Source organism: Anomaloglossus baeobatrachus, chromosome 5, assembly GCF_048569485.1.
Source record: "Anomaloglossus baeobatrachus isolate aAnoBae1 chromosome 5, aAnoBae1.hap1, whole genome shotgun sequence".
Classification (NCBI taxonomy): domain Eukaryota; kingdom Metazoa; phylum Chordata; class Amphibia; order Anura; family Aromobatidae; genus Anomaloglossus; species Anomaloglossus baeobatrachus.
In genome coordinates this window covers 165,203,232-165,275,320 of record NC_134357.1, presented here as the reverse complement: position 1 = coordinate 165,275,320, position 72,089 = coordinate 165,203,232, and the positions used below count along the sequence as shown (strand labels likewise).

At 43.2% G+C, this 72,089-nt stretch overlaps 1 protein-coding gene across 1 annotated transcript; it reads left to right on the top strand.

Moving 5' to 3' along the window:
• Positions 1-46,837: 46,837 nt before the first annotated feature.
• Positions 46,838-54,785, top strand: LOC142312695 (microtubule-associated serine/threonine-protein kinase 3-like). Its single transcript, XM_075351685.1, has 13 exons — positions 46,838-46,903; positions 47,091-47,176; positions 47,521-47,729; positions 51,234-51,372; positions 51,471-51,603; positions 51,746-51,911; positions 52,015-52,116; positions 52,378-52,485; positions 52,625-52,734; positions 52,826-52,917; positions 53,601-53,686; positions 54,226-54,330; positions 54,560-54,785. The coding sequence occupies exons 1-13, from the start codon at positions 46,838-46,840 to the stop codon at positions 54,697-54,699; spliced, it is 1,542 nt and encodes a 513-aa protein (XP_075207800.1). The 3' UTR covers positions 54,700-54,785.
• The last annotated feature ends 17,304 nt before the right edge of the window (positions 54,786-72,089 follow it).

Here is a 72,089-nt window from a genome sequence, read left to right as displayed (position 1 = left end):
ACTTTTTTCCCCTTTCCAACACACCTGCTCCCCTTTCCACCAGCATCTGTCCTTTTTCCACTCATTTTGTATATGACAAAATTTGCAACTCTGCAAGGACACCCTACTCAACGCCGTCTCAGAACAGCAGCTAGCCCTCGGTCCCTCAGATGTGGACAAGTAATAGACTACTTCCTCCTAGCCGTGACAAAGCGTTGAGATTCACTCTGTGCAGCACTGGTGTTTAGTGGAAAAGCAGATCTAAGATTGCGTACCAGCTTCTGCTGATACTCCTGGATACGTGCGTCCCTTTCTATGGTAGGACTTATTTCGCCAAATTTTGTCTTGTACCGGGGATCTAACAGTGTGGCAACCCACTAGTCAGCATTACTTCGAAGTTGGACAATCCGAGGGTCATGTTGTAGGTAGTGCAGCAAGAAGGCACTCATGTGTCTTGCGCATCCAGGAGGACCAAGTCCTTGCTGTGTTGTTGGCGGACAGGTGAGAATCATGTCTCCTTCCTCTGCCCTCTCCCCCCAACCTCGCACAACCGAAATGTGATCAAGCTCTCCCTCATCTGCTCAGTCTTCCATGCCCATCGCCAGTTCATTCTCCAGTTCTTTATGGTCTCCTGCACCTTCCTCAAAAGTTTGCTGATACTATGCGTCCTTGTTAATCCCTCTCCCCCACCGTCCCATGCCTGCCGCCTTGGTGCAGCTGACCGTCTGGACCTTGTAGATGTTGCTATCCCTTCTGCATATGACTCCTCCTGTACTTCCTCCCCTTCCTCTTGTCCCACCACCTGACTCCGAATAATGTTTAGAGTGTGCTCCAGCATGTAGATAACCGGAATTGTCATGCTGATAATGGCATTGTCAGTGCTAAACATCTTCGTCGACATTTGTAAACTGTGAAGAAGGGTGCATAGGTCCTTAATCTGACACCAATCCAGCAGCGTGATCTGCACCACCTCTGGATCTAGTTAGCCCAGGCTATACGTCATAACGTATTACAGCAGGGCTCGGCGGTGCTGCCACAGATGCTGCAACATGTGCAGATTCAAATTCCTGCGTGTCGGCACATCGCATTTCAGACGGTGAAACGCCAGACCAAAAGACTTCTGGAGTGATGCAAGTTGTTGAGCTGCTGGGTGTGAACGGTGGAAGTGAGCACATAGCGAGCGTACCCGTTGCAGAAGGCCATGTAGGCCAAGATGGTGGTTTAAAAATTGCAGGAGAACAAGGTTCAACACGTGAGCCATACAAGGCACGTGTGTGACATTTCCCTGACGAAGTGCCGCAGCCAGGTTTGCATCGTTATCGCACATGGCTGTTAAGTTACCACCGGAGTCCGCTCCATCAATTTGTACTCGGGTCGCCAGGTGACAGCGTGTTCCTTTCGTGCATAGTGCTGATGATGGGAGAGGAGTCGATGCCAGCGGTGGCGGTGGCCACAGGTTCTGCTCACCCACTGGGCTGCTTTACCTTGAGATATGCAGAACCACTGGCTGACTGTATGTGGTGGGTGTCTCACAGCTGAAGTACCATCATTCAGCTACAACAATGGGAAGACACCACACCCTTTTTTAGGCCCATTCTGTCTGCTTACCACTGCCAGACATAGCTCTGAACCTCAGGTTCCTGTTCCACCCAGTTCTGTTTTGTGATTTTGTGTGCTTGTTTCCTGACTACGTCTCCTGCCTGCTGTTTATGTACCTAGTTGCCCGATCCGCATTTTACCTCTGCTTGTTTTCTGATTAAGTCCTGGCCGTCCCATTCTGTTCCTGTTCCTCAATTCATGGTTTGACCCTGCCTGACTACTCCTCTCTCAGACTGCAGCCTTCCACAGGTATAGATCACCTTGGGCCCTGTGTAATTCCAAATCCCTGTATATGGGTTAAAGGGTTTCAGGGTTCTGGGGATCCTGCTTGGTGAGTGGCTTCCCTCTAGCCTATCCTTTACAGCCCATCTGAGTGTGTGGATCCAGGCAGGCATTACACTGTGCCCTCTGCAAAAGACCATGTAGGCCGGGATAGTGGTTTAAAAATTGCTGGACACCCATGTTCAACACGTGAGCCATACAAGGCACATGTGTCACATTGCCCTGAAGAAGGGCCCTAGCCAGGTTTGCATCATTGTCGCACCCGGCCTTCCCTGGCTGCTGGTTGAGTGGAGACAACCATTGATGAAACTCGGTCTCACTCTCCAGAGCTTACCGTCCACAACTCCTCAGCGATGTGACTCACATTTCCCAGACATTTCAAAGTAAAGAGTCAACCGCCTGATGCCATTGAGCTCTGCTGCCAGCATAGTAAGGAGGTGTGTGGGATTCCTTGTGCGCAGTTACAACGCGGGTGGCCTGAACACACAGGGTTTGGGCGGAGGTGGAGGACCCAGACGAGGTTGAGGAGGCAGAAGCAGTGGAGGAACTTCTACAAACAGAGTAAGGATTGACACACAACTCGTTGGGATGGCAAGACTTGTACAGCAGACCCTTCTCCATCTCTCACCATAGTTACCCAGTGCCCAGTCAGCAACATGTAACTCCCCTGTCCATGCTTACTGGTCCAAGTATCTGTGGTGAAATGCACCCTGTCACACACAGTTTCTCAAGGGAGCAGTGATGTTGTCTGCGACCTTCTGGGATAGCGAGTGCATGCCTTTCTTGGAGAAGGAGTGGCGACTGGTCATCGGCTCTTGGGGCACTGCGATGGGCATAAGGTCTCGAAAATCCTCTCGTCCAAAGATTGGAAAGGCAGCATTTCTGTAGCAAACAGTTTGCAGATGCTGAAAGTCAACCTCTAAGCTATGTCATGCCCTTCGAAAATCATGTAAAACACAGCAAGGGGACTCGAACCACAGTCTCCCTTGTTTCCCAAAATTGGGCCACACACACAGCACTTGACTGGCATCAGTTGACCCCCATTTTCAAGCTCACAAAGATGCTTTGCATGAAGCACTCTCAAAAATACACCAGCCTTTTGCCTCCCCTGGCTGACACAGGGGAAAAAAAGTCCTCTGTGATCCATGTCTTGTTCATCTTGGTTCTTTTTTCAAAAGCAAGGGGACTCCAACCACAGTTTCCCTTGTTTCCCAAAATTGGGCCACACACACAGTACTTGACTGGCATCAGTTGACCCCCATTTTCAAGCATACAAAGATGCTTTGCATGAAGCACTCTCAAAAATACACCAGCCTTTCACCTCCCCTGGCTGACACAGGGGAAGAAAAGTCCTATGTGATCCATGACTTCCTCATCTTGGTGAGCGTTAGTATGTCCACATTGTCAATGGACAGATGCATGCGCTTTTCTGTCAGCACACCCCCAGCAGCACTGAATACATGTTCCGAGAGAGCGCTGGCTGCGGGACACGACAAGATCCACAAGGCGTAAGTGGGAAGCTCAGGCACTTTATCCAGATTGGAAGCCTAGAATGAGCAAGGCTCAAGTTGCACAGTAATGGCATCGATGTTCACTTGCATATACTCATATATCTGTGTCTCCTCCTCTTTTTCCTTGTCCAGTTGTTTAGTTTTCGCATGAGTATTTGTCCTTGTCACTTTCCCATGTGTTTGTGTTGTCTTGGGAGTTGTTTGTCACCTTTTGGACACCTTTGAGTGTGTTTTCTGGATGTTTTTATGTGTTTGTGATTGCCTCCCATTGTTTTCAATGGGGTTCGAGAGGTTCGTCGAACGGTTCGCCGAACCGAACTTGAACGCGGCCTCCGTTCGATGAACCGAACCAAACTCGAGCCTGTAGAGGTTCTCTCATCTCTAGTGGCAACACAACTGTGCATATTGATTATGGCTTAGGCTCAATATGCACAGTTGTGTTGCCACACTCTTAGTATAATAGAAGCAAGGGATACATTTCAAATGACAGTTTAATACAGATATCTATGAACTGAAATAAAACTAAAATAGCTTTTGCTTAGTATAAATTGCAACTTATACTTTACTTATGTTGACACAGTCTAAAACCACGAAAATTGGCCTTTTTTGAACATACAGTGCTGGCCAAAAGTATTGGCACCCCTGCAATTCTGTCAGATAATACTCAGTTTCTTCTTGAAAATGATTGCAATCACAAACTCTTTGGTATTATTATCTTCATTTATTTTGCTTGCAATGAAAAAACACAAAAGAGAATGAAACGAAAATCAAATCATTGATCATTTCACACAAAACTCCAAAAATGGGCCAGACAAAAGTATTGGCACCCTTAGCCTAATACTTGGTTGCACAACCTTTAGCCAAAATAACTGCGAACAACCAGTTCCGGTAACCATCAATGAGTTTCTTACAATGCTCTGCTGGAATTTTAGACCATTCTTCTTTGGCAAACTGCTCCAGGTCCCTGAGATTTGAAGGGTGCCTTCTCCAAACTGTCATTTTGAGATCTCTCCACAGGTGTTCTATGGGATTCAGGTCTGGACTCATTGCTGGCCACTTTAATAGTCTCCAGTGCTTTCTTTCAAACCATTTTCTAGTGCTTTTTGAAGTGTGTTTTGGGTCTTTGTCCTGCTGGAAGACCCATGACCTCTGAGGGACACCCAGCTTTCTCACACTGGGCCCTACATTATGCTGCAAAATTTGTTGGTAGTCTTCAGACTTCATAATGCCATGCACACGGTCAAGCAGTCCAGTGCCAGAGGCAGCAAAGCAACCCCAAAACATCAGGGAACCTCCACCATGTTTGACTGTAGGGACCGTGTTCTTTTCTTTGAATGCCTCTTTTTTTTCCCTGTAAACTCTATGTTGATGGCTTTTCCCAAAAAGCTCTACTTTTGACTCATCTGACCAGAGAACATTCTTCCAAAACATTTTAGGCTTTCTCAGGTAAGTTGTGGCAAACTCCAGCCTGGCTTTTTATGTCTTGGGGTAAGAAGTGGGGTCTTCCTGGGTATCCTACCATACAGTCCCTTTTCATTCAGACGCCGACGGATAGTACGGGTTTACACTGTTGTACCCTCGGATTGCAGGCAGCTTGAACTTATTTGGATGTTAGTCGAGGTTCTTTATCCACCATCCGCACAATCTTGCATTGAAATCTCTCATCAATTTTTCTTTTCCTTCCACATCTAGGGAGGTTAGCCACAGTGCCATGGGCTTTAAACTGCTTGATGACACTGCGCACCGTAGACACAGGAACTTTCAGGTCTTTGGAGATGGACTTGTAGCCTTGAGATTGCTCATGCTTCCTCATAATTTGGATTCTCAAGTCCTCAGACAGTTCTTTGGTCTTCTTTCTTTTCTCCATGCTCAATGTGGTACACACAAGGACACAGGACAGAGGTTGAGTCAACTTTAATCCATGTCAACTGGCTGCAAGTGTGATTTAGTTATTGCCAACACCTATTAGGTGCCACAGGTAAGTTACAGGTGCTGTTAATTACACAAATTAGAGAAGCATCACATGATTTTTCAAACAGTGCCAATACTTTTGTCCACCCCCTTTTTTATGTGTGGTGTGGAATTATATCCAATTTGGCTTTATGACAAATTTTTTTCTTTTTTTTCATTGAAGACAAATGAAATGATGATAATAATACCAAATAATTTGTGATTGCAATCATTTTCAAGAAGAAACTGAGTATTATCTGACAGAATTGCAGGGGTGCCAATACTTTTGGCCAGCACTGTATATAAATTCACTATAATAGAGAATTTGTATAAAAATGGATGAATTGGGTTTATCTGTATTTAGAAATATTGTTGGAAAAATATGGTTACTTAATCGTATGTACATATAAAATGGTATTTAAATTGAGAATATTCATTCTTAGTCTAAATTTCACAAAATATAATATAAATGGAAATTAAAAAATATAGAGAAATGAATGTATATGTATGTTTGCATATGTAAATATATATATAGGCATATGCCCCTGTGTGTGCATATGTGCACATATATATTGGTCTATTGTAACCAGTATCATAGAATATACATTTAAACCCAGTCCAAAAGTGTAAAGAAATTGATTATTTACTTGTATTATATATATATATATATATAAAAAAAAACATTTTTTCTGAAAGCAATACTTTTAACATGTATGTCTGGTGCTCAAGTAATTTAAACACTTGTGTTGTCAATCAGTAATTGTATATAAACCTTGTAGTGCCGCCTTCCCAGCATCATGATTAAGGGTGATTGTTTCACCTGAAAAGCGTAGTGCTGTGCTGGTCATGTCATCCGTTGTCTGCATGCTAAAATATAGACCGTGGCTTTCCTCGCCTGAAGAGCTGGATATTCCTTCTTTCTTCTATTCAATATAATACCTAACAAGTAAAGAGTTAATTACCTGGAAGTCAGAGGGATAAAGATTTGAGAGACCCCCCCAGTGAGGAACCTGGACTTCATCAAAATCCCACATGGGATTACTCCTATATTGGGCCTTATAGCTGTCCTCTGCCATTCATATGTATAGTTCTGGTTAGTCATTATACCCTCAGTTTGTGACACTTCAACATTGGGGGTCCTAGGATTCACCTCATTTTAATGTAATTAATCACACTGGGACCGATTTATTCACAGGATTTATGGGTAATCCTGAGTATCTTTGGTGGTTTCCCTGAGACCATCCCTGTCTGTGTAACAATTCTGTCTGTGTAACAATCTGTATATTCCCCCAGATGATTCATTTTGGTGATGTCTTATCATGTTTTTTAATTGTCTATTGTCTATAGTGTTTTTTTCATATCTAATAAAATCGTACATTTTTTGCACATATACTCCTTGTCCTCTTGTGTATTCAGTGCACATTTGTAGTATGTCCATTTTGGGGTCATGTTGTATTTATTCTTAAAAGTTTTTCATCTCTAACTATTATAAAAATTGTTTTTGTCTTTAAAATTCATTTTAATAGCAAACTAGCAGATATATTTATATATTATATGAATTTTAACTCGTTTTGATTTCCTCGCGGGCAGGGTCCTCTCTCTTCCTGTACCAGTCTGTTATGTACTGTTAATGATTGTTGTACGTATACCCTTTCACTTGTAAAGCGCCATGGAATAAATGGCGCTATAATAATAAGTAATAAGTAATAATAATAATAATAATAATTTCCTTTTCTCTTACTGACTCTTACTAAATGGTTTCTTTGGTCAATCAATCACATATTCCAATTTAGTAATAAAAACATTGCATGATAATAGAGGGATAGAAGGAATAGCTACCTTATAACACCGTAAACACAATAATTCTGTACATGCTGTATACGTAAACCTACATTACACCACTAGATGTCATGACACCCATTTAATTGTAAGAATTTCAATGATGTAATTATTATTAATACACTGTAAGCTGTGTCCTTGCTACACGCAACCTATTTGTAATCAAGTATAACCATGTGTTGTATGTATTTGTAAAGAAAATTAAGACTATATTACAATAAGAAATTATTGAATTGAATTAATGTAAATTGAATTTGAGTTGAATTTTATGTGATTTGTAGGTCTTGGCAAATTTGAACAATTTGAGAATCGATCTATGCAAATCACCCCCAAAAAATGTTGCCACCTATTTCTGACATTGCAAAATGTTGTTTTACAGAAGACTCACATGATCTCAGCTTCCCATAATGCCTTGCAGCTGTCACAATGTAGCATGGTGAGGGGCGGTAGTCATGGGCGAAGTGTTGCTCCCTGATGCTCGGGTATGCTACATAAAAGATATGGTCATGGCTGGGTGTGTATGTCAGTCTCAGAGGGGCTGTATACCAGTGTAGGCCACATGAGGTCAATGTTTTTTTCTGGCCAGGAGTAAGTGATAACTTATTCAAAAACGGAGACCAACTGTCAATATGTGACTGCAGGATAGCGAGGGACAGGGAGCTCCTATACTGTCCCTTACGCTAGGGACCCCAGGCTAGCCCTAATCTCAGGGTTACCCCAAATGATGGAGATGCCTGTCTCTCCTGCCTGGCTATTCTCCTGACCAGATCTAATTTGTTACCTCCCAAGGAAGGAAAGTGCAGGAGTAGGATGGTAACAGATTAAGATAGACAGGGGAAAATAAGAACTTTGCCAGAGTGCAAACTCACAGCAACAAACAGTAAGAGACTAAAGGGGGCTTTACACACTACGATATCGTTAATGTTTTATCGTCGGGGTCACTTCGTTAGTGACGCACATCCGGCGTCATTGAAGGTATCGTAGCGTGTAACACTTACCAGCGACCTTAAACGTCCTCCAAAGTGGTGAAAATCGTTCACCATGGAGAGGTCGTCCTAAAACCAAAAATTGTTAATGGTTGTTTAAAGATGTTGTTCTTCGTTCCTGTGGCAGCACACATCGCTGTGTGTGACACCACAGGAGCAAGGAACCTCACCTTACCTGCAGCCACCCGCAATGAGGAAGGAAGGAGGTGGATGTGCTGTTATGTCCCGCTCATCTCCACCCCTCCGCTTTGATTGGCCGGTCGCTTAGTGACGTTGCGGTGACGTCGCCGTGGCGCAGAATGCACCTGCCCCTTGAGGGAGGGATTGTTCGGCAGTCACAGTGACAACGCCGACCAGGTAAGTGCGTGTGACGCTGCCGTGGCGATAATGTTCGCTGCGGCAGCGATCACACGATGTCGCATGCACGACGGGGGCAGGTGCTTTTGCGTTCGATATCACTAGCAATTGCTAGAAATATTGTAGCGTGTAAAACTCACTTTAGGAGAAAAGCAAGAGCAGGAAGGTGGCAATAAAAAAAAAAAAAGGATTAACACCACAACCAATAACATCAATAATGCACAACAACTTTAAGTAAGTCTGGAGCCCAACATCTCACCAGACCAATATACAGTTAGGTCCAGAAATGTTTGGACAGTGACACAAGTTTTGTTATTTTAGCTGTTTACAAAAACATGTTCAGAAATACAATTATATATATAATATGGGCTGAAAGTGCACACTCCCAGCTACAATATGAGAGTTTTCACATCCAAATCGGAGAAAGGGTTTAGGAATCATAGCTCTGTAATGCATAGCCTCCTCTTTTTCAAGGGACCAAAAGTAATTGGACAAGGGACTCTAAGGGCTGCAATTAACTCTGAAGGCGTCTCCCTCGTTAACCTGTAAACAATGAAGTAGTTAAAAGGTCTGGGGTTGATTACAGGTGTGTGGTTTTGCATTTGGAAGCTGTTGCTGTGACCAGACAACATGCGGTCTAAGGAACTCTCAATTGAGGTGAAGCAGAACATCCTGAGGCTGAAAAAAAAGAAAAAATCCATCAGAGAGATAGCAGACATGCTTGGAGTAGCAAAATCAACAGTCGGGTACATTCTGAGAAAAAAGGAATTGACTGGTAAGCTTGGGAACTCAAAAAGGCCTGGGCGTCCACGGATGACAACAGTGGTGGATGATCGCCGCATACTTTCTTTGGTGAAGAAGAACCCGTTCACAACATCAACTAAAGTCCAAAACACTCTCAGTGAAGTAGGTGTATCTGCCTCTAAGTCAACAGTAAAGAGAAGACTCCATGAAAGAAAATACAAAGGGTTCACATCTAGATGCAAACCATTCATCAATTCCAAAAATAGACAGGCCAGAGTTAAATTTGCTGAAAAACATCTCATGAAGCCAGCTCAGTTCTGGAAAAGTATTCTATGGACAGATGAGACCAAGATCAACCTGTACCAGAATGATGGGAAGAAAAAAGTTTGGAGAAGAAAGGGAACGGCACATGATCCAAGGCACACCACATCCTCTGTAAAACATGGTGGAGGCAACGTGATGGCATGGGCATGCATGGCTTTCAATGGCACTGGGTCACTTGTGTTTATTGATGACATAACAGCAGACAAGAGTAGCCGGATGAATTCTGAAGTGTACCGGGATATACTTTCAGCCCAGATTCAGCCAAATGCCGCAAAGTTGATCGGACGGCGCTTCATAGTACAGATGGATAATGACCCCAAGCATACAGCCAAAGCTACCCAGGAGTTCATGAGTGCAAAAAAGTGGAACATACTGCAATGGCCAAGTCAATCACCAGATCTTAACCCAATTGAGCATGCATTTCACTTGCTCAAATCCAGACTTAAGACGGAAAGACCCACAAACAAGCAAGACCTGAAGGCTGCGGCTGTAAAGGCCTGGCAAAGCATTAAGAAGGAGGAAACCCAGCGTTTGGTGATGTCCATGGGTTCCAGACTTAAGGCAGTGATTGCCTCCAAAGGATTCGCAACAAAATATTGAAAATAAAAATATTTTGTTTGGGTTTGGTTTATTTGTCCAATTACTTTTGACCTCCTAAAATGTGGAGTGTTTGTAAAGAAATGTGTACAATTCCTACAATTTCTATCAGATATTTTTGTTCAAACCTTAAAATTAAATGTTACAATCTGCACTTGAATTCTGTTGTAGAGGTTTCATTTCAAATCCAATGTGGTGCCATGCAGAGCCCAACTCGCGAAAATTGTGTCACTGTCCAAATATTTCTGGACCTAACTGTAGGCAAACTATAGCTGGCATTAATGAAATAGTCCAGCCAGCATATGTAGGAGGGGAGCGAACCTGATTGGCTTCTCCACGGCATGCAGCCATAGAGATTAACAAGCAGCTCAGCAGAGATTAACGCTTGCCAGCCTGCCTAAGCCTGTGGGTTGATGCCCGCATCTCCCTACACTGATCACAGACCTCAGACAAGTTAGTAGGCAGAGTGCCAGAATCTGTAATTTCCACAGCTCCTCACACTGCCATGACAGTTAGCGATGCCTGCAAAAATCTCCTTGTGACAGTACTCATCTCTCTAAAGGCCGCTTTACACGCTGCGATATTGTGACAGATATTGTTAGCGTGGGTACCTGCTCCCATCGGTTGTGCGACATGGGCAAATCGCTGCCCGTGGCGCACAAAACCGCCCAGACCCGTCACACTACTTATCTGCCCTGTGACGTCGCTGTGACCGGCAAAACGCCTCCTTTCTAAGGAGGCGGTTCATTCAGCGTCACAGCGACGTCACAGCTGCGTCCCTGAACCACCGCCCAATAGAAGCGGAGGGGCGAAGATGAGCAGGATGAACATCCCGCCCACCTCCTTCTTTCCGCATTGCGGGTGGGAGGCAGGTAAGCTGAAGTTCCTCATTCCTGCGGTGTCACACGGAGCGATGTGTGCTGCCACAGGAACGAAGAACAACTTCGTTACTGCTGCAGCAACGATATTAGAGAATGGACCCCCATGTCACCGATGAGCGATTTTGCACGTTTTTGCAATGATGCAAAATCGCTCAAAGGTGTCACATGCAACGGCATTGCTACAGCGACCGGATGTGCGTCACAAATTCCGTGACTCCAACGAGATCGGTAGAGCAATGTCGCAGCGTGTAAAGCGGCCTTTAGGCCCCCTTCACGCGTCAGTGAACAACACTGACGTTCTTCACTGACGTGTAAAACACGCACATGTCCCTCTGTGTTCCGTGATTCACGGCACACGTGGGTTGTCCATGTGCAATCCGTGATCCATGATTGCATATGGACAACATTACTCACCTGCCTTCGCGCCTGCTGTCCATGGTGCTGAACTCCTTGGCTCTGCAGCATCCGCCCTCCGCGCTCTGCAGCTACTTCCGGGTTGGCTTTTCCTGCTTTCATGAATCTTCATTAGCCGGGAAGGAGCTGCAGAAAGCGGAGGCTGCACAGCGCGTCGCTGGCAAGGTGAGTGAAAAATATTTATTATTTTATATGTCAGTGTTTTTTTGGTACGTGTTTCATGGATCACACACGGATCATACCATAGTGTGGTCCGTGGGTCATCAGTGATGCCAGAAAAAAACAACGGACTTGTCTCCGTGCAGAATCACGGACACGCGTGTATGCTGCGTGGAGACATGTTCAGTGAAAAATCACTGATGTGTGAGCAGACCCATTGATTATAATGGGTCTGCGTATGTCAGTGATTCTGGTCCGTATAAAAAAAAAGCACAAACATACCAGAAACACTGTTGTGACGGGTCTCTGGACACTCAGGACCCGGTTTCTCTGGATAGAGATGGTGAAAACTCATGACCAGGCATTCAGCAGGGATATCAGAGGCTGATATTCAAATCCTGTCCTCAGGACTATAATTCTGCGAATGAACCAAATACTGAAATGAATGGTGCAGAAAATGGTAATGAACAATTTTTGAAACCTGAAACTCTAATGACGCATCAACTAGGACCGGAGGTGGATACAGGAAGGGAGGTTCCAGAAGCCACTTATTTTTTAACATAGACCTGTGAAAATCATTATGGATTTTGAATGATGGCAGAAGTGCTGGGCAGAAAGTCACATGTTTAATAACCGCAGTAGTGAACCAATAAACTAGGTTCCTAACTTTAATGAAAGTTTTTTTAGTTTAATATTCTTGGAAGATAACCACACCAGATCATCCACCCACAGGTCTGGACGAGGCACACGACTATAGTCAGCTGCACTTTTATATTTAGAACCTTTGTCACACAAATGTTGCTGAACTTTTTCACATATCTAATATAATATATAAAGCTCAGTGTATGTATGTGTGTGTGTGTATGTGTGTATGTCCGCTAAATGAATTTGCATCGTCACATTTACAATCACGAAATTTTTCACAGACGCCCCATTTGACCCAGGGAACGTCATAGACTATGTTTTGACTGGAAAATTTAACCCCACACTTTACAGTTACTCTCCAAAATCCTGCCTCCATTAAATTGAATGGAGGTGGGAGCTACAGGCTATTAATAGCAACTGTCAGTGGTTGCTATAGGAACAAAATAAACTGTTAGTATAAGAAGCTTATGTGTGAGGTAATATGATGTTGATGGTGAGATGGATAGAGACAGAAAAAAACAGACAGACAGAGACACAGACAGGGATAGACGGGCAAAGAGACAGACGGGCAAAGAGACAGATGGGGAAAGAGACAGACGGGGAAAGAGACAGATGGGGAAAGAGACAGCCCTGGAAAGAGACAGACGGGCAAAGTGACAGACGGGCAAAGTGACAGACGGGCAAAGAGACAGACGGGCAAAGAGACAGCCCTGGAAAGAGACAGCCAGGCAAAGAGAAAGCCGGGCAAAGAGACAGCCCTGGAAAGAGACAGCCCTGGAAAGAGACAAACGGGAAAAGAGACAACCCTGGAAAGAGACAGCCCTGGAAAGAGACAGCCCTGGAAAGAGATAGCCAGGCAAAGAGACAGGCAAGCAAAGAGACAGGCAGGCAAAGAGACAGCTGGGCAACAAGACAGCCGGACAAATAGACAAATGGGTAAAGAGACAGACGGGCAAAGAGACAGACGGGCAAAGAGACAGACGGGCAAAGAGACAGACGGGCAAAGAGACAGACTGGGAAAGAGAGAGACAGACACACACACATAGAGACAGACATAGGGATAGAGAGACAGACAGACACAGAGATGGAGACAGATAGACTGATACAAATACAGACAGAGACATAGACACAGACAGACAAATAGACAGACAGCGATACAGAGATAGAGACTGGGAGAGAGACAGACAGTTACTATACCCGGGCAATGCCCGGGTACTACAGCTAGTAACGTATATAAAGCTGAGTGTATGTATGTGTGTATGTGTGTGTGTGTGTGTGTGTGTGTGTATGTCCACTAAAGAAATCCGCACCGTTGCATTTACAATCACAAAATGTTGCACAGACACCCCATGTGACTCAGGGAACGTCATAGACTATGTTTTGACGGGAAAATTCAACCCTGCACTTTACAGTTACTCTCTCTAAAAAACCTGCCTCCATTACAGTCAATGGAGCTGCGAGCTAAAGGTTATTAATAGGAACTGTGATTGGTTGCTATAAGAACAAAATAAATTGTTAGTATAGGAAACTTATGTGTGAGGTAATAAGATGTCGGTGGGAAGACGGATAGAGAGAGACAGAAAGAGACAGACAGACAGGGAAAGAGACAGGGAAAGAGACAACCAGACAGACAGACAGACAGACAGGAAAAGAGACAGAGAGAGACAGACAATCAAAGAGACAGAGGTAAAGAATAGGATAAAGAGTTGCACACCAGTCACAATGTATAGGGGAATAATGAAAAGCTGAACTGCTATGGGAATACTAGACTGAAAAACACAATGGACTATCTGAAAAAAGTGAAAAACATGAAAATTATATGTGCATAACTGCTTTTCATTATTCCCCTATACATTTTGACTGGTGTGCATGGAAAGAGACAGAGAGACAGACACACAGAGACAGACAGGTAAAGAGACAGAGAGAGACAGACACACAGAGACAGACACAGAGACAGATAGAGACAGACAGACAGAGACACAGACAGAGACATACAGTCATGGCCAAAAGTTTTGAGAATGACACCAAAATTATTTTTTCACATGATCTGTTGCCCTCTGGTTTTTAATTGTGTTTGTCTGATGTTTACATCACATACAGAAATATAATTGCAATCATATTATGAGTACCAAAAGGTTATATTGACAGTTAGAATGATTTAATGCAGCAAGTCAATATTTGCAGTGTTGACCCTTCTTCTTCAGGACCACTGCAATTCTCCCTGGCATGCTCTCAATCAACTTCTGGACCAAATCCTGACTGATAGCTGTCCATTCTTGCATAAGCAATGATTGCATTTTGCCAGAATTTGTTGGTTTTTGTTTGTCCACCCGTCTCTTGATGATTGCCCACAAGTTCTCAATGGAATTAAGATCTGGGGAGTTTCCAGGCCATGGACCCAAAATCTCTATGTTTTGTTCCATGAGCCATTTAGTGATCAACTTTGCTTTATGGCAAGGTGCTCCACCATGCTGGAAAAAGCATTGTTGGGCGCCAAACTGCTCTTGGACAGTTGGGAGAAGTTGCTCTTGGAGAACATTCTGGTACCATTCTTTATTTATGGCTGTGTTTTTAGGCAAGACTGTGAGTGAGCCGATTCCCTTGGCTGAGAAGCAACCCCACACATGAATCGTTTCAGGATGCTTAACAGTTGGCATGAGACAAGACTGGTGGTAGCACTCACCTCTTTTTCTCCTAATAAGCTGTTTTCCAGATGTCCCAAACAATCGAAAAGGGGATTCATCTGAGAAAATGACTTTACCCCAGTCCTTAGCAGTCCACTCCCTGTACCTTTTGCAGAATATCAGTCGGTCCCTGATGTTTTTTCTGGAGAGAAGTGGCTTCTTTGCTGCCGTCCTTGAAACCAGGCCTTGCTCAAAGAGTCTCCGCCTCACAGTGCGTGCAGAAGCACTCACATCAGCCTACTGCCATTGCTGAGCTAGCTCGGCACTGCTGGTAGTCCGATCCCGCAGCTGAAACAGTTTTAAGATACGGTCCTGGCGTTTGCTGGTCCTTCTTGGGCGCCCTGGAGCCTTTTTGGCAACAATGGAAGCTTTCTCCTTGAAGTTCTTGATGATGCGATAGATTGTTGACTGAGGTGAAATCTTTATAGCTGCGATACTCTTCCCTATTAGGCCATTTTTGTGCAGAGCAATGATGGCTGCACGTGTTTCTTTAGAGATGACCATGGTTAACTGAAGAGAAACAATGATACCAAGCACCAGCCTCCTTTTAAAGTGTCCAGTGGTGTCATTCTTACTTAATCATGACTGATTGATTGCCAGCCCTGTCCTCATCAACACCCACACCTGTGTTAATGGAACAATCACTAAAACAATGTTAGCTGCACCTTTTAAGGCAGGAATGCAATGCTGTTGAAATGTGTTTTGGGGGTTAAAGTTCATTTTCTTAGCCAATATTGACTTTGCAAGTAATTACTGTTAAGCTGATCACTCTTTATTACATTCTAGAGTATGTGCAAATTGCCATTAGAAAAACTTAAGCAGTAGACTTTGTAAAAATTAATATTTGTAGCATTCTCAAAACTTTTGGCCATGACTGTACAGACAGAGACAGACAGAGACAGACAGAGACTGGGAGAGAGACAGAGAGACAGTTACTATCCTGGGCAACGCCCGGGTACTACAGTTAGTAGATGATAAAGATAAGACAAATAAAAATGCTCCCCAGGGACAAATGCTCCCCAGGTACCCCTGACAAGTGCTCCTACAGAACTAGGGATGCAGACCATAGAAACAAAAAATGTTGATACACGAGAAGATTCATGATGACGATTATTAATGGCAAATTCGGCGAGAGGAACGAAAGAGGACCACTCTTCCTGATTGTCAGATATAAAACAATATAAATACTAATTTATGTATATCAGCTCACCATGTATAAGCTCACTCCTGGCTTCTCCCTGGAGCTCGGACAGGCACTGCCACAGCCCAATATTGCAAGTAAAAGAAAGGAGAAACATCCAGCTCTTCAGGCGAGGAAAGCCATGGTCTTTATTTCAGAATGCAGACAAAGGATGACATGACCAGCACTACGTGTTTCAGGTGAAACAATCACCCTTAATCATGATTAAGGGTGATTGTTTCACCTGAAACGCGTAGTGCTGGTCATGTCATCCGTTGTCTGCATGCTGAAATAAAGACTATGGCTTTCTTCGCCTGAAGAGCTGGATGTTTCTCCTTTCTTTTACTTGCAATATAAATACTATTCCAAATTCTGATTTACACATTCTATTTGCCAATTAGACTGAGGGTGGAATGCCAAAGTATGAGATGGCTTATTCCCTAACTGAAAGCAAAACACTTTCCAAAACTTGGCAATGAACTGAATTCCTCCATCTGAGACAATATTAGAGGGAACTCCATGGAGTTTAACGACTTCCTGAACAAATACCTGAGCAAAATCTTTGACATTAGCTAAGGATTGTAAATGTGTCATTTTAGAAAACCTATCCAAAAATCATCGAAATGACTGTATTACCAGCAGAGGAGGTTAAGTCTGTTATAAAATCCATAGAAATCTCTGACCAAGGTTGACTGGGAACACTCAAACATCCTGAAGGAAAAGAGTGAGATGCCTTGGAGGTACACAGGTAGCACATGAAGACACATGGGCTACCACATCCCACCAGATTTTGGGAAACTAAAAGCAACTCCATATGAGATGAAGAATTCCATTAATCCCATGATAAACAGCAAACAAATCATGATGCTCAACTAAGACATTAAGACAAAGGTTCAGAGGAATAAACATCTTGTTCACCGGAACCCCATGCAGCGCATTACCTTGAGCTTCTGCAATCTCAGATCCAAAATCCGGGCACCATGACAAATGGGGACAGATTCCTCAAAGGGGTTTTCCTCCCAAAAAATATCCTGAACTTGTTTTTAGAACCATGGCAATAAACTACACCTGCTGAAAAACAATGACCATCAAACTTGTCTCTGTGTAAGACACTTTGCAGACTCAAGGTAGAAAAGGTTCTTATGGTCGGTAATTACTGTAAAGGCTGCTTTACACCTTACAGTTAGACATGCGATCTCGTATGCGATCGCACCCGCCCCCATTGTTTGTGCGGCACGTTCAATTTGTTGCCCGTGTCACACAAACGATTAAAAGCCGTCACACGTACTTACCTTCCATACAACCTCGCTGTGGGCGGCGAACATCCACTTCCTTAAGTGGGAGGGACGTTTGGCATCACAGCGACGTCACACAGCGGGCGGCAAATTAAAGCAGAGGGACGGAGATGAGCAGGACGTAAACATCCCGCCCACCTTCTTCCTTCCGCATTACAGGCGGGACACAGGTAAGATGTGTTCATCGTTCCTGGGGTGTCACACACTGCGATGTGTGCTACCTCGGGAACATTGAACAATTTTTAGCTTTTGAACGACGTGTATGCGATCAACAGTTTTTCGTACAATCCGAATCGCACGTAGGTGTCACACGCAACTACGTCACTAACGATTAGAGTTGAGCGCGGAGCGCGGTTCGTGGTTCGAGGTTCTCCAGTTTGCGGCTCGAGTGATTTTGGGGGCTGTTCTAGATAGAACTAGAACTCGAGCTTTTTGCTAAAGCTCGATAGTTCTAGATACGTTCGAGAACGGTTCTAGCAGCAAAAAGACCAGCTAATTACTAGCTGGCTTTCCGCTGTAATAGTGTAAGTCACTCTGTGACTCACACTATTATGAAATTTCAATGTATAGTGTGCGGGAACAGCGCATTCAGATCACTGCTGTATGGATAATGGCGATCGCCATTTTTTTTTTTTCCTTGTCTTCCTTCCCTAAGCGCGCGCGTGTAGTGGGGCGGGCCAGCATGTCAGCCAATCCCAGACACACACAAAGCTAAGTGGACTTTTAGCCAGAGAAGCAACGGCATGTGTGATAGGATGTCCATGTCACATGTCCCTGCATTATAAAAACGGACATTTTCCTCCAGCACGCCATTATCTGCCTTCTGCGTCCTTGGTGTCAGTCATCACTGGCGCAGCTCCTATCTCCGATACTGTTGTGTACGCTCCATACACAGCACTGTACAGAATAGGGATAGAAGTTTCTATCAGTCCTTTTAAGGGCTAATACCGGCAGGGTCAGAGCCATAGGTGACAGGTCCGTAAAAACAGAGTTTAACAGCTACACAAGATGACAGCGTCTGTGTAGCTAAGGTCAGGGATTTCCTCGCTGCATTTCCCCATTAGGAGGGATAGAAAGGCAGGCTTCCTTTCCTCTACCCAGAGACCCACAACCCTGCCACTGTACCCTCCTGCACTTTGCACACTCACACTCATTTTTACTAAGCCATTATACTAGCAAACACTGAGTGAACTTAGTGGCATCCTAAACGTGGCTGTTGGACTTCTGTATTGTCCCAGTAGTGCAAAGATATTTGCAGCACGTCTGCCTGCATTGCACACTCAAACTCATTGTTACTAAGCCATTATACTAGCAAACACTGAGTGAACTTAGTGGCATCCTAAATGTGGCTGTTGGACTTCTGTATTGTCCCACTAGTGCAAAGATATTTGCAGCACGTCTGCCTGCATTGCACACTCAAACTCATTGTTACTAAGCCATTATGCTAGCAAACACTGAGTGAACTTAGTGGCATCCTAAAAGTGGCTGTTGGACATCTGTATTGTCCCACTAGTGCAAAGATATTTGCAGCACGTCTGCCTGCATTGCACACTCAAACTCATTGTTACTAAGCCATTATACTAGCAAACACTGAGTGAACTTAGTGGCATCCTAAAAGTGGCTGTTGGACTTCTGTATTGTCCCACTAGTGCAAAGATATTTGCAGCACGTCTGCCTGCATTGCACACTCAAACTCATTGTTACTAAGCCATTATACTAGCAAACACTGAGTGAACTTAGTGGCATCCAAAAAGTGGCTGTTGGACTTCTGTATTGTCCCACTACTGCAAAGATATTTGCAGCACGTCAGCCTGCATTGGACACTCAAACTCATTGTTACTAAGCCATTATACTAGCAAACACTGAGTGAACTTAGTGGCATCCTAAAAGTGGCTATTGGACGTCTGTATTGTCCCACTAGTGCAAAGATATTTGCAGCACGTCTGCCTGCATTGCACACTCAAACTCATTGTTACTAAGCCATTATACTAGCAAACACTGAGTGAACTTAGTGGCATCCAAAAAGTGGCTGTTGGACTTCTGTATTGTCCCACTGGTGCCAAGCTATTTCTAGCACCTGTGCAGGACACCCTCCTGCTCTGTTTTTAATAAGCTATAATGATAGCAAAAAAAACTGCCATTTAGTGGCATCATAGAACTGGCTGCTGTATTTCATTATTGTCCCACTGGTGCCAAGCTATTTCTAGCACCTGTGCAGGACACCCTCCTGCTCTGTTTTTAATAAGCTATAATGATAGCAAAAAATACTGTCATTTAGTGGCATCATAGAACTGGCTGTTGTATTTCATTATTGTCCCACTGGTGCCAAGCTATTTCTAGCACCTGTGCAGGACACCCTCCTGCTCTGTTTTTAATAAGCTATAATGATAGCAAAAAATACTGCCATTTAGTGGCATCATAGAACTGGCTGTTGTATTTCATTATTGTCCCACTGGTGCCAAGCTATTTCTAGCACCTGTGCAGGACACCCTCCTGCTCTGTTTTTAATAAGCTATAATGATAGCAAAAAATACTGCCATTTAGTGGCATCATAGAACTGGCTGTTGTATTTCATTATTGTCCCACTGGTGCCAAGCTATTTCTAGCACCTGTGCAGGACACCCTCCTGCTCTGTTTTTAATAAGCTATAATGATAGCAAAAACTACTGCCATTTAGTGGCATCATAGAACTGGCTGTTGTATTTCATTATTGTCCCACTGGTGCCAAGCTATTTCTAGCACCTGTGCAGGATACCCTCCTGCTCTGTTTTTAATAAGCTATAATGATAGCAAAAAATACTGCCTTTTAGTGGCATCATAGAACTGGCTGTTGTATTTCATTATTGTCCCACTGTTGCCAAGCTATTTCTAGCACCTCTGCATGACACCCTCATGCACATTTTGCTACGCTAATGTTATGGTAAACTCAGGGAATTCATTGCTGCATTTGATAATTCGGAGGGATAGAAAGTGAGGCTTCCTTTAGCTTTTCCTTCTGTTCATAGACAGCATCTCCAAGTCCACACCCGAAGAGCAATTTCTCCTCCACGTGTAAGTGTGAAGAGGCAGCTAGTGCGCATGCGTGTGCCGATTTACCCCAGCTGCAGCCTAACTACAGTGTTTCGCCTAGTGAGTATGCTCAGCCTGACTGTGCCATTCCTGAGGCTAAGTCTTCATTTCGGGATACAGCGCATGCTCCCACACTTAGTGCGAAAAGCCTCTTTGCACAGGTACTTGCATTCCGTGCCGGGTCTAAGTCCTGTTTTGTGCCTAGACACCATGCTAAAGCTGAAAGTCTTTTTTTAGAGACTCTATTTCATGCAACTGACCATGCTCAGGCACTTACTGCATCAGAGACTAGGTCCTGTAATGAACTCTTTGGCCCTGCCTTTGATGTGGGGGGCCCATATAGACCACAGGGCATCAGGTGTCCTGACGATGTGGCCAAGCCACTCCCAAATGGCTTGCAGAGGCCCGCCCCTATGACTTGTCACCTCATTATTGATCGTCAGACGATCACTGGTGAGGTGTTTGTGTCGTGGCAGCCATGAGGTCATTATTGAAGTTGCGGTTCCAAATAGGACGCTAGTTATGCCACTCATGACGTGTCACTCTGCTTTTGTCTCCAGGAAGTGCATTGTGTTCCACCCTGGTTTGGGGCGGACCCAGGTTATAAAACGGGCTGGAGCCAACAAGGAGGTGTGCAGTCTTCTATTATGCTCCGAAAGAGCATACCTCCATGTGTTGAACCCATTGCGGCTTTAGGCCAGAGGTAGGCAGGGATAGGGCGTCGATGCAGGCCGCCACCACAGTTGGTAACGCAGAACGGTTAAGACCAGCTCCTGTCCTACCAGTCCTGCTTGTGCAGCCCAGTGGCATTAACAGGCCTGCTGCTGCTGATGCGCCTGCTGTCCACAGGTGTGGCCCCAATGCACACGGTCAGCGTACTGAATGGCCCCTGTGATGTTAACAGGGAGTTCCTGGGCTGGGTGGCCGTGTGGACCCTGTGACGCTAACAGGGCTCCCAGTCTCAAGATCCGAGTGGCGTCTAACTCGGTTCAGACAACTATTAGTTTCATAGCCACACAGATCTGTATCCTCCACCTAACCTTCCAGTTGCCAACCTCTCCTTTTCCATCTGGGAGCACGGTGGACATTGACTGCTGATGGGGATATATACCTTTCTCTTTCTTTTCTTATTAATTTTCGTTATATAACGGTAACATAGTATATACCACCTTATCCAAATCTGCCAGTCCCACCGTAACAGATGGTGTTTCTTCATCAAATGTTACTTTTGCTTAACCAACAAACCCACGGACAAAAACTTTTTTCCCCTTTCCAACACACCTGTTCCCCTTTCCACTAGCATTTGTCCTTTTTCAACTCATTTGGTATATGACCAAAAGTGCAACTCTGCAGGGACACCGTACTCAATGCCATCTCAGCACAGCAGCCAGCCCTCGGTCCCTCAGATGTGGACAAGTAAAAGACCATTTCCTCCTATCCATGACAAAGCGTTGAGATTCACTCTGTGCAGCACTGGTGTTTACTGGAAAAGCAGATCTAAGAATCCGTACCACCTTCTGCAGATACTCCTGTATACGTGCGTCCCTTTCTATGGCAGGAATTATTTCGCCAAATTTTGTCTTGTACCAGGGATCTAACAGTGTGGCAACCCAGTAGTTAGCATTAGTTCGAATTCGTACAATCTGAGGGTCATGTTGTAGGTAGTGCAGCAAGAAGGCGCTCATGTGTCTTGTGCATCCAGGAGGACCAAGTCCTTGGTGTGTTAGTGGCAGAGAGGTGAGAATCGTGCCTCCTTCCTCTGCCCTCTCCCCCCAACCTCGCACAACCGAAATGTGAGCAAGCTCTCACTCATCTGCTGAGTCTTCATGCCCATCGCCAGTTCGTCCTCCATTTCTTCATGGGCTCCTGCACCTTCCTCAACACTTTTTGCTGATACTATGCGCCCTTGTTAATCTCTCTCCCCCACCATGACTGCCACCTAGGTGCCGCTCACCGTATGGACCTTGTAGATCTTATTATCCCTTCTGCATATGACTCCTCCTGTACTTCCTCACCTTCCTCTTGGACCAACACCTGACTCCGAATAATGCTTACAGTGTGCTCCATCTTGTAGATGACCAGAATTGTCACGCTGAGAATGGCATTGCCAGTGCTAAACATCTTCGTTGACATTTGTAAACTGTGTAGAAGGGTGCATAGGTCCTTGATCTGACACCACTCCAGCAGCGTGATCTGCACCACCTCTGGATCAAGTTAGCCCAGGGTATACGTTATACCGTATTTCAGCAGGGTTCGGCGGTGCTACCACACACACTGCAACATGTGCAGATTCCAATTCCTGCGTGTCGGAACATCGCATTTCCGGCGTTTGACCGCCAAACCCTAAGTCTTCAGGAGCGATGAAAGTTGTTGAGCTGCTGGGTGCGAAGGATGAAAGTTAGCACATAGCAGCGTGCCCGCTGCACAAGGCCATGTAGGCCGGGATGGTATTTTAAAAATTGCTGGAGAATCAGATTCAACACGTGAGCCATACAAGGCATGTGTGTCACATTGCCCTGACGAAGGGCCGCAAACAGGTTTGCATCATTGCCGCACACGGCTGTTAAGTCACCAACGTAGTCCACTCAATCAATTTGTACTCCGGTCGCCAGGTGACAACATGTTCCTTTCGTGCATAGTGCTGATGATGGGAAAGGAGTCGATGCCTGCGGCGCAGGTGGACGCAGGTTATGGTCACCCACTGGGTTGCGTTACCTTGACAGATAAAGAACCACAGGCTGAATGTAGGTGGTGGGTATCTCACAGATGAAGTACCATCATTCAGCTACAACCAATGGGAAGACACCACACCCTTTTTTAGGCCCCTCCTGTCTGCAGACCACTGCCAGACAAAGCTAATAACCTCTTGTTACTGTTACCCCCAGTTCAGTTTTATGAGTTTGTGTGCTTGTTACCTGACTACTTTTCCTGCTTGCTGTTTATGTACCTCATTGGCCAATCCGCATTTCACCTCTGCTTGTTTTCTGATTAAGTCCTGGCCATCCCATCCTGTTCATCTTCCTCAATTAATGTTTTTGACCCTGCATCACTACTATTCTCTGGAACTGCAGCCTTCCACAGGTATTGATCAACTTGGGCCCTGTGTAATTCCAAATCACTGTATAGGGGTTAAAGGGTTTAAGGATTCTGGGTGTCCAGCTTGGTGAGTGGCTTGCCTCTAGCCTATCCTTTACAGCCCATCTGAGTGTGTCGATCCAGGCAGGCGTTACACCGTGCCCTCTGCAGAAGGCCATGTAGGCCGGGATAGTGTTTTAAAAATTGCTGGACAACCAGGTTCAACACATGAGCCATACAAGGCACGTGTGTCACATTGCCCTGAAGAAGGGTCGCAGACTGGTTTGCATCATTGTCGCAACCGACCTTCCCTGACTGCTGGTTGAGTGGAGACAACCATTTATGAAACTCGATCTCACTCTCCAGAGGTAACCGTCCACAATTCCTCAGCGGTGTCTCACATTTCCCCTACATTTCAAAGTAAACATTTGACCGCCTGATGGCCTTGAGCTCTGCTGCCAGCATAGTAAGGAGGTGTGTGGGATTCCTTGGGCGCAGTTACAAGGAAGGGTGGCCTGACCACACAGGGTTTGGGCCGAGGTGGAGGACCACACGAGGTTGAGGAGGCAGAAGCAGTGGAGGAACTTGTACATACAGAGGAAGGATTGACACACAAGTCGTGTGGACGGCAAGACTTGTACAGCAAACCCTTCTCCATCTCTCACCATAGTTACCCAGTGCCCAGTCAGCAACATGTAACTCCCCTGTCCATGCTTACCGGTCCAAGTATCTGTGGTGAAATGCACCCTGTCACACACAGAGTTTCTCAAGGAATCGGTGAGGTTGTGTGCGACCTGCTGTGGTAGCACGGGCACGCCTTTCTTGGAGAAGGAGTGACGACTGGCCATCGGCTCTTGGGGCACTGCAATGGGCATAAGGTCTCGAAAATCCTTGGTCTCAAAAGGGTGTTAAGGCAGCCTTTCTGTTGCCAACAAGTTGCAGATGATGAAACTCAACCTCTTAGGCATGTCATGCCCTTCGAAAATCATGTAAAACACAGCGAGGGGACTCCAACCATAGTCTTCCTCGTTTCCACTAATTGGGCCACACACACCCCACTTGACTGGCATCAGTTGATCCCCCTTTTCAAAATGAAACAGATGCTTTGCATGAAGCACTCTCAAAAATACGCGTGCCTTTCACCTCCCCTGGATGACCCAGGGGAAGAAAAGTCCTCTGAGAACCATGACTTGTTCATCTTGGTTCTTTTTTCAAAAGCGAGGGGACTCCAACCACAGTCTCCCTCGTTTCCACTAATTGGGCCACCCACACCCCACTTGACTGGCATCACTTGATCCCCCTTTTCAAAATGAAACAGATGCTTTGCATGAAGCACTCTCAAAAATACGTGTGCCTTTCACCTCCCCTGGATGACCCAGGGGAAGAAAAGTCCACTGAGAGCCATGACTTGTTCATCTTGGTTCTTTTTTCAAAAGCGAGGGGACTCCAACCACAGTCTCCCTCGTTTCCACTAATTGGGCCACACACCCCACTTGACTGACATCACTTGATCCCCCTTTTCAAAATGAAACAGATGCTTTGCATGAAGCACTCTCAAAAATACGCGTGCCTTTCACCTCCCCTGGATGACCCAGGGGAAGAAAAGTCCTCTGAGAGCCATGACTTGTTCATCTTGGTTCTTTTTTCAAAAGCGAGGGGACTCCAACCACAGTGTCCCTCGTTTCCACTAATTGGGCCACACACACCCCACTTGACTGGCATCACTTGATCCCCCTTTTCAAAATGAAACAGATGCTTTGCATGAAGCACTCTCAAAAATACGCGTGCCTTTCGCCTCCCCTGGCTGACTCAGGGGAAGAAAAGTCCTCTGAGAGCCAATGTTACATTGTCAGTGGACAGACATGTGTGCTTATCTGCCAGCAGACCCCCAGCAGCACTGAAGACAGGTTCCGAGAGAACGCTGGCTGCAGGACACGACAAGATCCCCAAGGCGTACGTGGCAAGCTCAGGCAATTTATCCAGATTGGAAGCCTAAAATGAGCAGGGCTCAAGTTGCACAATAATGGCATTGACGTTTCCTTGCATATACTCATATATCTGTGTGTCCTCCTCTTTTTCCTTGTCCAGCTCTTTTGTTTTCGCATGAGTATATGTCCTTGTCACTTTCCCATGTGTTTGTGTTGTGTTGTGAGTTGTTTGTCACCTTTTGGACACCTTTGAGGGTGTTTTCTAGGTGTTTTTATGTGTTTGTGAATGCCTGCCATTGTTTCCTATGCGGTTCGAGTTCGGTTCGTCGAACATTCAACGAACTGAACTCGAACGGGACCTCCGTTCGACGAACCGAACTCGAGCCGAACCACGACCGGTTCGCTCATCTCTACTAACGATGTTGGATGTGCGTCACTTGCGATGTGACCCCGCCGAGACATTGTTAGATATATTGTAGCGTGTAAAGCCCGCTTAACAGGATGGATAGCTCCCTCCAAAACGGTGTCACCATTCCTCAAATGCTTATTTTATCGCAAGTAATTCCCTGTTAGCAATATCATAATTATGTTTTGGTGATGATAGTTTCTTAGAGAAAAATGCACATAGACACAGCTTACCAAGAGACAGTGATCACAGACCTCAGAGAAGTTAGCAGGCAGAGTGGCAGACTTTGTTGTTTCCTCAGATCCCGATTCCTGACACTGTTGTGACAGTTGGCGATGCTTGCAAAAATCTCCTTGTGACACTAACAGCTCCTTTTAAACAACAAATATTTACTTAACAGTCCATCAATGACAACTATACACAGCGGGTAAGTGGGTACACAACTATACATTTCAGTAGCACATCTTCTTCTGATACATTTGAGATTTTCCTGTTGTCACAGGCACCGCTAACTTCAGCACAACCCAACTTAACTCAACAGCACAGTCCATGGAAAACATTCTATCTTCCCTGGAGTTCCGCATCTGATTCTCCTCGTAGACGAGTTTTTTTTGCCAATATGGCATAGTTTAAGCTTCAAGCTTTTAGATACTTGGGTAACTCTCACTCAAGTCTGTCACATGTCTCATGACCTTTTCCAATTTGGCTCGTTACCTTAGAAGTTAGGGCTAGACCAGGTCAATCCCTGGACCTGATGCAGCCCTTTACTCTGTATTTTGGTTGGTTACTTTGGATCACACTATCCTGGTTCCACTCTCCTTACTCCTGTCTGCCACAGATCACAGACTGCGATCAGCCTTGATGACCATTCAGACCATAGGTCTGCTGTAGGCACATGCTGGGCTCTAACTGGGCCTCTAACAGAGAAACTGTCTCTTTCTTATTTACTAACCCCTTAAACTGTGGGTTAGTTCCAACATTTAGTTACTTTTTGCCCTATTGTCAATATAACCACATACTACATTTTTACAAAATATACACTACATTACATTTCACATTACATTACCTTTACAATACACAGGACAAAATGCACATTACACTGCACATGTGTACTGCCCCGTAGCTCGGCCGGCTGCCGAGCCGCTCGGATCCGAGTTCGTCGGTGGGTGGCTCGAGTGATCCGAGTTCGTCGGTGGGTGGCTCGAGCTCCTCACGGACCCGGGGGTCACGTCGCTCTGAAAGGGGGTTGGTGCTACACGTAGGGACTTCGGTGGGGAGATCCACGGCCGGAGCCGCGGTGGTTTGTTAGGGATTTAAGTTCGTGATGCCACCCACGGGTTGTGGTGAATGGATGGACACCACCGCTGCCGTTGACTAGGCCTCCCGGGGACGGTATTGCGCAGCTTGGTGTTGACTCCTCCATGGGTAGGGGAATGATGGTCCCGGGGCCCCAAGGGAGGTGCTGAGGCAGGGGGATGGATGCGTGCTGAGGTGTTGGTGCGGTGCGGCGCGGTGCGGCGCCCGAAGGCACTATTGTACTCACTATGACAAACACGCTGGAGTCTCTGGTAAACCAAACAAGATGGTGAACGGTGCCCGCAGCCAGCTGCAGTTTTCTCCCCTTAATAGGTTGATGGTTTTCGCCTTTCTCCTGCACCTCACTTGTGTAATCTGTATTGACTCCTATGCCTGAGCAACGGTAGTCCTCTCCCCGGCTTGGTTTGTGCCAGGAGAGCCCTCTTTGCCTGCAGACGCTGGCCCCTTGGGTCTCTATGCCTGAGCGGTGGCGTTACCCTGTATGGTTGGGCTGTTGTCTTCAGACGGGTGGGATAGGTCCTTAAGTCCAGTCCTCAATCAGTTGATTTGACTCAGCCCTGTTGGTTCTGGGCCTCGTACTGGGTCTGAGTACCCCTCCTGATGCTCCGGTTTCCAATCAGTTCCCGGGCTCGGTACCGGCTGGCCATCGGTACCGGCTGGCCACCGCCCGTCCCCGGTCCCTACGGTTCCACCGGCTGTAATCCCAGCTCCTGCAGGCAGCCACCACCATCTGCCTCCTTACCAGAGGTGGCTGGGCTGAAACCCAGACACCTGAGTAGATGTTTGGCAGGCCTGGTCACAGGTCTGCCCTTAAACTTGACCACTCCACTCCTCCTCTGTCAAAGCTCAAAACTCAAATCTGGTTTTTCCTGTCTCCAGGCCTGTGAACTCCTCGGTGGGCGGATCCAACCACCTGCCTCCACCCCCCTGGTGTGGACATCAAACCTGGAGGGAGGTGACAAGGTTTTGTAGTTTGGCTGCTGTCACCTTTTTAGGAAGGGTGTGTGTGTGTGTAGGACTACCTGGGACGACCTGGCTAGTCCAGGGCGTCACACATGACAATAACGTGATTGCTGTCTTTACTGCCTTACATCACAGGTTATAGCGCAGCCAGTCAGGAAGGACTAGCATAGCCTTTAAATAAGGCTAAGCAAAGCATGCAGCAGCCATATTAGGATGATTTCATAAAAATGAGAGTACGCCAAAGCTCACAGCTCAGGAATAGTGACAGGAAGGGAAAGCACTAGAGCATTGACCAAATGTCTTGTATAACTGTGGTAAAGAAGAAGAAGAGAGTGGTAGTCTGTGATGCATAGATTCAATTGATAAGGAGAGAGAGAGATAAGAGAAGTGTTAGCAACAGTGCCAGTCTCAGTGTGATTGATCAGTGACATGGTGTAGATAGCATTTTGACCTGCTGCACTTCAATTAAATTATGAGAAGAGAAAATGTAATTGAGTAGAACTGGATTCTTGATAAATATAACAAAAATATTAATTCTCCAGAATAGGTAAATCCTTGCTTTTAATGTGACACAAGTTCAGTAAAATAGCGATCAGCTGTTGCCACCATTTTGTTGTACCTTAGAGGGCCCAGCAAATGGTAAAAATAAAATATTCCCACCTCATTGCGTACCTATACCTCCATCATCACAGCCTGCCTTTCAGTCTCTAAGGCTATGTGCCCACGGGGAAAGTGTCCTGCGGATATATCCGCACGACATTCCGCAGGTGCTGGCAGGAAACAGCACCACAACTTTTGTCTGTTTCCATGCTGCGGAATGTCGTGCGGATATGCTGCGGGCATTCTGCATTGAGGATACAGTGCCATGGCTTCGGCACTACATCCTCAATGCAGAACAAGTGCTGCAGTGATCGGGGAAGTTTATACTTACCTCCATCATGCAGCACCTCGCTTTCCGGCGGCCGGGTCACTGTCAGGCAGCGTCTGGTTTCACTGTGCTGGAGGTGGGCGGCCTGAACTAGCTCCGGCTGTCACATGACCGGAGCTCGTGCAGGCTCCGCCCACCTCTTCCTTCCTGTACCTGGCTGGATCCACCGCGCTGCTGCCGCTGCCGCTACACCGGACGGAGAAAGTGACTCGGGTCTCTATCAAGGCAGGTAAGTATATGGGACCCTGCGGAGAAATCCGCTACAATAATTGACATGCTGCAGATTTTTCCGCACGGAAATCCGCACGATTTCCGCTGCGGAAAAATCCGCAGCGTGGGCACAGCATTTCCCAAATGCCATTGAAATGGCTGGGGAGTAGCTGTGCTGCAGATTTTCGGAAAATCCGCGGCTTTTCCGCGAGAAATCCGCGGCAAAATCTGCGCATTTTCCGCAGCGTGGGCACATAGCCTAATAGTCCATCTGCTGATAAAATGACATCTCTTGATATGGTTATTTACCATGCTGAGGGCTATGTCAAGAAAGGCCATTTATTTTCTTTGTCTGTGGCTTGTTTTATTATGTTTTAATAAAGCAGATTGATCGTGCCTACCTCAAATGCCGCCAAGTGACCCGAAATTCTTACAAATTCAAATGGAAAAGATAGCAATGAAAAGGCGCTGTTCGGAATGAATGGAGACTTTATTGCTACACGTTTCAGGAGCTATCTGCTCTTTCTCAGGCATGACAAGTTCACAAACTAAGCAACATATTTATAGACAATTAGTCATGTGACATTTTTTGCTTTTCAGGTTTGGAAACATGGAAAGGTAAAGTTAATAAATACAATATGCTACAAAAGTAACATAATAACACCCAACTAATAAAATTGACCATACAGCATTTTCCAAATACATTAAAAATAACCACAAATATAGTGTGCTTTTTTTCATTCAAAACAGAATACCACTTAGAGCACAATGCGTATAATGAATGCATTCATGTAACCCCTTCTGCCCCCCCCATTTTTCCATCAATATTGCATTAGGAGGGCTTATTTTTTATTGGACGAGTTATACTTTTGAATGAAACCATTAGTTTTACCAAATGGTGTACTGGAAAAAGTTAACAAAATTCCAAAATTTCAAGTGCGGTGAAATTGCAAAGAAACGTTCTAAGCTTCTTGCGTCCTTGCTATGGACATTAAAAAATCCCTTGAAGGCCTGTGGTTTAAAATACCATTCTGAATATTGGATCTATGTTTATTCATCCTAATGTGTTTAGGAAGAGACGTTCGCCCTACATATTGAAATTGCAACCACTTTGAAGCACATAGATGACATAGGAGCAATGACAGTTTAAAAAAGTTATTTAAAAAATTCTAACATAGATCCAATATTCAGAATAGTGTTTTAAAACACAACCTTTCAAGGGATTTTTTTAATGTCTATGGCAAGGATCCAAAATACTCAGAATTCATTATAATTGAACAAATCTCTGACAATTGCAGTAACCAATTTCAGCAACCGGTTAATAGGAAGTCCTATTGGATTTTTAAATTATCAATGGTTTAAATGAATGCATTGATCATATGTGTTGATGGAACAATATGTAGTTGGGCACTAGGTGGTATTCTGCTTTGAATGGAAAAAATGCACACTACATTTGTGGTTATTTTTAATGTATTTGGAAAATGTTATATGGTAATGGTACCCTGTGGCGCCCCTAAGGCTTCAGGCGACATAGGGTACTGCACCCGCATTAGGGTGTAGTACTTATTCCGAGTCCAGGGAAGGTCGATGCCAGTTTTCACTTAAACAAACATACAGTCAGTGGGTTGCCCTCCCCAATAGGGACTGTGCCAGGGTCGGATCACAGTAGGGGGTCATTACAGTGGTGGGTTTACAGGACGCCACCACACCAGGGGCTCCCTGATCCACTGGAATCGGGGACTCAGGGTCAGGGAGAAGCAACCACCAGGGGGAGTCAGGACCACACAGTGGGAAGAGCAGGTTGCTTACACAGGACCAGCGCTATCGAGATACAGAATCCTAGGGCAGATATACTTCACGTTATCTACCAACTCGTTAAGAGTCGCGTGTTACGGCTGAGACAGTCACCAGACCCTTCCAAACGAGTCTGCAGCAAATAGCATATAGAATCCGGGGTTGAGGACCAGCCCCATAACGGGGTTCGATACTTAGTGCATCAAAGGAGGAAAAGGGCTCACAGGCTGACACACACACCGGACTTGACCTATCACAGATCCGGGATCGGCTGGAGCTTATTGCGGTTGAAATCGGTACTCTGGGGCACCGCTTGAACTACCTGTGAGTAAAAAGACCTGGAACTGCAGTCCCTGTCTCTGCCTCTCCTTTACCGGCTCCGTCGCCCATCGCTGTGACGCCAACGGGGACTACCACTACAACTCTCGCCATCCTCCTAGGGCCTGCTCTGCCTGTGGAGAGCAAAACCTTCCCGGCTGCACCCAACATCTGCCGCGTTGAGAGACCTTGCAGTGGCCATCCCTTCCAGCCAATCCCTGGCAGCATAACACAGGTGGCGTCACAATCCTTAAAAATACTTTCCTAACCTCCCTCACCTCCCTCGTGGGGCACTACAATAGCATATTCATATGGCCAAACCTGGGAATGGTTAATTGGAATTTTTAACAAAAATTGTCCCATGACTAATTGTCTATACATATGCTGCCCAGTTTGTGAACTTGTTATGCCTGAGGAAGAGAGCAGATCGCTCTTGAAATGCATTGCAATAAAGTCTGCATTCACTCAGAACAGCGCCTTTTCATTGCCATTTTTTTCTATTTCAATTTGCATCTATTTTCCCTCAATGCGGGTCTGGCAATGTGTACAGCAGTCCTTTGTGGCGATCATCAGAGTTGTGCCTGACTGTGCACACCTCACTCACCTCCGTCCCCTCGGGCTAGGCTGACTCACACAGGGGGTGCCTCCATATTTTGATTGTTACAGAAATTATTACAATGGATTATTTATTTTTAACCCATATTGGAGTATATATATCCCCCTATCACCTCTGCACTGCTATTAACCCTATGATCCCTATCTAGGGAAATCTAGCGTTAGGTGAGGTGGGCTGCTATTTAGTGTATTTTAGGTAACATTGGAATATTGTTAGTTCATTGTGTGTTTGATCCTGTGCTATTAATGTGCTATTTCTCTATTTTGTATTTGTGTTGTAGATAGAATAAAATAATTTAGAGTTTTGTTGTATATAATAAATATTCTTACTTATTAGTACTGTATGTTGTTTTATGCGCCTTTCATTCAATTTTTTTTGTCAGCTGTAGGATGAAAAGATATAGGTTTTGCTAGGAGTTTTTTTTTAACCGTATTCAGTGAAAGGTTTAACTAGTGTGACAGTTTTATAGGTAAGGTTCTTATGGACACGACAATACCAAATATATGTTGTTTTGTTCATTTTATTTTTTTTGCATATATATTGGAATTTTTTTTGTTTTGTTCTTTATTCTCAGATTTTTTTATATTTTTATCAAAAAAATGTTTTATTTTTTTATCTTTTTTGCGAAGTCCCTTTATGGGACAATATTTGTTGTCACTGTGATCATTCATATAATCCACTGCAATGCATGATCACTAAAGTGGATTATGTCTGTCAGGCTATGTGTCCACGTTGCTTTTTACCTGCTTTTTACCTGCTTTTTTGCTGCTTTTTCAACTGCAGCGTTTAATGCCAAAATGGTTGTGTTCTGCTTTTCAAGCAAAGTCTATGGGAATTTGGGTTTCTTGTCCGCACTATGCAGTTCAAACTGCAGCCTTTTTCAGGCAGAAATTTGGGCAAAAACTCTGCTTTGCAGTTCAAAACGCAAATGGCAAAAACAATTGACATGTCAATTGTTTTTGCCATTTGGGTTTTGCCCTGCAAAGCTGAGTTTTTGTCCCAAGTTCTGCCACAAAAAGGCTGCAGTTTGAACTGCATAGTGCGGACAAGAAACCCAAATTCCCATAGACTTTGCTAGAAAAGCAGAACACATCCATTTTGGCATTAAACGCTGCAGTTGAAAAAGCAGTAAAAAAGCAGGTAAAAAGCAACGTGGACACATAGCCTTAGTGCTGCACTCGCAGCAATGACACTTTGCCTGAGGCACCATGCATCTGGCTTGGTGTGTGAGGCTTTCCGCAGCTTGGTAACCCAGGGTTTATCATGACAACAACCTCGGGTTACCATGACAGCAATCAGGTCTTTGTCATTGCATTACAGGGACCCAATCACATGGGAGAGGAGCATGATCCACTCCCTGCTACCTGAATACTGCAATCACTATTGATCACAGCATTTATGGGGTTAAAGTACCAGGAGCAGTGAGACCCAGCGAGGGTTACAGATGTACATTCTCTGTACCCCCACGATCGCTATGATGTACTGAATACGTCCTTGGTCGGGAACACAATGTCCCAAAGAGGTTAAAATGATGAGGTCACTTTCACATGTGTTTACATTTAGGAGCCCGAAATGATTTGGATACAGATCTAGGAAACCTCAGAGTGTTTCATGCCTCTTTTCAGAGAAAATATAAGCTTTGAAGTCTTCCAATTCACAGAAAATCAATTTTCTGTAAATAGACCTTTTTGGAAAAAGTCATTTAAATTAATGAATTTGAATTTCAAAAGATTCTCATATCTGATAGATATGCAATGAAATGATTTTTGGGTATAAGACAGGTAAAAATTATTAATCTTAGGCTGCTTTTGTGGCGCCCCTGACCTGGTCAGGCACCACTGAGTACTGCACCCATGCTGGGGACAGTACAAACAGGTAATCCAGAAGGCTGACCGAGGTGTGACTACACAGGCGCATAGTGATCAGGTCTCACACATGTACCTTTGAGAGGACCCCTGGGGATCCCAGGAGGGGGCAAAGCCTTCACCTCCACTGGAATAGTGGAGGGGGCCAAAAGCCTCCATCTCCACTCAAGGGGTGTGGTAAGAGAGCCTGGTTGCTAGGTGGCGTAGGCAAGAACAGGAGAGGAGGAGCAGTGAGCCAGTTCAGTGTGCAGTTCAGGGGGAGCAGACGTCAGGAGCAGACCCCTGGGGCTGTTGCAGTCTGACAGCGCCCGCGCAGTGGCTACCGACGGGGGAGAACGGTCACCTAGGAGTGCTACCCGAAATCCATCTTCAGCTAAAGAGAGAGCACGGAGTGGGAAGTAAGGAGACTGCTAGGGAGTACCAGGCCCAAACGGGCGGCAGATCCCGGAGCGGGGATAGATCCACCTTTCCTTGCTAAACCTGCTGGTGTGGGGCCCTCAAAGCCCACACCACAACACCCAAAAGCCGCAGCCACGTAGCCACAGTTAGGGCCCATAGTTCACAGGAGGCAAGCAGCTGGAGTGATCTGGTCCAGGCGACAAGCAAACGGCAACCGAAGGGGAGAGAGGCTTCAGCAACTTCCCTGGGTGACCCCCATAGGGACTAAAAGTCGGGGTTACCCCAAACCACCAAGGGCTAAGGAAGGCGAGTCGGTAGTCACCATCATCAGTCAGCCTGAAGGATACCTGGTTCCAGCCTGGTTCATCCCAGCTACGCTCGGGTTACTCACCCTGCCATCAACTGTGAGTAAAACCCCTGAAAGACATTTAGCTTGTGTGGAGTTATTCTGCGCCTTGTGGTTCTACACACCTACACAGGGCCCTGGGGCTTGCCTCACTCTCAGGAGGCTATTACAACCGACTGCACCCACCATCAGCCCCAGGCACCCCTTAATCTGCAGTGGCGGTCCCCATTGGCCGCAATTCTGAGAGTGGCGTCACGACAAATAGAAGATTTCCTACCTGTGACAGGATCCAGCCGAGTGGAGTCCCTGAAGGTAATGCACCGACACTGCACTTGTGGGGCTTCACACTTTCACACCTCCGGTTTTTGCTATGCGGCACAATCCGGCACTTTACAGGAAAAAGGCAACCGTTTTTTTTAGCTGCCGGTTGCGTTTTTCCTGCATAGACTTTAATTAGTGCCGCATTGTGCCGCATGGCCTTGCGTTCGGTCCGGTTTTTGCCGCATGCGGCAGATTTAGCCGTTGCGGCGGCCGGATGGAACGTTGCCTGTCACGTTTTTTGTGCGGTAAAAAAAAACGCATCGCGCCGCATCCGGCCGATGCGGCGCTTTTCTCAATGCATCCCTATGGATGCCGGATGCGGCGCGATACGGCAAAAACCGCATCCGGCCGCCACATGCGGTTTTTGCCACAGCGCATGCTCAGTAGCATGCCGCAAGCGGCAAAAAACGGACAGGCCGCATGTAAAAAACTTATGCAAAGGATGCAGTGTTTTCACCGCATCCGTTGCATAAATTTCACAGCCGGATTGAGCCGCACGGCTCAAACCGGATATGTGAAAGCAGCCTTAGATCATCAAAATAGCATTTTGATGCAGACACTGAGCAGCAATTTGGTATATGTTTATCAGTTATTTAACTGTAAGAATATCAAAATATTAAATAATATTCTGATATCATGAGATATGTTGAGACATGTGAGTTCAATGTCATTGTGACAGTATTCAGGTGTTTCTGGTAATGAAAACCTTTCTACAAAATATGTAGATAAAATAGCCAGAAAAAGTAAATGCTCACACATGAATCACATTTAGCATGCAAAATCTGTTTCAAATAGTATACAGGGTATTTCAGGGATATACAAGCGTGTCCTTATATTTGACCCCTGGGACTATAACTGATCAGAAGAGCAAACCACCAACGGCCCTTCCCTCCATTTGTGAGTCTATTACTTTAATTGCTGCTAGGCAACTTCTTTTGAAGGTGAGATACCCTTTCAGATTTCCACACAAGATTCTGATATGACATCACTGATGACATCATAGTGCCTCATCACAAGATTCGCATTATGACATCATGATGCATCACTTCTACTTATTCTAGTTTTTGCAGCCATGTTGTTGTCATTTATTGATTACAGAGCTGGTGATATATTGGCTGTGATTGACTGTGATTGTGATTGTGATTTGTTTAAAATGTCTGGAATTATTCCAGATACAGTTCATGTGTTGGCACATCTGCAGGGGATCCTTACCACCTATGCCCCTGACATTGTGCTACCACTGCCCGATGGCGTCCTCAGCTTCACTTACCGGCTGGTTATGGAGTTAGTGAAGGACTGCCTGACCAAATACTATCAAGGTCGTATAAGCTTAGAATATCTTAAGCATTTACAGAAAAACATCAGGACATTAGTACAACAGGTAAGTAGCAGACAATCTGCACAAACTGTACAAAAAATAATGAATAATACTAATAATACTGGACCTTGTTTATCTACATACATTTTATTTCAGGTTAACACCAGGATAATATATACAATAGATATAACCAAATACCTAGATATGTAGTATTTGTTTCTGCAGATTGCAGGAGTGAAATGGTGATATAAATGGTGTCCTACAGTCTCTTTCAGTAATTTCCTTTTTTGTTTTAATTTCATCTTTATAGGCTGAAGAAAAATCCCAAAGTGGAGATTTGGCCTTTTTTAAACAATTGGCCGAAGATGTCCTGTATATACTAGAGTATCCGACCCTCAAACTGGAGCGCCTGGTAAGAATCAATCATCTTCTATCCCATGTCCTTGTCTGATATCCGCCATATTACTAGTCATATAGCAGAACATCAGATTTATAATTTTAGAGGTCTCACTGTCTGCTCCGGGCAGACACAGGATATTTGTGACAGCCTGTGTCTGCGGCTCCATCAACTGTGATAGCAGTCAGCTGTCAGGAGGGGAGACTTTGTATTTCCTCCCATGTCTTACGCTATCATTACAATCTTATTTATTATAAACAAGTGTTTCCCAATGTCCAGTCTTCACGGCCCTCAAGAGATCAAGTTTTCCGAATTTCCTTGGTATTTTACATGTGATGGAACTATCATGCTTCACTAACTGCTACAGGTTCTTATACCTGTGCAATATTAAGGAAATCCTGAAACATGATCTGTTGTGGGCTGTGAGGACTGGAGTTTGGGGAACACTGTTAGAACCCCTTCACACCATCCCTGATTTCAGTACTTGTGATTTCCGTTTTCACACGTACTAGAGACACGACCATATGCATACTCATTAAAAACTGATTTTCCCACCGCTGTGCTTTCGTACTGATCATGTATCTGTGCTAACCACGTGTGTCCTTGTGATCCATATAGAGACATGCCTATCCATTACTGTCAGCATGGATGAAAAAGAGCAATAAAAAATGATGATCTGGGGAAAACATTTACGGCACGTGAATGTCATATGTGTGCCATCAGTGTGACATCCGTACCAGAATTAAATGCATTCAAGAAACCAATATATTTTATTTATTAAAGATGTGCAAAGATAATATGGATAGATAGAGTTAATAAATATATAGATTTATAATATATAGATAGATGGATAGATAGATAGTTACATAGATTTATAGCTATTAACCTAATAATTAAATAATTAAAGGAAAAAATCTACATGGGGTCTCACACATTTTTCATAAACAGCAAAGGTAAAGCAGACAGATGCAGGCTGATTACCAGGCTGGGAAGGTCTATGGTTATTGGGCTTTTTCATAACTTAAAATACCAGGCCACAGTAGTGTCAATCAAAGTAATGGTTTTTAGTGTTGATGTCAGCTGTGTAGTGTCAGCTAGTATCAATCCCCGCTGTTAGTAATGGAGAAATGTCCGTCAGCCACCCCCATAACTAACTTAGTAAGTACAAAGTAAAAAAGCACCCACAGAAAAATAGTTTAATTGAAAAAAGACTCCCTGACTTTTTCCCTGGTTTATATCTATTATATAAAGCTGAATGTATGTATGTGTGTATGTATGTATGTATGTATGTATGTATACAAGTTTGTATGTATGTTTGTGTGTCTGTCCGCTAAAGGAATTTGCACCGTCGCATGTACAATCAGAAGATTTTGCACAGACACTCCATTTGACTCAGGGAACGTCATAGACTATGTTTTGAGGGGGAATTTAAACCCCGCACTTTAGTTATTCACCAAAAAAACTGCCTCCATTAAAGTCAATGTTGCTGGGAGCCACAGTGCAGCCAGTACTTCAGAAGAATGCGCAGCCATGCCCTTAAATGGAATGTTGGCGTATCACAATGCAGCCAGGGAATGAGACAGAGATAGTCACAGACAGAGACAGTCACAGAGACAGTCACAGAGAAAGTGACAGAGACAGACACAGGGAAAGACACAGACTGGGAAAGCGACAGACAGACAGGGAAAGAGACAGATACAGACAAAGAGACAGAAACAGAGACAGACAGGGAAAGAGACAGACAGAGACAGACAGGGAAAGAGATAGAGACAGACAGGGAAAAAGACAGAGAGACAAACAGGGAAAGAGACAGAGAGACAGAGAGAGATAGACAGACACATAGACAGACAGAAAGAGAGACAGACAGAGAGGGAGACAGGCAGAAACTGGGAGAGAAACAGACAGACAGTTTGTTACGGGGGCTGTCTGATTATGAAAATCAAAGGGATATCAGACAGTCAGGGTCCACCGTGCAAAGTCTCTGCTGCAGACTATGGCAGAGGATAAGGGGTATCTTGTACTATGGAAGCAGTACTGACACGTCTCAGTGACACTAGAGTCAATCACGGCATGTACTGTTAAAGACACAGCGACTACCATATTTAGCATTAACGTAAAAGGGATAGGTTAATGTGTGAGGAAGAGTATATAAGTGTGCCGCTGTAAATAGTAGTAGCACAAGTGCAGAGTGCAATACCTCTGTTAAACTCACAGAGGAATATAGATAGGAAATAAAGCAATTCCTCCCTTACTCGGAAGGTGTGTGGTATGGTCTCTGTTAATGATCACAGAGACAAAAGCAGTAAGTGTGATATGGCACCTACCTAGGTCCATTCTTCTAGTGGTGCCAGGAGACGGACAGCAGCGTAAGCCGCACAAAGCTCCTACCTGCGTTTGCTCCACTAGTGTGCGAGGACAAGAACCACTAGATATGGAACCTGCCTAGGTCCGCTCTACTAGTGGTGCAAAAGAGACGGACAGCAGCACAAGCCGCACAAAGCTTCTACCTATGTTCGCTCCCCTAGTGTGCGAGGATACGAACAACTGCCAGACGCAGTATAAGGAACATTACCCTAGCGGCAACGTCCACCTACGAGTAGAATCACAAGGCCCAGCCGGACCATGTGCCTCAGGCACCTGCCTTTGTCCGCTCCACTAAGAAGTAAGGATACGGACCGCAGCCGAAGCTGTAAGGTACAAGAACGCTACCCTGTCGGTAGCGCTCACCTAGCAAAGACAGAGAGATGCCTAGAGGGACGTGCACAGAGCGTCTACTCTCATGCATGAACCAAGAGGACTGAGCGCCGTGCGGCGTGCGTCAGGGTCTTATATAGACTCTGTGCCTCATCCAAGATGGAGGACACCAGAGCCAATCCGCTGCCAGAATGACAGCAATGACGTCACGCTGGCCTATCATCGAGCAAAGCGTCACAAGCACATGACCAGCGACCAATCGGCATAGAAGGTGTCAGAGACATGTGACCACGTGTCACAAGCACATGACCAGCGGCCAATCAGCTTAGAAGGTGTCAGAGACATGTGACCTCGTGTCAGCGATGATGTCACCCGCACATGTGCAATGGCTCCAAGATAGGACTTAAGGCCCTGTCACACACAGAGATAAATCTGCGGTAGATCTGTGGTTGCAGTGAAATTGTGGACAATCAGTGCCAGGTTTGTGGCTGTATACAAATGGAACAATATGTCCATGATTTCACTGCAACCACAGATATGCCAAAGTTTTATCTCTGTGTGTGACGGGGCCTTTAGTCTCCAACACTTGCACATGTGCAGTAGCAAGAAATCCGAACATAGTCTCCAGTGCTCGCACATGTGCAGTAGCAAGAAATCCGAACATAGTCTCCAGTGCCACAGCAACCGTAACACAGTTACTATCCCGGGCAATGCCGGGGGCTACAGCTAGTATATAATATATATATATATATATATATATATATATATATACACACACACAGTACAGACCAAACGTTTGGACACACCTTCTCATCTCTAGAACAACTGTTAAGATTAGAACATTAGACCATTGGAAATCTTTGCTTTGGTCTGATGAGTCCAAATTTAAGATCTTTGGATCCCACCCCCGTGTCTTTGTAGAAAAGGTGAACGGATGGACTCTACATGCCTGGTTCCCACCGTGAAGCATGGAGGAGGAGGTGTGATGGTGTGGGGGTGCTTTGCTGGTGACACTGTTGGGGATTTATTATAAATTGACGGCATACTGAACCAGCATGCCTACCACAGCATCTTGCAGCAGCATGCTATTCCATCCGGTTTGCATTTAGTTGGACCATCATTTATTTTTCAACAGGACAATGACCCCAAACACACCTCCAGGCTGTGTAAGGGCTATTTGACTAAGAAGGAGAGTGATGGGGTGCTACGCCAGATGACCTGGTATCCACAGTCACCAGACCTGAACCCAATCGAGATGGTTTGGGGTGAGCTGGATCGCAGAGTGAAGGCAAAAGGGCCAACAAGTGCTAAGCATTTCTGGGAACTCCTTTAAGACTGTTGGAAAACCATTTCTGGTGACTACCTCTTGAAGCTCATCAAGAGAATGCCAAAAGTGTGCAAAGTAGTAATGAAAGCAAAAGGTGGCTACTTTGAGGAACCTAGAATATAAGACATATTTTTAGTTGCTTCACACATTTTTAAGTATTTCATTCCACATGTTTTAATTCATAGTTTTGATACCTTCAATGTGAATCTACAATTTTCAGACTCCTGAAAATAAAGAAAACTCTTTGAATGAGAAGGTGTGTCCAAACTTTTGGTCTGTACTGTATATATATATATATATATATGCATTTATAATATAAATATGTGTGTGTGTGTGTGTGTGTGTCCTCTAAAGGAATTTGCACCATCAATCACAATACAATCACAAAAGTTTGCACTGACACTCCATTTGAAGATTATAGACTATGTTTTGAGGGGAAATTTTAACCCCACGCTTTGCAGTTATTCACCAAAAAACCTGCCTCCATTAAAGTCAATGGAGCTGGGAGCCACAGTGCAGCCAGAACATCAGAAGAATACGCAGCCATGCCCTTAAATGGAATGTTGGTGTGTCACAATGCAGCCAGGGAAAGACAGAGACAGTCACAGAGACAGTCACAGAGAAAGTGACAGAGACAGACACATGGAAAGACACAGACAGGGAAAGAGACAGACAGAGACAGACAGGGAAAGAGATAGACAGACAAACAGACAGACAGACCGACAGACAGGGGAAAAGATAGAGAGACAGGGAAAAAGACAGAGAGACAGAGAGAGAAAGAGACAGAGACAGACAGGGAAAGAGACAGGGAAAGAGACAGACAGACAAAGAGATAGAGAGACAGAGAGAGACAGATACATAGACACAGACAGAGAGAGAGACAGACAGAGAGGGAGATAGACAGAGACTGGGAGAGAAACAGAGAGACAGTTACTATCCCGGGCAACGCCGGGTGCTACAGCTAGTATATATATAATATATTTTGCAAAGACACTCCATTTGACTCAGGGAACATTATAGACTATGTTTTGAGGTGAAATTTTAACCCCACGCTTACAGTTATTCACCAAAAAAACCTGCCTCCATTAAATTCAGTGGAGCTGGGAGCCACAGTGCAGCCATAACTTTAGAAGAATGCGCAGCCACGGCCTTAGCTGGAATCGTGGCGTGTCACAATCCAGCCAGATAAAGAGACAGACAGAGACAGACAGTGACAGACAAAGAGACAGGGAAAGAGACAGACAGACAGGGAAAGAGACAGACAAAGGCAAAGACAGACAGAGATAGAAAGGGAAAGAAACAGACAGGGAAAGAGACAGACAGGGAAAGAGACAGACAGGGAAAGAGACAGACAGGGAAAAAGCTAGAGAGACTGAGACAGACAGACTCAGACAGACAAGAGACAGAAAGACACAGATAGTCAAGGACAAAGAGACAGACACAGACAAAGAGACAGACAGGGAAAGATAGGGAAAGAGACAGACAGACAGACAAAGAGAAATAGAGAGAGAGACAGACAGGGAAAGAGACAAAGAGAGAGACAGACTGAGAGAAAGACAGAGAGACAGACAGATAGACACAGACAGATAGAGAGAGAGACAGAGAGACAGACAGACACAGACAGACAGACAGAGAGACAGACAGAAAGGGAGACCGACGTAGACTGGGAGAGAAACAGAGAGACAGTTACTATCCTGGGCAATGCCGCGTACTACATCTAGTATATATATAAAACATACAGGTCCACTGTAGTCCAGTGATTTTGACGTAGTCCATGGAATCTGACGTATCACTTGAAAGACATAACAAGATAATTAAAAACAAGAGACTATCCCTCTTCACTAGTTTATTTAAAAACAAAGTTCCTAGATGAAACATAGTTCAACTTCCACAACGTTCCTTGATTGCAGAGATCAAAGAGCATTGAGCCTCAGAACGAGGCACCATAGATTTTGTGCAGCAGCCACTCCTGGCTTATATTGTACTCTGTGAGACCTGGTGACTGTGATGAGCAGTGATGTTTCTGACGTCATTACTAATCAGAGTGATAAGCGATGATGTTCCTAACTTCATCAGTGTAACCAGGTCTCGCAGAGTGCAGTGTGTGTCAGTAATGGATGATGCTCAAAGCCTATAGAGCCTCATTCTGAACCTCTTTAGACCTGCCTATGTTAGACCTGCCTGGGTTTTTTTTTAAAAAAAATACATTGGTGATTCAGGAAAAAGTCAGGGAGTGCTTTTTCAAATAAATTATGTTTTTATTTAAATAAAGTATTTTTTTGTGTGTTTTTTTTCTTTTTAATTACAGGGTTAGTAATTGGACTGCCTGATAGACACCCCTCCATTACTAACACTAGGGCTTGATAACAACTGACACTACACAGCTGACATCACCTCCATAGACAGTTACCTTGATTGTCAACTCACCATGGCAATCAAGGAAGAGCCAAGGCAAAGCACCTGAATGGGCACATCTAATGTGATGCACCACTTCTGTGGTGGCTGTGAGCTGGTACTTTTAGGCTTGGAAGGACCCAATAACCATGAACCTTCCCAGCTTGGTAATATAAACTTGCAACTGTCTGCTTTATCTTTGCTTTTTATCCAAAATGGGTGGGACCCCACTTCAATTTTTTTCTTTTACTTAGTTATTTGGTTAATAGATGTAAAATCTATATAGCTATCATCTCTCTTTCTAACTATCATCTATCGATCTCGCCCTCTATTTTTCTATCTATTCATCTATCTATCTTTCTATCTCTCTATCTATCTATCTTTGCACATCTTTAACACATAAAAACCATTCATTGCTATGTCTTCCGTTTTTTCACATGGATGGCACACAAGTACATATGGATGGCAGATGGATGACACAGATGACACACACATACACATGACCATTTGGATGGAGAAAACAGATTAAGTCACATGTACTTTTTTATGCAAATGTGTCAAGGGGGTCTTAAGCTCGTTTCACATAACGTTTTCCACTACGGTCGGAAGCACTGTAGAGGCATGTGTCCAAACCCCCATAAAATGGAATTTGGACACATATGCCGACAGCACCATAGACTGTAATGATGGAAATGAAGTTACAGTGAGCGCTATCTTACATCATTTTCTCGTACTGTACTATATGAGACGGTAACAAGTCACACTCAACTTCGTTTTCCTGCTTGTCTATAATAGGTGTATTCGATTGAAAATGATGCACAATAGAGCAGACTGTGACTCCATCTGCATCATTATAGTCAATAACTCCTTCAGCATATATGTCTGATTCCCATTTTGTGGGGATTCAGAAATACAGTGATGTGAAGAAGTGTTTGCCCCCTTCCTGATTTCTTATTCTTTTGCATGTTTGTCACACTTACATTTTTCAGATCACCAAAAAAATTTAAATATTATACAAAGATAACACAAGTAAACACAAAATGCAGTTTATAAATTAAAGTCTTTATTATTATGGGGAAAAAAAAAGAAAAATACAGGGCCCTGTATGAAAAAGTGATTGCCAACTAAACCTAATAACTGGTTGGGCCACCCTTAGCAGTAACAACTGAAATCAAGCATTTGCAATAACTGGCAATGAGTCTTTTACAATGCTCTTGAGGAATTTTAGCCAACTTATCACAAAATTGTTGTATTTCTGCCACATTGGAGAGTTTCCGAGCATGAACCGCATTTTTAAGGTCATGCCACAGCATCTGAATTGGATTAATGTTAGGAGTTTGACTAGGCCACGCCAAAGTCTTAATTTTTTGTTTTTCTTAAGCCATTCAGTGGTGGACTTGCTGGTATATTTTAGATCATTTTCCTGGTTCATAACCCAAGTGTGCTTCAGCTTGAGGTCATGAACAGAAAAATGGACATTCTCCTTCAGGATTTTTTGGTAGACAGGAGACTTCATGGTTCCATTTACCACAGCAAGTCTTCCAGGTCCTGAAGCATCAAAACAGCCCCAGACCATCAGACTATCACCACCATGTTTTACTGTTGGTATAATGTTCTGTTACTGAAATGCTGTGTTACTTTTACGCCAGATGTAACGAGACATGCACCTTCCAATAAGTTCAACATTTTTCTTGTCAGTTGAGAGAGTATTCTTCCAAAAGTCTTGGGGATCAATCAAGATGTTTTCTGTCAAAACTGAGATGAACCTTTATGTTCATTTTGCCCAACAGTGGTTTTTATCTTCAATCTCTGCAATGCAGGCTATTTTTGCTCAGTCTGTTTGTTATGGTTAAGTAATTAACACTGACCTTTACTGAGGCAAGTGAGGCCTGCAGTTCTTGGAACGTTGTTGTGGCATCTTTTGAGACCTCTATGATGAGTCGTCGCTGTGCTCTTGGGAAAGTTTCAGTACTAGTCCATGTTTTTGCCATTTGTGCATAATCCTGTCATTATAGTTTGCTGGAGTCCTAAAGCTTTAGAAATGGTTTATTAACCTTTTCCAGACTGAGAGATCTCAATGACTTTGTTTTTCATTTGTTCCTGAATTTCTTTTGATCACGGCATGATGTGTGGCTTTTGAGGATTTTGTTCTACTTCACTTTGTCAGGCAGGTCCTTTTTAACTAATTTCTTGAATGAGAACAGGTGTGGCAGTAATCTTACATTAGGCGAATATTGTCTTTCGATGCATAGAGAGTCCTGCTATCTTGTGCACTGCCTGTCTACAGTGCTTTACCATACCCTACCATTGATGTATTTTTTGTATATTTTTTTGTTCTGAATATTTAATATACTATATACTGTAACTGCTAATTGTGGTTCTTTTCTATGTCTCTCCTAGACCTAATTGCCTATTGATTAACATATTACCCTTTGGTTTAGTGGCCTGGGTGCGCCTAGGTAGATTGAGCTCAGCTTCACAGAGATGTGATAATCCACAGTTAATTTATATATTAATGGGGAAGGGGCAAACACTTTTGGATTTCTTTTTCCCTTAATAATAAAAACCTTCATTTATAAACTGCATTTTGTGTTTACTTATTATCTTTGTCTAATATTTAAATTTGGTGATCTGAAACATTGAAGTGTTACAAACATGCAAAAGAATAAGAAATCAGGAAGGGCGCAAACACTTTTTCACACCCCTGTAAGTCTCAATGCAGCCAGTGAAGGTAGTTGCAAACACTATGTCTATAATCTACCGACTAATTAAATTATCAAGAATATCCAGCGTTAGTCATATTTGTCTTATGTATTTGGTAATTTAGTATTTGTGAAATGTTATATTCATTGCATATGTTATATCCATCAGGAAACACCAGAAGGTCACTCCAAAGAGGGGAAAAAACGAAATCCCGCTGACTCTAATACCAGTCAGCAAGGATTAAAAATTGATCTTATTGAAGGTAAGCTGGAAATCTTGGATTTTTATTAACATACTAATATTATGGAGACACCAGATAATCTGTAGAGTTACTCATCATCCTCCTTGTGAGGCCAGAGATTGCTCCTGAGCCTCCTACAGACTATAATGGAGAGGGATCATTTAATTCTAAAACCCCTCTGGTTCTCTCCTCTTGGCTCTACTAAGCGCCAAAATGTGCAAAGAGCCTCATAACAGTCCCCATTCATGTAATTTTGGGGGATTTAATCAGATTCTGGCGAATCACATTTCTGGTACAGTAAATTTGTATATGGAGGTGGCATAAATATATACATTATCTGCAGAATATCCATATAATTAGTATGATACCATTTACAGAGCTCTTGTCTTTCATTCCTTATAATAATGTGTTATGTAGTAAGTACATATATCGTCTAATACATGATGTCTCTTCACTATTTTATCTTTATATTAGAAATAACTGAGACGGCAACTGCTGATGGTGGAATATGCGAGACATCAGAGAGCCACAATTCTGCCAGTGTAAGTATTAGAGGGAGACGTCTATAAATCATCAGAAAATGGGGTGTGAATAATACATCAAATATTATACCCCATATGACAATGGGATATCTTTAAAAAATAACATCAGCATTAATTAAAACAAATAGAGTTCATAAATGCTGCAAAAAGTGAATCATTTATTCCAATTCAGCAACACAGACAATTTCCTACAGATAATAAAATAGGATATCTTTGTTCTTAATGTAGATCAGACCTATTATGTGTGATGATAGCATTAATATTCCTGTCTCCTCTTATTCTCCCCTGCAGTATATGGATATATGTGTATAGAGAATTTCCCTTATAAGATCTTAGTGTCTGGAGCTCCTTCCTTGTAGGATGTGATCATCCTCTATATCTGCTGCAGTGTAATCAGTACTGGTGACATAATATAGAAGGGAGAAGTTCCTGCATTTGGAGCTTTTATTTTCCTGCAAGTTTTATGTCTTATTAATATTTCTTATTCTTTTAGGCCGTGATCAAATCATTGAAACCAATGATAAAGCCTCATAAGAGAGACTATAAAAATATCAAACTCATCAACTGTGGATCTTTTGGGTGAGTGTTTTGATTTATGATGATGCCTTTGTCTATGTGCCTTGTCATGATAATGTTAGCATGATGGAATTATATGTGCCCGTATCTATTTGCCACTATTCAGCTCATTTAGGATGTGACATGGATGATGACCTTCTATAAGTGATCATTTATGTACAAAAAAAATTGTTTAAAAGAACAGAGAGTCCTCAGTGGTTGATACATTTATGTACAGTTCTTTTATGTATTTTTCTAGTGGTGACCGTACACCTAGTATTAACTATTACTTCCGACAATCATTTGATGAAGTCTATTGACAGTATGTTAGTAAGAAAAAATAAATCATGGCTTTTCCTCTGTTCCAGGAAGGTTCACTTAGTGCACCATAAAGACACAAAGCAGACATTCGCTATGAAGACACTGCCCAGACGTGACCTGAGTAATCCAAAACTGCTTAAACTGATCTATCTGGAGAGGGACATCTCAATATTTGCTGATTGTCCCTTTGTGGTCCCAATGTTCTGCTCCTATCCAACTAAAAATCATCTGTGTATGGTCATGGAGTTTGCAGCAGGTAAGACTTATCCATTAGACCTATATCCACCTTATGTATGTTTAAAGGAAATTTGTCTTTATAAACCAGTAACATTGGTATAGAGGTCAGTGAAAGATAAACAAACTGGCAAATTTATATTCGCTATCTGTTTAATGGATCGGAAGAAATTCCAAATTATGAAAATACGCAGATGTTTCCTACCCAGAGCACTTTTTGTAACTCTGCTTCTTCAGGTTATTTGCATCCTTAGTGCCTCTGTTTTATTGAGTGATATCTCAATAATGCGGGCTTCACACGGTACGAGCGATCGTACCCGCCCCCGTCGTTTGTGCATCACGGGCAAATCGCTGCCCGTGTCGCACAAAGTCGTTTAACCCGTGTCACACGTACTTACGTGCTGAGCGACGTCACTGTGGACGGCGAACATCCACTTCCTGAAGGGGGAGGGACGTTCGGCATCACAGAGACGTCACGCAGCGGCCGGCCAATAGAAGCGGAGGGGCGGAGATGAGCGGGACTTAGACATTCCGCCCACCTCCTTTCTTCCGCATAGCCGACGTGTGCCGGGGGATGCAGGTAAGCTGTGTTCATCGTTCCTGGGGTGTCACACAGTGTGATATGTGCTACCCCGGGTACGATGAAAACCTGCGCAAAGTAAAATAAACGATTTTTTAAAAATAAACGAGGAGTACATGATAGCCGATTTCTCATCGATTTGCGATCGCTCGTAGGTGTCACACGGGATGACGTCGCCAACGAAGCCAGGTGTTCGTCACAAAAACCGTGACCCCGACGATCTATCGCATGATATATCGCCTCGAGTGACGCCCGCATAAGTTTATGACATCAAGCACTAGGCATGAAATTTAGTTACTGCACAAATCACCGATTTTCTCACTTCAGTGCACTAAGATGCCCTATTAGGGGCGCTGGCTTCAGTTTCTATTGTGTACGCTCTGCCCAGCTACACTATACACTCATGTTTCTTACTCTATTTCCGGATGTACTGGAGTGGATGGTGCATGCGCAGTAGAAAACTGAAGCCAGTGAGCTTAGCAGGGATCCTTAAGGGGGCTTTATACGCAGTGACTTCGCTAGCGATGTCGCTCGTGAAAGCACCCGCCCCATCGTTTGTGCATTACGGGCAAATCGCTGCCCGTGGTGCACAATATTGCTAACACCCGTCACACAAACTTACCTTCCTAGCAACGTCGCAGTGGGTGGCGAACAACCTTTTCGTTAAGGGGGAGGTTCGTGCGCTGACACAGCGACGTCACACAGCGACCGACCAATAGAAGCGGAAGGGCGGTTACCAGCCACGTTAACGATATGCCCACCTCGTTGCCGGAGGATGCAGGTAAGCTGTTTGTCATTCCCGGGGTGTCACACGTATCGATGTGTGCTGCCTCAGGAATGACAAACAACCTACGTATACAACGACGAGATTTTGAAAATGAACAACGTGTCAACGATCAACAATTAGGTGAGTATTTTTGATCGTTAACAGACGTTCGTAGCTGTTACACGCAACGACGATGCTAACGACGCCGGATGTGCGTCACGAAATTTGTGACCCCAATGACATATCGTTAGATATGTCGTTGCGTGTAAAGCCCCCTTTAGTGTGCACAAGCGAGGAGAGCAGTGATTTACACAACCACTAGACTTCCTGCTCGATATCTAACAGAAACATTGAGCTGTAACCCAACAGAGAGAGAGAGAGGGAGAGGTGCTAAAGATGGAAGTATCCTCGGGAGACAGAGTTTGGTTAATTGCTCTGGGCAGTACAATGCTATTAAAATTGAGGCATTCTCTAGATTCAGGTAATAATAGATAGTGGAAATAAAGGTACCAATGCATTTATCCTTCACAGACCTACTGTATATGCTCAATATGCTCATGTAGACAGTCATTAATCTTGCTGATATATTCCCTTTAACTCTTTCCCAACATGGCAATTTCCTGGGTTTTTTTTCCTACTTTCCTCCAAGATCCCTATTTTTTAAAAGTAAAAAAAATTACAAGTGAGATTGCACAAAAAATTCAGTCCTGCAACCGTTTTTACTACGTTCAATGTGCAGTCAAATTAACCTGGCAATATGGTTCTATAATTATGACAATACTTACTTAAGTGGTGAAAGAAAATATGGCTATTCAGGAGAAAAAATATTTACGTATATCTAGATTTTCTGTTACCAGCACTATTTTCATTTTTTGGTCAATGGAATTTTGTAAGGGATTATTTTTTATGTGACGAGCTGATATTTTTAGCGATAACACTTTGGATTAGGTACAGCATTATTTTTATAATTTCGAGAGTCCGGTCGCGGGAAATCCAAAGTGGACCGGGACAGGGTTGGAGCCCGCACAGGCGGGGTACCTGGACCCTAGTTAGAAGACGGTTGAAAGCCCCTTCTCTAATTAACCAGGCCGGGGACAAGATTCCAGACGTTGTTCCAGTGTGTTAGCCCAGATAGAGCAAAACGGCAGCCCACCGCTGGGGATAGGGTATCCGCAACAACCCACTGAGATCCCAAGGGTCAGTTTTCGCGGGCACATCTCCCAACAAGAACAGAACTGGGAGATGACTTCCCCGTTCCACACGAGGTTGTCTAAAAGAAGAGAAAAGTACATAGTGCCGGAAGAAGGGACATTGGCACATCAGCCGGGTGTGGGAACCGTATACACCCGGAAGCGGCAGCGGGCCACTGACACCTTGGTTACCAGCGGACTTGTGTGATTTAATCGTGAGTACACCAACACCCTCCGGTCCGGCCCAACGCACCACCACCGGCAGCCATCTCCTCCCGTGTTCTGGACACTGAGCTCCGGGGCATCCACCCCTACCCACGGAGGGGTCAACACCTAGCTGCCATTCCATTGCCCCCGGGTGCTCCCCAACAGCAGCAGTGGTACTTCACCTTACCACACACCATGGGTGGCGTCACGAAGTATCTACAACAATCCCCTATACATATTACATCCCCTTTTTATTTGAGTATCCGCACGATCCCCGGGTCCGGAGATCCCTCGAGCCACTGCAGATCCGGATCCGAGCAGCTCGGCTGCTGACGTGGGGGCGGCACATAGATACAAGGAGAATTTTACACTATTTAATCAGTTTTCATAGATGGATACTTTTACAGTGAAATACATAAGAGGCTTGTAGACCCGGCTTTGGCTTTTTGTATAGTCACTCTGCAGTATACAGTGTACACTCTACATCATACAGTATATCTCTATCCTTCCAATAAATGAAGTTCCAGCTCAGGGATGATCTTTACAATTCAAACAATCTTTATTCCATTACAACAATATTAAAAGAACCATGGAGGTAAACGTGAGGGATAAAGAATCCGGCGATGCGTTTCAAACGCTGGCTGTATTCTTTGTCAAAGCCTAATGATATGTCTCTGTATAACATGTTACCACAATGTCTTAGCTTATTTTTCATTCACAGTCATCATATGTGATTTACATTGTAACCAACTCCTCACCTGTCATATTTACTTTCTACTGTAGGAGGAGATTGTGACGGGCTTATAAAGTGCAATCGTCCTTTACCTCTCAGCTGGGCCCGAATGTACATTGCAGAAACGGTTCTTGCTGTGGAATATCTGCATAGCTATGGTGTAGTGCACCGAGACCTGAAGCCTCAGAAGTAAGTGACTCCTAGTATAAAAAAAGGGAATAAAGTTATAGTATGGTACACATTCTATGGGCTATTATTTTGGACTGACACCATCTTTTCTTTTCCAGTCTCTTGATATCGTCATCTGGTCATATTAAAGTCACCGATTTTGGACTTTCAAAACTTGGCCTCATGAGACCATCATCCAACAACTACAAGGCTCCAATTGAGGACATTACCAGAGAGTTCCTTGACACTGAGGTCAGTTTTACGTCAAGAAATTTGTACTTTACAGATCTCACCTGTTTCTCTGATGTTTTCTCATCTAGAAAACATTTTCACTGATATTATTTATCACAATTATATTCATTGATAATTTTATCATTATTCTCTTGGTTTACAGGTTCGTGGCACCCGTTATTACATGGCCCCAGAAGTCATCTTAGAGAAGGGCTATGGAAGGCCTGTTGACTGGTGGTCAATAGGGATTATCCTATATCAATTCCTTACAGGGTTTCTACCATTTAATGGAAAATCCAGGAACGATGTTTCCAACAGTATCCTTACGGGTAAGTAAAGTAATCTGAATGCTATGTGATGTCATTGAAATTTGATTCGGTTGTTAGATTAATTCTTAGGTTTACTCTATTTTTTATTTTTTTTGTATTACAGATGATATAACTTGGAACTTTGGAAAATATGTTCCTCCTCCCAATGCTCAAGACTGCATCATTGAGCTGCTGAGAAAAAATCCAGCACATAGACTTGGCACAGGTAATGTATATAGTAGCATTAATAATAAGATTACCCGTCTGTGGCCGGCAAGACAAAAATATCATCTCCATGAGGATCAGCACTTAGGTTCTCTGTTCCACCCTCTTGTACGTTACCCATTCTTTCTGCTATGATTTTTAGTATATTTCTGTCATGCCAGCTCTGTTACGTCTATCAGTGCAGATGATCATAAACTATGCAGGTATGCAGCAATCTTTCTGACCCTGTCTATATTACTTCTTTCCTGCCTTTCTTTTCCAGGAGGAGCAAATGAAATTAAGATTCACCCATTCCTGAGTGATATAGACTTTGAAAACCTTCAAAATCAGCAGCCACCGTATGTTCCTTATTTTGAGGACAGCTGCTACGGTAAGTAGAATGAGACATCATCTGGATCAAACTGTTGCTTGTCTTGTCTTTCATTTTATGAGACAATCCGTTTCAATCATTTTTAGCAGTAACACAGGGAATGAATATTCTAAGTTCTGATAACACTTGTATTTTGCAGATCATTTTAACAGAAGCAATGATACATATTCCGACAAGAACAACACAAGTGAGGACATTAACTGGCCAGAAGGCCGAAACTTTGTATCATCTTCTCAAAGGCATTCTAAAGTATGTGGCCTATAAATATATAAAATCTTTAATTTGTAAAAAAAAGTTTCAAACTATACTTATTTTTCATGTTTTTTTCTGTGTGCTTTAGCTATTTACCACCAATACCTGCATCATGAGCAATGAAGATTGCAAGTTATCTACAGATTGCCTGTTAGAGACCAACACAAAACACTCAGATGCGTGAGTAGATCATTATAATTATGGGGTTTAGTACAAATATATGTCCAGAACAACAAATACAAGACACGTGTCACACAACACTTAGGCTGCGTGCGCACGTCTGCGTGTTGCATGCTTTTACGCTGCGTTTAGAACTGCAGCGTAACTGCATGCATCCCCAGCACAATCTAAGATTGTACATAATCCATCCGCATGTTGTGTTAGAGAGTGCAGCGTTTCGGATCTGACATTTTGATCCAAAACGCTGGGTACTAAAAAGCAACATGTCACTTGTTTTGTGCGTTCCGGATGCTTATCCCACGCTGTCTATGGCAGAGCAAGCATCCAGAATGCATGAATTCTGCTTTTAACAATGCATCCAGAACGCACTTTTCGGCTGCGTTCTTAAATGCACGAATGCTGCAGAAGATGTGGCACGGCAGAACGCAGACATACGCACATACCCTAAATCCATCTCATGATTGCTGATGTGGGTCCGGCTTGTGATAAGAGCTGATCATTGGGACCAGCCATTCATTTCCAGCTCCTTACAGGCTCATATAGAGATTTTACATTCTTGCTGATAGAAGGGGGTCTAGAGCATGGTATCCCCTTCATGTGTGCCAAATAGCCTTTTAGATAGGGATTCCTTTATTATGTGTAGTTTTGTCATGCAATGTTTTTGTTTTTCTTCTACCAAACAGGCAGACAGAATCTTCTCCTTCTGGAGCTGGTAATGACAATCAGTGTGTCACTTCTGAAAACATGTCATCCTCATCCACATTGTCAGGTATGTTCCGGTTTATAAGACATTTTGTGATATGATGAAAAAGTATAATGTGAACATGTATATGAAGGCTGAGAAGATCACTGCTTTTTGGTGCACTTAAAACAATGAATCCAACAAATCAATGTATAACTTCTCACTCCTTCATGGTGGCCCATGGCTCAATCAGGCCCCAAACTGATCCTCTTTATGCCCTGAATGTTACACTGACATTTTATATACTTGATTATGTGATAATATTGTGGTATGCTGCAACCAATGTCATATTAATAAGGGGACATAGTTACTTAGAGACAGTATATGGCAGCACATAGATAAGCTACAGGTTTATATTAAGCTGTTCACAGGGCATGTAATACTCAATACCCTCGGGTGCTACTATGTGTATATGGCATATTCTGCTCTATTTTATTGCAATGCCAAATTACCAGAGCTATAGGGCACAAGAATAAAATAATTTTACTATATAAAGATTTAAAGCTAATCTTATACGAGTTTGTCACTGACTTGTTTTTATTTTTATATTTTTATCTTCTGATAAGAATCTCCATTTGAGAAGAGAAGCAAATCTGTAGAAAATCTCTCAGGTTTAAACCTGAGAAAAGAGCAAATAACCGAAAAAACAGAACAGGGAGAACATAGAAGAGGTAAGTGTGAGAATAAGCTCCATGTTGTCTGATGTCGGTCAGTAAGAATAATTCATATGGAGCAGATGTTATCTTTTAGTGATGGGATTGTCACATGGATGATGACTGGCAATGATTCCGTACCTGTGTATGGATAGGATTCCTTTACCATCCTGCGACAATGACACCACAGTGGTATCCTCTAATATGGAGTGCATTACTTACATTAATTTTACATCTCTTCTTACAGGTTCTATCTTCCGCCGGATGATATCATCCACCCGGCGTGGATTCTCTAGGGCTGCTCATGCCATCAGAGAAAGCTCCCTTTTTTCACTCTGTCAACGGGGCACCTTAAACATCTCAAAGACAGAGAAGCTAGACATCTAGTGCCCTGTCCACTATCAAAGGGCAGCACGGTGGCTCAGTGATTAGCACTGCAGTCTTGCAGCGCTGAGATCCTGGGTTCAAATCCCACCAAGGACAACATCTGCAAGGAGTTTGTATGTTCTCCCCGTGTTTGCGTGGGTTTCCTCTGGGTACTCCGGTTTCCTCCCACACTCCAAAAACACACTGATAGGAAATGCATTGGTTAATTAAAAAAAATCAAATTAACTAATGTTCCTTTGTGTTTAATAACATCTTACTGATGTTTCTAGGATATCATTCATATTTAAATGCTGAAATCTCAAACAACCTATTATCTAATTAAGGGTCTATATCAGTTCTATGAACCGTTTTCTCCAACTCCACAGCCCTACTTTTAATTCTTTACTCAACTTACAAATTGAATTGAAATATTTAAACTATTGTTATTTTGATAAGAAAAGCAGGAATTTTTCTGCAGTTTTTATATTTCTTTTGACTATTTCTACAGGTTTCAAGTGTTACTTTAGGTTTCCCCTTCTGCACTTTGTCCGCTTTTTAAAACTCGTAAAACACCCTCTTTAGTGAAACAACTGTTAAAATGGTTGATAAAAACTATTTGAAATATTTATTTTTCAATAACACTTAACACTGGCTGCGCACCGCCATCTTGCACACTCCGGAGGAGGGAAGGGGGAGCACTCTGGAGAACCGGAGGGAGCTCCGGGGGACCAGACAGCTCCGGTGTACCGGAGGAGGGTTCAGGGGGAGGACATTTCCCTCCGGTCTGAAAAGTTTGATCATTTCAGTTCGGAAGGAAATGAATGCAGAGCCGGCGGCGGCCCGCAGTTTTCGGCGCGCGTCGGCGCCATTTTGGATGTCCGGTGGGGGTGGGGTGGTGGGGGTTGATTTCTCCAGTACCAGGGGCTTTGGGGGCACTAGAGGATTATATTTCTTTCTCATCTGACATGTTTGATAATGTCAGATGAGAAAGAAATCAGTATTATTTGCCATTTTTTTTTTTTTTATGTGTACGTCGGTATACGGTGTATACCGGCGATCACATTATCGGGGTCCAAAAAAACCACCCTGATTCATAATCTTGGGGGTCTCCGCTACCTCCGATAGCTGAAACCCCCGAGATTTTTCGTCACTGGGGGGCGCTACAAGCTTTTTCCGGCCTGACGTCTCAAGACGTCGGAACAGAATAAGTACCCTGTTTTTCCGACGTCTTGAGACGTTAGGCCGTCGCTATGGGGTTAAAAACAAAAAAAATGATGAAAAGTTTTCTTGCTCCTCAGGGTTAAAAGTGAATGAGTTATCTAGTCCGTTTCGGATTTCTGCCATTGACTTATCACCTCTCTCCCAAAAGTTTTTTTATTGAGTGTATGCAGGATCTACACCATGTGCAGAATTATTAGGCAAGTTGTATTTTAGTGATTTTTTTTTATTTTTGATCAACAACTATGTTCTCAATCAACCCAAAGACTCATAAATATCAAAGTTTAATATTTTTGGAAGTTGGGGTGGTTTTTTTTTTTAGATTTGGCTATCTTAGGAGGATATCTGTTTGCGCAGGTAACTATTACTGTGCAGAATTATTAGGCAACTTAATAAAAACCAAATATATTCCCATCTCATTTGTTTATTTTCACCAGGTAAACCAATATAACTGCACAAAATTTAGAAATAAACATTTTTGACATGCAAAAACAAAACCCCCAAAAATTAGTTACCAATATAGCCACCTTTCTTTATGATGACACTCAATAGCCTACCATCAATAGATTCTGTCAGTTGCTTGATCTGTTTACGATCAACATTGCGTGCAGCAGCCACCACAACCTCCCTGACACTGTTTCGAGAGGTGTACTGGTTTCCCTCCCTGTAGATCTTACATTTTCTGAGGGACCACAGGTTCTCTATAGGGTTCAGATCAGGTGAACAAGGGGGCCTTGTCATTATTTTTTCATTTTTTAGACCTTTATTGGCCAGCCACGCTGTGGAGTAGTTGGATGCATGTGATGGAGCATTGTCCTGCATGAAAATCATATTTTTCTTGAACGATACTGACTTCTTCCTGTACTACTGCTTGAAGAAGTTGTCTTCCAGAAGCTGGTAGTAGGTCTGGGAGTTGAGCTTCATCCATCCCATCCATCCATTTGGCCCATCAAGAGTCACTCTCATTTCATCAGTCCATAAAACCTTTGAAAAATCAGTCTTAAGATATTTCTTGGCCCAGTCTTGACATTTGATCTTATGTTTCTTGTTCAAAGGTGGTCGTTTTTCAGCCTTCCTTACTTTGGCTATGTCCCTGAGTATGGCACATGTTGTGCTTTTTGATACTCCAGTAACGTTGCAGCTCTACAATATGGCAGCTTCACGCTTGATTTTCCTCAATTCATGGGCAGTTATTTTGCACCTCTTTTACCCAACACGCTTCTTGCGAGTCTGTTGGCTTTTTGCCATGAAACGCTTGATTGTTCGGTGATCACGCTTCAAAAGTTTGGCAATTTCAAGACTGCTGTATCCCTATGTAAGACATCTCACAATTTTGGACTTTTCAGAGCTCGTCAAAGCTCCCTTCTGACCCATTTTCGCAAAGGAAAGGAAGTTGCCTAATAATTAAGCACACCTTATATAGGGTGTTGATGTCATTACACCACATCCCTCCTCATTACAGAGATGCACATCACCTGATTTACTTAATTGGTAGCTGGCTCTCAAGCCTATTAAGCTTGCAGTAGGACAACATGTATAAAAAGTATCGTGATCAAAATACTCATCTGCCTAATACTTCTGCACACAGTGTAGAACTCCACATAGGTATACTTTATTTGGAGCTCATATCATGTTATGTTCTCAAAGACCTTCCTGCACAAATAGAGTTAGGCTTCTTTTGGTTTGCATTACATAACCTTATTGATGACTGGAAAACTCAGGACATAATCAAATGGAGAGCTTACTGTAATGAACATTGTCTAGGGCCCTGTATCTTGGTGATAACCACTAGTATTCTGGATCCTTTCTCAGATTTTGCTGATATGCTCTCTGAGAATGGTTGTCAGGTGTTGCTGCCGAAAAGACATTATGAGTGCACCATAAGGTTCAAGCCAGGGCCCTAGTTGCCCAAGTGCATACTGTATAATCTATCCAGTCCTGAAGGACTAGCTCTAAAGGAGTATATAACTTGGAGTTTGTTTAATAGACATATTAAGCTATCTTCATCCCCTGTGGCTGTGATTTTCTTCTTTGTCAAAAAGTACTGGCTCTGTTTCTGGATTTTCATGAGCTCAACAAGATTATGGGTCGTGACACGTATCCTATGCCTCTCATTCTGAATGTATTTAATCAGATTGCCGGTGCTAAAAGCTTCTCCAAATTCGACCTTTGGGTGGCCTATAATCTGATTTGGGTCATACAAGGGGATGAGGGGAAGACAACATTCAATATGCCAGAGGGTCACTTCGAAAATTAGGTGATACCTTTTGGTCTGACCAACGCAACTGCAGTTTTTCAGCACTTTGATAATGATGTATTTGCTCACCTATTAGGTAAATTTTTTATAATTTACCTGGATGACATTCTCATATATTCACAGGATTTTGGTTCTCATATGAAACACGTTAGGCAGGTTTTCCAAATTCTCAAAGAGAATAAGTTGTATACAAAATCAGAAAAGTGTGTCTTCGCCATTCTGAAACTTCCGATTTTGGCTTACATAATTTCCACTGCTGGTTTTAGGATTGAACTTACTAAGTTAACGGCTATATTGAAATGGGAGCATCCTGAGAACTTTAAGGCGCTGCAATGTTTCTTGTGCTTTGCAAATTATAGCAGGAGGTTTATTAAAAATTTATCTGCTGGGGTGTGGCCTGCACTCTGATGGTGATGGCTGCCTGAGAGCGGAGCTCCATGCTGTGGTGGCATTAACAGTCCCAAAATCTGCATTTTATGCTATGGGGGACAGAGCTGGAGCCCTGTTGTCAAAAAGGACAAAAAAGCGGGAAATGAAATCTTAAATTAAATTCCTGCGGGGTCTAAATGGGACATCTATAAGACACCCTTATAGCTGAGGCTTTCTCTAAATGTTACACGGCCCTTTATAACTTAAAGGACAACACTCAAACACCACAACCATCACAAGCGAATATTCAGAATTTTCTAGATAGTCTCGAGCTACCTCGGGTGTCAGATATACAGCTTGTGATGCTGAACCTCCCTTTTACTATACAAGAATTCTTAGATGCCATTAAAATAGCTAAACGTAACTCTGCTCCTGGCCCTGATGGGCTGTCATATGAATACTACAAACAAATTGCGCCCAAATGGTCCGCATTTTTGTTAAAGACCTTTAATTTGTGGCAATTAAAGGGGTCAATTGCCCCGGATAATTTAGAAGCAGTTATTACCACACTACCTAAACCCGGGAAAACCTGAAGACATCCCAGAGAATTTCAGGCCGATCTCACTCCTAAATTGTGATTTAAAAATTTACTCTAAACTGGTCGCAGCCAAACTTCATAAAGTAATCCCGTCTTTGGTTGCTCCAGACCAGGTGGGATTTGTGGCTGGAAGACAATCTAAGGATGACACCAGACGGATGCTTGACTTGATTGGGGTGACAGAGCTGTCGGGTAGACCCAGTGCATTCCTGTCTCTTGATGCTGAGAAAGCCTTCGACAGGGTCACTGGGGATACCTAAAGAGGGTTCTTATGAATTCAGGCTGGCGGGAAAGATCAAGTTGGCTATATTAGTCCTATACTCTAATCCAAATGCATTGGTCCTGGTCTTCAACTTTCTCTCATCAAGGCTTTCCATCTCTAACGGTACCCACCAGAGGTGCCGTTGTCCCCTATTATATTTGCAGATGGTGGAACCTCTGGTGAAGGCTATATAGGGGAATTTAGCTATTTCTGGTATTAAGATGGGGGCTTTTAAGCATAAACTCAGTCTATATGCAGATGATGTAATAATTTCTTGCTCTGACCTTGAATCTTCTATTCCAGCTGTAGTTTCCACAATGTTGGCTTTTTCTAGAGCAGGGGTCTCAAACTCAGCTGGGTGTATGGGCCGCATATAGAAAAAAAAATGAGGGGGGGCCGCATTATTTGCAGGACAAAGTGAACATTTTTAATGAATCCATGTTTTTTTTTCAATACATCTTGGATCACTTTTGTAAACATTTTTCGCTTGTTTATTATAACAAACGTGCACTTTTTTTGTTAAGTTTATATACAGAAAAGCATTTTTAATGTAAATAAAAAAAATGTCATGCTTTAGGATTTTTTTTTACATTTTATCACCTTCTTGTAATTGTTTTACAATTAGCAGCATCATATAGTAATCTTAGCCAAAATCTTGTAGTAATGTGCCCATGCTGCAGTAATGTCCCCATCCGTGTGCCCTGTAGTAAGGTGCTCATCCTTGTGGTATTGTGCCCAGTAGTATAGTGCCCATCCTTGTGCCCTGTAGTATTGTGCCCAGTAATATTGTTCCAATCCTTGTAGTATTGTGCCCATCCTTGTAGTATTGTGCCCAGTAATATTGTGCCTATCCTTGTAGTATTGTGCTCATCCTTGTAGTATTGTGCTCTGTAGTATTCTGCCAATTCCCGTAGTATTGTGGCCATCCCCGTAGTATTGTGGCCATCCCTGTAGTATTCAACCCATCCCTGTAGTATTCAGCCCATCCCTGTAGTATTGTGGCCATCCCTGTAGTATTCTGGCCATCCCTGTAGTATTCTGGCCATCCCTGTAGTATTGTGGCCATCCCTGTAGTATTGTGGCCATCCCTGTAGTATTGTGGCCATCCCTGTAGTATTCTGCCCACCCTTGTAGTATTGTGGCCATCCCTGTAGTATTATGCCCATCCCTGTAGTACTGTGGCCATCCCTGTAGTATTCTGCCCATCCCTGTAGTATTGTGGCCATCCCTGTAGTATTCTGCCCACCCTTGTAGTATTGTGGCCATCCTTGTAATATTCTGCCCACCCTTGTAGTATTGTGGCCATCCCTGTAATATTCTGCCCATCCTTGTAGTATTGTGGCCATCCCTGTAGTATTCTGCCCATCCCTGTAGTATTCTGCCCATCCCTGTAGTATTCTGCCTATCCCTGTAGTATTCTGCCTATCCCTGTAGTATTGTGGCCATCCCTGTAGTATTCTGCCCACCCTTGTAGTATTGTGGCCATCCCTGTAATATTCTGCCCATCCTTGTAGTATTGTGGCCATCCCTGTAATATTCTGCCCATCCTTGTAGTATTGTGGCCATCCCTGTAGTATTCTGCCCATCCTTTAGTAATACGCAAACAAAAAAAAATTTCTCCTCACCTTTCCTTCTTCCCTGTGTGCCCACGATCAGTACTTGCAGAGTTTTGGATGCAGCATGCTTCAACTGCGTCCAAAACCCTGCTATGTATGGTAAAAGCACAGTGGGCATGGGATTTCTAAAAAGCCCATGCCCACTGTGCGTGTACAGCCTGCAGTGAAAACGGAACTGCGGTGTGGCTTCCAGAGACCGCAGCATGTGAATTTATGCTGCGGAGTCGGAAGCGTCCTTCCTAGGCAGAGCACAGCGAGGAGATCGCAGCGGCCCGAACCCCTGATCGCAGGCACGGGCAGCTGCGGTCTCCTAAGGAGTAGACTTGCGGCCCCGCCGATCAGGACGCGCTGTGTCCAGCACGCAGCGGGTCCTGATCTTGAGCACGTACCTTACCTGCTTGTTGCGGCCCGTGACGATCGCTGCTCTGTGCTGAGGGTTGGCGCCGGCAGGAACTTCACGGCGGTGCAGCGCAGAGGAGCTGTGTCTGGACCAATGGCTGCTGCCTGCCAATCAGATGCAAGGAAGTGACGTCACTGTATGACGTCACCTCCTTGCATCTGATTGGCAGACAGCAGCAGCAACTGGGATAGAACTGATAGCTCCTTGCGCGGCACCGCAGATGGATTCAAATGCAGTAAAGTTCCTGCCGGCGCCGACCCTCAGCATAGAGCCGCGATTGTCACGGGGTCTGCGGGCCGCAACAAACAGCCTCAGGGGCCGCATGCGGCCCGCGGCCCGCGTGTTTGAGACCCCTGTTCTAGAGTGTCATACTATAAGCTGAATGATGCTAAGTCTTTGATTTTGCCGTTTAATGTACCTGCCAAAACCATATGTAATTTGGAGGCAGCCTTTCCCTTTAGTTGGTGTGAGGAGGGTATCCTGTATCTAGGCATTACGCTGACACCTACCCAGTCTTTGATCAGAAAGAACCTTGAACATATGGTCAAAATCTAGAACAGGAACTGGGTAGATATGAAAAGCTATCACTATCCTGGATGGCACAGATACAGTCTTTTAAGATGGTTTCCTTGCCCAAACTACTTTATATGTTTAGATGCTTCCCTCTTAAAATCCCCTTATTTGGCAAAACTTCAGTCCATAGCTAATAATTTTGTATTGAGCAACAAAAGAGCCAGAATTGCTGGTAGAATAATGTATCTCCTGTATGGTATGGGAGGATTAGGTACTCCAAATTTAATGGCATAACGCTTCTCTAATAGAATCCCTAAAGGAGTGGTGGTAGCCTCAGTGCTCCCATAGGTGGGCTCAGATCGAAAACTATCCGGCCTGTCAAGGCTCGACAAGAAAGATGATGGAGGCAGAATATCTAAACCATTCTTGCATTGGTCCTTGCCTCCCTACTATTGCAGCTTCCCTTTCAGTATAGTGAAGTGACCTGATTCGTAAAATACAGATCCGATTGTCAGACATTTGCATAAGGTCATTAGAGTTGCAAATCCCATATTTGAACCTGGCCAAATGGGAAGAAGCAAGCATTACTGTCCTGGAGGACCTGTTTTCCGTTTCTGATATTGGTCCCTTTAATGTTTTATTAAGTGAGTACCCCTCCTTAAGGAGATGTTTCTATCAATACCTATAAATACACAACTTCCTAACTAATAAATTCCCCTTCAAATCGAACCCCATGCTCCCCACTTCTAAGGCCTTAGTGTTCAAAAACCTAATAGGGTCCAAAGGAATATCATCGACCTACAAATGGTTGAACAATCCCCCAGACGAGCTGAAACTCCCATATATGATCAAGTGGGAATCTGACCTGGGTATATCTACTTCCTCATCAGAATGGCACATAGCAACAACATTGATTCAAAATTCTTCCAAGTATATAAATCATCTGGAACAACTAAAAAAAGTCCACCTACAGTGGTATCTTTTGTCTGCTAACTTGGCGCATTATGTTCCAAATTATTCGCTGCTTTGCTGGAAGGACTGCCTCCAAAAGGGTTCACTTGATCATTGCTGGTGGTATTGTCCAAAGGTCAGTTTGTTCTGGATAGAGGTCTTTAGCCTAATGTGCCAGCTGACAGGCATCCACATCAACCCTAATCCAGGCCTGGCAATTTTAAGTGTGGAAGTAGAAAAATGCCCCCAATACTTAAGAGGAATAATTGTACAAATCTACATATCTTATTTGCAGCCAGAAAATGTCTGAGCAGCAATTGGAAATCTTCAGGTGCCCCCACAGGAGCGGGGTTATATAGGAGCATTAACCTCCAATGCCAATACGAATACTATCTAGCCCACTCCATCCGAGCAAAAAATAAGATTCTCAAAATGTGGGCCCCCTGACTGGTGTCCATCTATGCATCCCCTATCACACACCCATCCCCTTTGTAGAAATGCTCTCTGTAACTAGACGGATGTTAGCTATGGAGTACTCATACTTCCCTCCTCCACTTTAGATGTGTTATTATTGAGACTCATCCTCAATTTTAATTCTAGAGGCTATGAATATACTGGTTTTCCAGCCTGACGGTTTGGGTTGAAGTTTCCGGGATGCCATCTTCCCTGCTCTGTGATAGTCTCAGTGTTCTGGTTAAAGCACAGAAAGCATCATGAAGACCAAGGAACACAGCAGGCAGGTCCGTGATCATGTTGTGAAGTTTAAAGCCGGATTTGGTTACAAAAAGATTTCCAAAACTTTAAACATCCCAAGAAGCACTGTGCAAGTGATCATATTGAAATGGAAGGTTTATCATACCACTGCAAATCTACCAAGACCAGGCCATCCCTCAAAAATTTCATCTCAAACAAGGAGAAGACTGATCAGAGATGCAGCCAAGAGGCCCATGATCACTCTGGATGAACTGCAGAGATCTACAGCTGAGGTGGGATAGTCTGTCCATAGGACAACAATCAGTTGTACACTGCACAAATCTGGCCTTTATGAAAGAGTGGCAAGAAGAAAGGCATTCCTCAAAGATATTCATAAAAAGTGTCACTTAAAGTTTGCCACAAGCCACCTGGGAGACACACCAAACATGTGGAAGAAGGTGCTCTGGTCAGATGAAACCAAAATCGAACGTTTTGGGTATAATGCCAAACGATATGTTTTGCGTAAAAGCAACACAGCTCATCACCCTGAACACACCATCCCCACTGTCAAACATGGTGGTGGCAGCATCATGGTTTGGGCTTGCTTTTCTTCAGCAGGGACAGGGAAGATGGTTAAAATTGATGAGAAGATGGATGAAGCCAAATACAGGACCATTTTTTAAGAAAACCTGTTGGAGTCTGCAAAAGACCTGAGACTGGGACAAAGCTTTGTCTTTCAACAAGACAAGAATCCAAAACATAAAGCAAAATCTACAATGGAATGGTTCACAAATAAACGTATCCAGGTGTTAGAATGGCAAAGTCAAAGTCCAGACCTCAATCCAATCAAGAATCTGCGGAAAGAGCTGAAAATTGCTGTTCACAAACACTCTCCATCCAACCTCACTGAACTCGAGCTGTTTGCAAAGGAAGAATGGACAAGAATTTCAGTCTCTCGATGTGCAAAACTGTTAGAGACATACCCATGTGACTTGCAGCTGTAATCGCAGCAAAAGGTGGCATTACAAAGTATTAACTTAAAGAGGACTAATAATATTGCATGGCCCAATTTTCAGTTTTTTATAAAAGTTTAAAATAAGCAATACATTTCGTTCAACTTCACAATTGTGTCCTACTTGTTGTTGATTCTTCACCATAAAATTTAAATTATTATCTTTATGTTTGAAGCCTGAAATGTGAGAAAAGGTTGCAAAATTCAAGGGAGCCGAATACTTTCACAAGGCACTGTATGTGCTGGGGAGTTATGCTGACTATGAGTTGTAAATTCTTGATTAGAGTTGAGCGGACTTCTAATAATCCGTCGCGGGTTGGAAATGAAGTCCGGATCCGATCCGGACCCATGTATGTGAATGGGGAGCGGATCCGGGATGAGAGGAGAGAGAGAGGAGAGAGAGTGGAGAGAGAGAGGAGAGAGAGAGGAGAGAGAGAGAGAGGAGAGAGAGAGAAAAAAAATAAAACCCTAATCCGGATCGTGCAGCCAGATTCCCGCGACCGGGTCGGACCTGGATCGGGCGTTGAAACTGTGCGGATCCGGATTTTTGCAGTTCGGATCCACTCAACACTATTCTTGATTGCTCAGTTGTAATGTGTTTAATAAATTTTCAATCAAAATTTAATGAATATAAAAAATTTATCTGCCGTAGCAAGACATAATATGATGAAAAAGGTACTTACTTTTCTCATTGGTCTAAGGGTGCTTTGTACATATTTAACTGTCTATGAAAATGCTTCACGTCAGCCCAAGGTGAGATTCCATCTGAAGTCACAGCTAAAAAGACATTTGGTCCCCTGATTCTTAACCTTGAGGTTCTGTGGAAGCATCATGATTCTGCTCTTGCTGGTCACCCTAGGGTGAAGGATACTCTGGATTTCATATTGTGTTGCTTTTGGTGGCCCAGAATCCGGAGGGATGTGGCATCCTATGGGACTTTATTATGGATCATTCTTCTTCTGGTAATACGGTCATTTTTGTTGTGGTGGATAGGTTTTCTAAAATGACACATTTTATCGCCTTAGCACCATTACCGAATGCTAAAACTTTAGAATAGATATTTGTACGTGAGATCGTAGGTGGAGTCCAATTTAACCCCTTCACGAACATGGACGGATCTATTAAAGGGTTAAAAAAAAAATAGATATACACATATTTGGTATCGCCGCATTCAGAAATGCCTGATCTATCACAATATAAAATCAATTAATCTGATTGGTAAACGGCGTAGTGGCAAAAAAATTCCAAACGCCAAAATTACGTTTTTTGGTCGCCGCAAGTTTTACGCAAAATGCAATAACAGACGATCAAAACGTAGCATCTGCACAAAAATGATACTATTAGAAACGGCAGCTCGAGATGCAAAAAATAAGCCATTACTGAGCCATAGATCCCAAAAAATGAGAACTCTACGAGTTTTGGAAAATGGCGTAAAACGTACACCACTTTTATTGGATAAGCTTGTGAATTTTTTTTAACCCATTAGATACAAGTAAACCTATACATGTTTGGTGTCTACAACTCGCACCGACCTCAGGCATCATACCCACACATCAGTTTTACCATATAGTAAACACTGTGATTAAACATCCCAAAAACTATTGAGCCATCACACTTTTTTTGCAGTTTTTCCACACTTGGAATTTTTTTGCTATTTTCCAGTACACCATATGGTAACACTTATGGTTTTATTTAAAAGTACAACTTGTAGCGCAAAAAAACAAGCCCTCATATGGCAAGATTGATGGAAAAATAAAAAAGTTACAGCTCACGGAAGAAGGGGAGCAAAAAAAAAAAAACAGCAAAAACGGAAAGTGCCCAGGGGCTGAAGGGGTTAATTTTATTTCTATTAGAGGAAGACAATTTATTACCAACTTTTGGAGGATTTTCTGCTCTCGGTTAGGGATTACACTGTCTCATTCTTTGACGATCCATCCTCAGTCTAATGGATAAACAGAGTGCATGAATCAGAATTTGAAGCAAAGTTTCCTCTGTTTTGTCTCAGATAATCAGGAGGAGTCTTGCACGTTCCTTCTTTTTGCTGAGTTTGCTATCAATAATCGCCGCCGTGAATCCTTTGGTGTATCTCCTTTCTTTTGTGCTTATGGTCATCATTCCCAGTTCTGTATAGTTCTGTTCTCCCCAGTGGTTGAGGGGAGGGTAATAAGATCAGGACTGGTCAGGAGCAGGGCCAAGAAGGTGGCTTAGACAAACTCACTTTTAGATGTAACTCTGAGATCAGTGATAGCTAGGGTCCCCTAGTCTGAGGGCCAGTCTAGGAGCACCTGTCCCCAGCTCTCCCTTATCATCATGACACTTGGTGACCAATCTGACTTAAAACTGAGCAGTGATATAAGTGAATCAATGCAGCAGCTGTCAGCTGTACACTATGGCTGACACTTTGCTGAATCAGTCATGGTTTGTGTTGGTACCAACCATAGTGGCTGAACCCCTTGGATACTGCTGTCAATAATGAATCCAGTACCTTGCTGGTTATTAGAGTGTGGGAGTGCTCCTATTTAACCACGTCAGCATTATGCGATCATGATTGTGTAGTCCTGATGATTGCAATGGCAATTAATGGCCAGACATCGGCCTTAGAGTTTCCCAGCTAATGTTACCTGTTCAGAAGTTAGCAACATTTAGGTGGTAAAAATAAAATGTTTCTTTCCTGTGATGCTACTTTGCATTAATTCCTGAAAATTTGAAGGGTTAATAAACTACCTAAAAACAGTTTTGAATATGTTAAGGGATTCAGTTTAGAAAATGCTATAATTTCATGGGTTTTACAATAATTAATCAAAGTCACTTCAAAAAAATAGGTCCTTAAAAAAATAAGTTTTGTAAATTTCCTTGCAAAAAATGAAAAAATGTCTGCTGCAATTTTAAAACTTCTTTACATCCCAACAAAATAAAAGCACATTTTACAGATGGTGCTGATGTAAAGCAGACACGAGGTACATATATCTATTAACTGTTTTGCGGGATTTGATGATCTGGGTTAAAGGGATAATAATTATTCAAAATTTGAAAAAAAATATTTTTAGAAATTTTTGTCACATTTCTGATATTTTTATAAATAAACTCAACACATATAAATCAAAGGGTATTATTATCAGAAAATATTATGTATCATGAAAAAAGAGTCTAAAAATTGCTTGAAATTGTAGAACTTTTGCAGAGTTATTGGCATATAAAGTGACACATCAGATTTTCCAAATTTGGCTTGATCAAGGAATTTGCCTCACTAAACCCTTTCATATAGACCAAGAACAGAGATTAACTGGATCTGTCTTGTCAAGACCCCTTAGGCTATGTGCACATGCTGCATCTTTGTGGTGACCACAAAGATGCACGTTTTTGGTCCCCAAAAAAAGGCACCCTCGGCATGCATTTTTTGCAGCATTTTACTGCGTTTTTTACTACGTTTTTGGACATTGTGTTTCTCAAGTCAAATCTATTTGACTAGAAGGGCTCAAAAATGCTGGTAAAAATGCAGAAAGAATTATTGACATGTTGCATCTTTGTGGTCTTCACAAAGACGCAGCCAAAAAGAAGCTGCAACGTGCAGACAGAAAAACTGAAATCTCCTAGACTTTGCTGGGGAAGGAAATGCATGCAGTTTTCATGCGCTCCCATAAACTTGTATGGCGGTGTGTGAGCTGAGAATTGCTGCCAAACGCAACGTGCGATTCACTTCTTAGGCTGGTATGAGATGAGAAATCAATCGCAGATGGACACTGCCCCATAGTTTTGCACTGGTTTGAGTGCAGTTCGATGTTTTATCAGATTGCACTCGTCCATGCAAAACGCAAATGGAACCGTGCCCTTACGGAGTGGATATCCAAATCTATCACATCTATATGCCCTAATACATATAGTCAGGTGTTGTCTTAAAGAAACATACTTAATGATATGTATTTCACTGTTTGTATGAAAAGAATAGGACTATGTTATGCATCAGGAATTTTTTATTTAACTCTTAAGCAGTAAGCTGTACATTTCAGTTACATGTATAATTTAAGGCATTTGCATTGTTGTTAACATCAAAGACAATATTGCTTCTTCTATGTTCTTGAAGAGCTTTACTTTTAATAATGTTTTCCTTGGGACTGGCAAGGATCAGGGCAAGGATTGCAAGGATCTGTCAAAGAAAAAAATATATAATTATGTGTTTTTCAGTACTTACATGTTGAATTCTTTTAATTGTAGAGATATAAAACAACTTTAAGAGCTTAAAACTTCAAATTATATGTTTGTGAATGTTTGTAATGTGTTATTAGTAGCATAAAGTTACTGTCTGTATGGGCTTAAGTAGCTTCTAGTCTTTAGTTTCATCTTGTGGGTTAAACTAAATTACATCTTGAGTTGCCCATAAGTCTGTGAAATTTATCTTCAAACTTTAATTGTAGCAAAGACATTGGTTGAGCATTTACACCTATCCCCTCTTAGTATTTACTGTTTATGTCTAAAATGACTACTTGGAGTTAAAATTCTGAGCATTAAATGGTCAGTTTATTAGTATACTGGACAGTTAAATAAAAAACTACATCTGACCCTATTCAGACATATAAGATAATGAAATAAAACTACCAGACGTAATAAAAACTATACCCCAAAATCAACTGATATGTTCACTTTAGATATACCTTAAACATTTGGATTGAGAAATGTTTTAGTATGGTAAATATGTCAAACATGCTCATTTTAGCCTATTACTAAATGTTACTATAGTTAAGCTTTAACCAAAGAACAAATAGTAAAAGCATCATAAAGGGAAAATGAAGCATTGACTAATCTTGCATTGTAGAGATGACTTAATCCTTTTTGTATAAATGAAAATGTTTTGTATATACCTTTTTGGTAACCACCAGAGCCCTGGCATTGCTGGACAGGCTTGCAAGCTGAAAGAAACAATATATGTCAATGGTTTGTGTTTAACATAACTTGTAAAGTCTTTTAATGGCTGCAGAATGTAATATATACTGCTCAAAAAAATACAGGAAATACTAAAATAGCATTCTGTTGTTTAAGTGTTCCCTTTATTTGAGCAGTATATTTTGAATGACTAGATTATGTCCCATGTTTAAACAAATATAATGTAATATTGAAGAATTCATCCTAATGGTATTTCCACCAAACGTTTTTGACTGTTGCATTTGGAGAATTTTTAGTACAAAATTGACTTGAAAAAAAACCCCACTTTATATACCCTTTGAATATGTTTACTATTAACATAAATATTATAACACTGCTAGCTTGCTCCTGGTAATGTTTTTTTAACTTGAGTTTTTTCCACTGAGAAATAGAATCAAGATGTCAATTCTTGATGTGTTTCTGCTTGGAAAACAATGCTTCAAATTTGACCTTTGAATTAGTCAAAAAATTGCACATAAAGACTTAGGTATTTGAAGCATTTTTTTCATACATGGATTTTTGAGCCAGAAAAATACTCATGAAAAACAGTGTGAACATATTCTAAACACTTTGCTCATCAATTTGGGATTTGGTTCCTGACTTATAGAGGACTAATAATGTTCAGGTAGTTTGGGCAGCCTACCTATAGAGCTGCTTCTATTGATGGGCTATGTACATCATTATGTGGGTGGTATATAATAATATTATAACATTAGTATTTTATTTGCTGAACTACCGATGATGTGCAGTCTTCGAAATTACAATACGCCATTTTGTAATGAAACTCTTCTCAGCTTCTTTTCTCACATGTTTTCCTAAAATTTTGCTACAAAATAATGTTTTCTAATATAGTATTACTTACAAGTTTGGCATGGATCTGGGCAGCAGCTTTGCTTTTGGCATGGATCTGGGCAGCTGCTCTGCTTCTGGCATGGATCTGGGCAGCAGGTCTGCTTCTGGCATGGGTCCTTGCATTGAGCCTTTTGGTGTGCTCCTTTAACTCCAGACATGTTTGCTTTTTTTTATCCTAGGATAGCACAAAATGAGAAGATTTGCAGTTGGTTGTTGAGAAGCCTGAAGAAGGTTCCTTATATACACATAAATTTGCACGTGGCATGAGGCTTGCATAAACAAATTCCTTTTTACAAGACTGAAAATCAGGATATTCCTGATGGAATGTTTATTTTTTATTCCCATATAATTGTTTCCTTGAAGTGTGGGTGTTCCTAACAGAACAGCTCATGCCATTAACAGCTTTAAATATAGTGCTTTTACGGCTAATGGTTTAGAAATCCATGTCTTCTGAAAGCACCTGCCCAATAATGTGATGAGCTATGAATAATATCCCATTTTAGAATGAGTAAAGAAGGAAGATTCTAGGTAAATGATAGGGTAGAAGGAACTTGTGAAGTATTTCGCTGACACAAAATATGTTCATTCCTAAGCTATTTAAAAATCCACAAGGTTTATGTTATTAGTAAAGTTAGTATCGGGTTTTTTCCATCATGTTAGCGTGTGCAATTCAGCAGTATAAATAGCTCTATATTTTATTAGTATATAAATATATTTTTCTTTAAGACATAAAGTTTAGTTTTGGTCAGTTTATTAGCTTATAGGGATCTGAATTGCAGCCTGCTAGGATTGCTTGATTCTATCATACATGTACTGTTTTTAGTGTCAGTACTAGTAGATGATTTGAATATACAATAAACTGATTGTTTCCATAAAATAATGCATTACCCTTTTAGTGTTAAGGCCCCGTCACACTAAGCAACATCGCTAGCAACATCGCTGCTAACGAACAACTTTTGTGACGTAGCAGCGATGTTGCTAGTGATGTTGCTGTGTGTGACATCCAGCAACAACCTGGCCCCTGCTGTGAGGTCGTTGGTTGTTGCTGAATGTCCTGGGCCATTTTTTAGTTGTTGCTGTCCCGCTGTGAAGCACAGATCGCTGTGTGTGACAGCAAGACAGCAACAACTAAATGTGCAGGCAGCAGGAGCCGGCTTCTGCGGAGGCTGGTAACCACAGTAAACATCGGGTAACCAAGAAGCCCTGTCCTTGGTTACCCGATATTTACCTTTGTTACCAGCCTCCCCCGCTCTCACTGTCAGTGCCGGCTCCTGCTCTGTGCACATGTAGCTGCAGGACACATCGGGTTAATTAACCCGATGTGTGCTGTAGCTAGGAGAGCAGGGAGCCAGCGCTAAGCATTGTGTGCTGCTCCCTGCTCTGTGCACATTTAGCTGCAGTACACATCGGGTAATTAACCCGATGTGTGCTGTAACTAGGAGAGCAAGGAGCCAGCGCTAAGCGGTGTGCGCTGCTCCCTGCTCTGTGCACATTTAGCTGCAGCACACATCAGGTAATTAACCCGATGTAGGCTGTAACTAGGAGAGCAAGGAGCCAGCGCTAAGCGGTGTGCGCTGCTCCCTGCTCTGTGCACATTTAGCTGCAGCACACATCGGGTAATTAACCCGATGTGTGCTGTAACTAGGAGAGCAGGGAGCCAGCGCTCAGTGTGCGCTGCTCCCTGCTCTCTGCACGTGTAGCTGCGTGCGCTGGTAACCAAAGTAAATATCGGGTTGGTTACCCGATATTTACC

Bases quoted from the DNA above. Each gene is read 5' to 3' on its own strand.
- LOC142312695 (XM_075351685.1), top strand. From the start codon at position 46,838: ATGTGTGATGATAGCATTAATATTCCTGTCTCCTCTTATTCTCCCCTG. The intron at 47,177-47,520 runs GTGAGTGTTTTG...CCTCTGTTCCAG, and splicing joins ATCAACTGTGGATCTTTTGG to GAAGGTTCACTTAGTGCACC. The intron at 54,331-54,559 runs GTAAGTGTGAGA...CTCTTCTTACAG, and splicing joins ACAGGGAGAACATAGAAGAG to GTTCTATCTTCCGCCGGATG.